At 41.5% G+C, this 72,089-nt stretch overlaps 2 protein-coding genes and 2 non-coding genes across 8 annotated transcripts; 2 read left to right on the top strand and 2 right to left on the bottom strand.

Moving 5' to 3' along the window:
- Nucleotides 1-12,458: 12,458 nt before the first annotated feature.
- trnad-guc (transfer RNA aspartic acid (anticodon GUC)) lies at nucleotides 12,459-12,530 on the bottom strand. The gene has a single exon. It is a non-coding gene; the product is annotated as a tRNA-Asp (tRNA).
- A 2,636-nt stretch (nucleotides 12,531-15,166) lies between these two features.
- On the bottom strand, nucleotides 15,167-15,282 carry LOC132883910 (U5 spliceosomal RNA). The gene has a single exon (XR_009654411.1). It is a non-coding gene; the product is annotated as a U5 spliceosomal RNA (small nuclear RNA).
- A 12,456-nt stretch (nucleotides 15,283-27,738) lies between these two features.
- ociad2 (OCIA domain containing 2) lies at nucleotides 27,739-38,348 on the top strand. 2 transcript variants are annotated; one of them, XM_060916039.1, is made up of 7 exons: nucleotides 27,739-27,910; nucleotides 33,325-33,409; nucleotides 33,891-33,944; nucleotides 35,776-35,823; nucleotides 37,585-37,738; nucleotides 37,959-37,983; nucleotides 38,109-38,348. In XM_060916039.1, exons 1-7 carry the CDS (start codon nucleotides 27,851-27,853, stop codon nucleotides 38,136-38,138), a joined length of 456 nt encoding a protein of 151 aa, XP_060772022.1. In that variant the 5' UTR covers nucleotides 27,739-27,850; the 3' UTR covers nucleotides 38,139-38,348. The 2 variants fall into 2 exon arrangements, with proteins under 2 accessions (XP_060772022.1, XP_060772021.1); XM_060916038.1 differs by lacking the exon at nucleotides 37,959-37,983 and having other exon boundaries at nucleotides 27,744-27,910.
- Nucleotides 38,349-40,867: 2,519 nt separating this feature from the next.
- dcun1d4 (DCN1, defective in cullin neddylation 1, domain containing 4 (S. cerevisiae)) lies at nucleotides 40,868-71,619 on the top strand. 4 transcript variants are annotated; one of them, XM_060917402.1, is made up of 11 exons: nucleotides 40,868-40,973; nucleotides 47,720-47,790; nucleotides 48,453-48,492; nucleotides 48,617-48,704; nucleotides 59,101-59,189; nucleotides 59,455-59,525; nucleotides 63,552-63,643; nucleotides 66,042-66,150; nucleotides 67,543-67,647; nucleotides 67,876-67,978; nucleotides 68,416-71,619. In XM_060917402.1, exons 4-11 carry the CDS (start codon nucleotides 48,634-48,636, stop codon nucleotides 68,469-68,471), a joined length of 696 nt encoding a protein of 231 aa, XP_060773385.1. In that variant the 5' UTR covers nucleotides 40,868-40,973; nucleotides 47,720-47,790; nucleotides 48,453-48,492; nucleotides 48,617-48,633; the 3' UTR covers nucleotides 68,472-71,619. The 4 variants fall into 4 exon arrangements, with proteins under 4 accessions (XP_060773385.1, XP_060773383.1, XP_060773382.1 ...); XM_060917400.1 differs by lacking the exon at nucleotides 40,868-40,973 and adding an exon at nucleotides 41,558-41,636; XM_060917399.1 differs by lacking the exon at nucleotides 40,868-40,973 and adding an exon at nucleotides 41,571-41,599.
- The last annotated feature ends 470 nt before the right edge of the window (nucleotides 71,620-72,089 follow it).

Raw genomic sequence — 72,089 nt, 5'->3', positions numbered from 1 at the left:
CACTTGCAAGTCAAGGATTGAGTATCTGGATGTTACTGTGGAGCAGCAGGTAGTGTTGCTGCCTGATAACTCCAGGGTCCTTGGTTCAATTCTGAGCTTGGCTTTCTTTCTGTGTGGAGTTTCCTTGTCCCTCTGACATCCTAGAAACATTCCAGTAGGTGGACTGGCAATGAGAATTTGCCCATAGTTGTGAATGTCTGTGTGTGGTGCCATGTGATGGTCTGGTATCCCATTCACAGGGTATTCCAGCCTCACACCTAATGCTCCGGAAATAAACTCTGGATCTACCATGACCCTGACCAGGATAAAACAGTTACTGTGAGTAGGAAAGTGTGCGAGTGTATTGAGTATCTGTGACAGAAAGAGTACAAAACACAATGACTTGAGTAAAATTACTGCTACTGTAGTAATAATTTACTTCAGTAAACATGGTGATCAGGAAACCTACTCAAGTAATAGTAAGTTACATTTTTACACATCTACAATTAACTAATTTGAAAATGTTCCATGTCTGCATTTATGGAATACATTTTTTAAACAAATATGTTGTTAGCTATACCGACGTGAACGCCATCTCCATTATCAGCAGTATCTAAAGAGAGGCAATGTTAACTGGCTAGCTAAATGCTATTGGGGTTTCATCTCATCTCATTATAGACTGGTACCAAAATTCAAAAAAGTGCTTATTTAAGGAGTTAAAGGCATTTTTGAGACAAAGTCGGCAAACAGTCTTATTTTGTCAATTTGGATGTGCCGAATTCAAATCTGCAATATGCCGAGCTCTATCTGACCTCTGTTGACCTCTAGAGGTCATTGAACTTTGGGCCTGTAAACATCTCAGCTGAACCCAGTTTCTCAGCTTTCTAAGGAATGAAATGTGCTAAAATGATTAATGAAGTTAGCAAATGGCCTTGTTTGTTAAATGTTTGGGTGCTGAATTCATTTTTCATTTGTAAAACGACATATGACCTCTGATAACCTCAAGGTCATTAAACTTGGCCTATAGGCCTATGCATTTAACGGCATTTTTAAACTGACTTTACTCCCCCAAAAAGAATATGAACAGACAAAAAACAAATAGAAAGGAACAAATACAACATTAAATGCCAGTCCATGTACATGTGACTTACTTTTCACAATGAGAATGCCTAGGCGATCACCTTACATAACATTGCATTACATTTAGCGGTTATTGTTTATACAAAGCTACTGAAAAAAGGCCAGATTCAGCAGCATACAAAATGTCAGGGCATACAGGGTATACAGGTTGATCAGGGTTAGTACATATGAGAGTTTTTTTCTTTGTTGTTTGTTTTTTGTAAAGGCTTTACCCCGTTTAAAACAAAACAAAAAACAAACAACAAAGAAAAAAACTCATATACCGTAAAATACCAAATAATAGCCGAGTTCCAATTAACCGCCGAGTTCCCTTTAACGGCCGGGTGTACGCGTGTGTTGTGACAAATAAAGGCCGGTTCCGAATACTCGCCGGGGTCTAAAAAAAAAAAAAAGCGTCCGAACGTTCTATCTAGAATCTTGAGGCCCAGCATTTTTCTGGTTTTCTGGTGTTTAAACGATTTTGCATTGCATAGTTTTCTACCGAAACAATATGAATGAATGAATGAATGAATGAATGAATGAATGAAATTATTTCTATAATACTGTTTACAACATTTTGTTACGTGATAATAAACATGCCATTTCAATGTTATAATCTTGGTCTACCGTAATATTTCTTGAGGAATGCAACTCCGTAACTTTTGACAGATGTCTTAGCCACCCCTTTGGGTATACCCAACGAAAGCCAGCGTGTGTGGTGACATTGAGGACTGCGGGTTTCCAAGGTTGGACTGCTGCTTCTGTTAAACGACCTAAATTGCCGAATGCATGCGTCAAAGCACACACTGAGTTTTATTAAAGACCTTATACCATTTCACTTGCCCTTACCCATTCGGATCTGGAAGACGCTTTACAAAAAAGGTGAGAGCGTTCTAACATGCATTTCAGTCTGCTCGCGGCCAATCTAATCCAAGGGGCCTTTTCAACAAGTAATCTGTCGTGCAAGTTGGGCAGAAGCACGCGTCAGGCAGGCAACATGTAGGCCTACAAGTCAGTAACCTATTCAACTAACTTTCATCCGAACTTTAAGTTTTCTACGGGGTCGAGCCACCGTACCAACTCACTCGGGGAATAGGCTCATATCGGCCAAATAGGGAGACGTCTTGGAGAGAAACGTGAGAATGCAAGATGACAGTATGTAGCCACTGCAGGTCACTTATTTTTCAGCATAAGAAAAAACCCTTTGGTTTGACACTTCGCACCCTAATTATGTCGCTTCAACGTCGCGCCCTCCATGCAATTTCAGATTGACAGACATCGCGAAGCGCAAAGGGTGGAGGCTGCATGGGTGAGGGTGATAGCAAGTGACCATAACTTTGCAGAGTAATTAAATCACAGTGCTGCGCACAGACAATGGTGTGGTTTCTTGATTATTTTGTAAAGCATGCGCTTAACTAGTCATTAACAGGAAAAGGTGTGTGATTTATCCTTTATCCACCCCGACTGTCCCATGCGAAGATGCATTCTGCGTCTTCAAAATTCCCCGAAGTCGGCACCGTGCTATCTGTAATCTAACTCTAAACAAACTGTAAGTTATACTGGTTAAAAGTAGGCCTATCTGAGAATGATTTTTTTCCCCGTTTTGAGGTAGATTTTGGGGAAGGTGTTTGTGAAGAAGGAATTAATCGCCTGTTCCAAATAGCCGCCTAGTCTCTAATACGCGCCGGGTCTCTTACGTGATTGAGACAAATAATCGCCCGGGCTATTATTTGGTATTTTACGGTATACTAACCCTGATTAAGCTGTATACCCTGTATGCCCCCACATTTTGTATGCTGCTGAATCTGTCCTTTTTTCAGTAGCTTTGTATAAACAATAACCGCTAAATGTAATGCAATGTTATGTAAGGTGATCGCCTAGGCATTCTCATTGTGAAAAGTAAGTCACATGTACATGGACTGGCATTTAATGTTGCATTTGTTCCTTTCTATTTGTTTTTTGTCTGTTCATATTCTTTTTGGGGGAGTAAAGTCAGTTTAAAAATGCCGTTAAATGCATAGGCCTATAGGCCAAGTTTAATGACCTTGAGGTTATCAGAGGTCATATGTCGTTGTACAAATGAAAAATGAATTCAGCACCCAAACATTTAACAAACAAGGCCATTTGCTAACTTCATTAATCATTTTAGTACATTTCATTCCTTAGAAAGCTGAGAAACTGGGTTCAGCTGAGACGTTTACAGGCCCAAAGTTCAATGACCTCTAGAGGTCAACAGAGGTCAGATAGAGCTCGGCATATTGCAGATTTGAATTCGGCACACCCAAATTGACAAAATAAGACTGTTTGCCGACTTTGTCTCAAAAATGCCTTTGGGTGTCACAATTCTGGATTTTGGTACCAGTCTATTACCTGTAGCCACTTTATCCTGTTCTACGGGCATGGCCGGCCCAAGGCATAAGCGAATTAAGTGCCCGCTTAGGGCCCCACACACACCACCAGGGGGCCCCCAAGAGCAGTTGGAATGCCCACCTGCGAAAATATTTTTAATTAAAAAAACGTAATATCAATGACATGATATAGCAGAAACAAAAGACACAAAAATAAGACACAAAATAACGTTTTTTGTATCATTTGCATAGTTGATACATTAGGTTAACTAATCCTTGCTGCTGGTTGCTGCCACTGCGCTCCTGCACAACCAGACGCACGTGACGTGACAGGAGTTATTCACTTCGGAAGATAGGTGGACTAGATGGCTAAGTCATGTCTCAAAAAAGAAATTATCCATCTGGGGCAGAGAAGAGGAAGAGACAAGAGGAAGAAAAAAAGCAGCAAGAAAAAGGTAAATTTGAATGTCCAATGTTACTATTTTTGTGTCATTAAGGTTGTCTATGTTCTGGCTAGGTTAGCTAACAGAATGTCTGTCATAGTAGCTAACATTATGCTACCCAACACAACAAAATGTAGCCTCGGATATCATCTTTAATTCTAAGCTGAGAGCCGTCGCTTTACTTACAAACTCCAACCTAAATGTCATGACCAGGGCGCCGCTAGAAATCTTGGGCCCTATGAAAGATTACAATTTAGGGCCCCCCCGGTAAAATTTTCATGCTCAAGCAACTGAATTTGAAGTCTGTTTTTGGCTGGCACTTTTACTTTACTACGCGTGTGATCAGCTACCTAGCATGTTTAGGTGATACAATTATTTGGTATATGAACATTTTAAATGCAGAACGGTCAGAATTAGACTGAATAGACTGTTGCCTTAAAATGAACATTCCATGATATATATGGAAGATATATATATATATATATATATATATATATATATATATATATATATATATATCTCATCTCATTATCTCTAGCCGCTTTATCCTTCTACAGGGTCGCAGGCAAGCTGGAGCCTATCCCAGCTGACTACGGGCGAAAGGCGGGGTACATATATATATATATATATTTCTTTTATGAGCAACTATTATTAGGCCACTCAGTAGCCTATGGAGTTCATTCAATCCAAATGTTTGTGTTGAGAGAAATTGCATGCACTGTATCAGTATGGATTTATAACATTCTGTATGCACATTATGGATACTCCAGAGCCCTCCAGCAAACAGCATCAATAATCAGGATTACAAAATGTATTCCTTTATTTCCTCCATTTATTGACTTATTGTATGTGATCAAATGTATGCCTTAATGAATAACTACACTAGTTTTGTGATACAATCACAGTGCACTGCAAGAAATCCACTAAGTGTTTTTGGTTTCTTTTAGGCATCACACATTTATTAGAAAACACAGCAAATGTTCAAATATTCAAGTTAAATACCTAGCAACAGTATCAATAAATCCACACATGAACAATAGCAATGATATCTATGACCACAGCTAATGTGCAAAATATTAAAGTTAAAAATTAACAGTATCAACAAATCCACACATGAACAATGGCAAAACATCTAGACTTAATTATACAATAAAGATACCTATGAAAAAAGGTGATTTTTTTTTTTCACACACAGTGTGATATCCGGACTTCATAATTTATCACACCTGCTCCTGCTTAGCAACTTCTAGAATGTTCACCTCTGTTGCGCGCAGAGAGAAACTGACAGCTGCTCTAAACTGTGCTAATCCCGCGCCCAAGGGTGGAGGGGTGAAATGACAATATCATAAATAATTCAAGAAAAATGTTATAGCAAATCATAACCATGTATAATTTGCATATTTTAACAGATGAAATGAAATATTTCAAAAACTTACACAAGGCAATACTATTAAAATAATATTAATATCCCTCACAGGGCCCCCCTGTCAGTGCCAGGCCCTTAGAGTCGTCCTAACTTTCCCCCCCTAGCGGCGCCCCTGGTCATGACCGATATTAGCTCAAGTGGACAAAGTCTCATTCCCATCTCATCTCATTATCTCTAGCCGCTTTATCCTTCTACAGGGTCGCAGGCAAGCTGGAGCCTATCCCAGCTGACTACGGGCGAAAGGCGGGGTACACCCTGGACAAGTCGCCAGGTCATCACAGGGCTGACACATAGACACAGACAACCGTTCACACTCACATTCACACCTACTGTCAATTTAGAGTCACCAGTTAACCTAACCTGCATGTCTTTGGACTGTGGGGGAAACCGGAGCACCTGGAGGAAACCCACACGGACACGGGGAGAACATGCAAACTCCGCACAGAAAGGCCCTCGCCGGCCCCGGGGCTCGAACCCAGGACCTTCTTGCTGTGAGACGACAGCGCTAACCACTACACCACCGTGCCGCCCCGTGGACAAAGTCATACCAATTTATTAAGATTGGCGCAGTAGTGTGTTCAATAAGGTGAGTGCAAGTTCTTGATAATTGCTGTCAGATCGCTAGTGTGAGTTTAACAATCTGTCAATAGCTGCTATTATTAGCCCTTCTGCCTGCACGATAGTCTATTGCCATTAACTGGTACTGCCCTCTGCTGGACGACACAGTGCAATACATAATTCTGCCTCACCAATGTTGGCTTGGATTCTGTTAGAAAGATTTTAAAATTTGAGTTCACTGTTATTGATATTGTGTGTAGGCCTGCATGTATGAAATGCATAGTAATTAAATCCTGTTACACAATGTAGGCAAAAGTCATCGCCAGATATGTCAGCCTACTCTTAAGCATGAGTAATTGTATGCTCTTGAATATACGTAAAGATACTAAATTAATTAAATTAAAATAATTTATTAATGATGTACTGGTGTACCATTATTTTGCAGGAGCCCTGCTGAGGTTTTTTGGGACACAATCAACCACATCTGCCCAGGCAGATCCAGGTACCTCCGCCTCCTGCTCCTTTGATGAAAGATTTTGAAGGGAAATGATCAAGCACTGATGATGACAGGAAAAAGGACAAGTGTTGTCTTTCCGAACAGTGAGTTATTTTAGGCAAGTTTTCATATTTTCTCCTATAAATAGTTTTAAATGCAACATAATAGGTTGTTGTTGTGTTATTGTTGATGTTATTATGCTGCAAATTTCTCTGTTCATTTTGTGAATTTATTTAAGATTTCTTTTAAGATGTAAGGTTTATTCCAGATTTTAAGATTTATTTATTTGTTTGTTATTTAATAACGGTTACAAGTACAAGTACTAAGTACTGTTTGTAAGAACTGTGTATGTTAGGTTTTGTTTTGCACATTAGTGCAAAATAAACTGGTTAACTTGTTTACATATACAGTGTCTTGTCTACTGATTTGTTGTTTTACTTACAAATATGCCACACATCACTCTGAATATTTTATATTGCAATAGCCACAAGTTGCAGTATAATGTAAACCAACTAAAAACGCAGATTATGGTGGGTGGCTAGACTAACTGTGTAGCCTAAGAAATAATAAGGCAGCTAGCAGTGTAGTTTTGGTGGTGTGGGGGGCCCCCAAATCAAATTCTGCTTAGGGCCCCTTAAAGGCTTGGGCCAGCCCTATCTGCAGGGTCGCAGGCAAGCTGGAGCCTATCTCAGCTGACTGCGGGCGAAAGGCGGGGTACACCCTGGACAAGTCGCCAGGTCATCACAGGGCTGACACATACAACCATTCACACTCACGGTCAATTTAGAGTCACCAGTTAACCTAACCTGCATGTCTTTGGACTGTGGGGGAAACCGGAGCACCCGGAGGAAACCCATGCGGACGCGGGGAGAACATGCAAACTCCGCACAGAAAGGCCCTCGCCGGCCACGGGCCTCGAACCCGGACCTTCTTGCTGTGAGGCGACAGCGCTAACCACTACACCACCGTGCCACCCGCTGTTGGGGTTTCTCGTGTTAATTCATTCAGCGACATAGTTACCTAGCAAAGATACCCTGTATACATTATCCTGACACTACGTTCAGACTGCAACCTGAAACGACCCATATCCGATTTGTTGTGAAATCCGATTTTTTTGTTAGGCCGTTCACATTACCAATTATATGAGACTTGTATGCGATCTCCAATATGAACGGAAAACGACCCAAAAGTGTCCCGCATGCACAAATTGACACGTAATAAGCACATCTACGTAATACGTAAACAAAAAAAAAGCGCACTCTTCAAGTTTGCAAGTAAAGCATGGAGATGAGGCGAGACCTGGCGATGTGGTTTTTGTGGCGGCGGCGGAACTCACACAATAATCTGATTAATGTGGGCAGCAGACTAATGAGACCGAAGGTGTCAAATTACTGGAAATTTCCAGAACAATCTTATAATCTTGTAATACAGGATGATTTAACATCCAGGTCCCTACCAAATCCACCATTAGCTTGATCAATTCTATAAAAGTCTATTTAAATTCTGAAAACTGTACAAATGTTGTTGTTTTCCACCAAAGAGGCGGGATTAGCCAACGCAGAATAGTGATGTTTGTCTCTTGTTGATGACGTGTAGGTCGCATGAATGTGACCTGTCCGGTCAGACTGCAGTCGCATGTGAAAATAACGGATATGCATCGGAATTAGGACCACATATCCAAGCGGCCTGGGTCGCATGTGAAAAAATCAGATCTGTGTCGTTCAGATTGTCAATAACAAATCGGATACAGGTCGCGTATGGGCAAAAAAATCGGATATGGGTCGTTTCAGGGTGCAGTCTGAACGTAGTCTGATGAGTGTTACCTATAAGCAGCACATACTGTAGGTATGTTAAACACAACAGGAAATCACTACTGAACATCAAAGTAGCAAACATTTAATACAGAGCTCTCAAACATCAAAATTCTAGCCAGCAAGTCAAGCTCATTCAGCTAGCTAATGGCTTACCTGTACATGTTTACACAGACTGCAAGTTGAAATATGAAATGCTGATATCTCCACAGGTTCTAGCTGTACAGTTTGCAGCTCATTATCACGCTGTTTCCTCTGAAGCGACATCTGTCTCCACCGTCTCAGACATTGCTGCTGCTAGCTATGATTTAATTTTTCTCAGATAATAGCATTACAGAGAATCATATTCTCAAGTACAGTAAGGAGAGTACACATAGGTCATTACTTTCCACCCTGTTGAATATAAAACATCTACAGTGAGAACTGAATTAGTGATTAAAGTCACGGCTTTTGTTCTTTTCACCAAGGGTGGACTTGGGATACATTTTCCTCTTGTGTCACCAAACTTGGACTGCATAAATATAAAATTAACTTACTGAATCCATTTCTGGTTCTAGTGGTAACTAATGATGGGGAGATGAAGATTCATGAAGCGATTTAGTGTATTTAGTTTGGTAGTGTGCATATTGGTGAACATCGTGAGATATTAAACACATTACGAATTGTGAAATGAGAAAATGGATGATTGAGAAAAGGCATTTAACCCTATACTTGGTCTGGGCAGTAAAACCTTGACTACACACACTACCTGGCAAAGTATTTTCATGGGAGTTAAAGTACCTGAAATCATTAAGAAAACCAAGATCACGCAGGCTGATTAAAGGAGTCGTTAATGTATGCTATTAACCTGTAGGCATACAGGTATCAATCATTATTTTGTATTTACATTTATGGCATTTGGTAGACACCCTTATGCAGAGCAACTTACAGAAGTGCTCTGAAGTCTATCAATAAATACATCCTGACACTGGTTCACTTGGTCACAGACTAGGAATACCATCAGTCTAAAAACTCTGGTTAGGGGTCATATAGTAAGAAACACACACAATATTTTTAAAAATAATAAGGCCTCAATAATTTAAGAGGTAGGTCTTTAGACGTAGGAGAAGTTCATTCTACTACCAAGGTGTCTAAATAGAGAAGAATATTGATGTTCCTTGTACCCTGAGTAATGGTGGGACCAGTCAAGCCATATTAGAGGTCCAGAGGGAGTGTGATACAGTGCAGGGTCTGATAAGCGCTCTGAGGTTAGTGGGTGCTGGTCTGTTTTTGGCTTTGTCGGCAAGCATCAGTGTATTAAATCTGATGTGGGCAGCTACATATGCACAATATCATTGCCTTTTCATTTTCTATAAATAATTACTAGCTTTATCTCTGTCGGATTCTTAAATATCTAAGGAGGCATGTGACACAAATATCTGCGTTAGTAAAAAATACAACCCACGAGCTCCTCCTGTGGTAATTTTATTGCAAGAGTTTTATCATTGAGGAGATGTGTATAAAAGTAGGAAAAAAATTACAGATATCCCCTTGATAGACTAATCCCATCCTAATAGAGCTAAAAATGACGCTTTCTTCCCAACTTTTACGAGTTCATTACTTGAAGCAGGGTGGCATGGTGGTATAGTGGTTAGCACTGTTGCCTCACAGCAAGAAGGTTCTGGGTTTGAGTCCAGTGGCCAGCAAGGGCCTTTCTGTGTGGAGTTTGCATGTTCTCCCCGTGTCTGCGTGGGTTTCCTCCGGGTGCTCCGGTGTCCCCCACAGTCCAAAGACATGCAGATTAGGCTAATTGGCGGCTCTAAATTGACCATAGGTGTGAGTGGTTGTTTGTCTTTGTGTCAGCCCTGTGATCTCGCCCATAGTCAGCTGGGATAGGTTCCAGCTTGCCTGCGACCCTGTAGAACAGGATAAGCGGCTACAGATAATGGATGGATTACCCTTCCATCCATCCATTATGTATAGCCGCTTATCCTGTCCGACAGGGTCGCAGGCAAGCTGGAGCCTATCCCAGCTGACTACGGGCGAAAGGTGGGGTACACCCTGGACAAGTTGCCAGGTCATCACAGGGCTGACACATAGACACAGACAATCATTCACACTCACATCTACAGTCAATTTAGAGCCATCAATTAGCCTAACCTGCATGCCTTTGGACTGTGGGGGAAACCGGAGCACCCAGAGGAAACCCACGTGGAGAGCATACAAACTCCACACAGAAAGGCCCTCATAAAAGGCAAATAAATAGTCAGCTCCTTTTTTTGGTCGAGAAGTTAAAATCAGCAGTCTGCTAGAACACACACATCAGGGTGATTCCTTCATGTTTCTGAATTTCTGAGGTACCCACAAAGCACCCATTCATCATTAAGTATAAATACAGCCAGGTCTCGTCTCATCTCATCTCATTATCTCTAGCCGCTTTATCCTGTTCTACAGGGTCGCAGGCAAGCTGGAGCCTATCCCAGCTGACTACGGGCGAAAGGCGGGGTACACCCTGGACAAGTCGCCAGGTCATCACAGGGCTGACACATAGACACAGACAACCATTCACACTCACATTCACACCTACGGTCAATTTAGAGTCACCAGTTAACCTAACCTGCATGTCTTTGGACTGTGGGGGAAACCGGAGCACCCGGAGGAAACCCACGCGGACATGGGGAGAACATGCAAACTCCACACAGAAAGGCCCTCGCCAGCCACGGGGCTCGAACCCAGGACCTTCTTGCTGTGAGGCGGCAGTGTGGATGGATTACCCGAAAGCATTTTATTTTTAACACATGCGCACTAGTGACATCTGGCGGTCAGAAAGAGAAAGTGCAGATTAAAATCTACAGGTGGCTGCATCCAGGTTTGTGTGAGACGTATAAAATGTTATGCTTTAACAATAAAAGCACCTGGATAAACTACATAATGCTGTTTAAAATCAAACGCCCTTATACCTTTATAAAAAGGTTGCATCCATTTTACAGTGACTAACACATAACCTACAATGACGTTATCTTCAGTATTAACGGCGATTTTAGTATTTAACGGAGGATGTCTTACTTTAAAGGTTAAAGTTAGTTATTAGACTTATCTTACCGTTTTTTTTCCGTTTTGCATTTATGCAGCTCTATGGTGCCTCATAAAGGTAAACTGACACTGTATTTGAGGTATTGCATTGAGGTATCTCCTTTCCTCTTGACACTTTACACATCTGACTTCAGCTACAACACGGACAGCTGCCACCTCCAGAAGTTCTCTGATGATACAGCCAGAGAGGTCATCACCAACTTTGTCGCCTGGTGTGAACTGAACCACCTGCGCATCAACGCCAGCAAGACAAAGGAGGTGGTGATCGATTTCAGAAGGACGGTTCCTCAAATTGCACCAGTGAGCATCCAGGGTTTGGACACTGAGATCATGGAGGAGTACAAATACCTGGGTGTTCACCTCAACAACAAACTGGACTGGACTAACAACACAGATGTCCTGTAGCTACAAGAAGAGCCAAAGTCGTCTCCACCTCTTGAGAAGACTGAGGTCTTTTGGTGTGTGCAGGACACTGCTTAGGACTTTTTATGACTCTGTGGTAGCATCAGCGATTTTCTACGCTGTGGTCTGCCGGGGCTGTGGAAGTTCAGAGAGGGACAGGAAGAAACTTAATAAACTGGTCAGAAGGGCTGGCTCAGTCTTGGACTGTCCTCTGGACTCCATTGAGGTGGTGGGTGAGAGGAGGATGTTAGCCAAGCTGACCTCAATCATGGAGAACCCCTCTCACCCCCTACATGAGGCTGTAGGGGCTTTAAGCAGCTCTTTTAGTAGTAGACTGCTACACCCACAGTGTAAGAAGGAGAGATACCGCAGGTCATTCATACCTACTGCTGTCAGACTATATAACACCAACTTGTAACGTAGCACCAATAACCTGTTTGTTGTTTAATTTGCACTACTTCACCACTACTACCTCTGCCATCTCTCATCAATGCAATTATTATGTGCAATAATATAGGCCCTAAACTATTTTTATGCATACTTATATGTGTGTGTGTATATATACAGAGTCTACCTGTAATGTGCAATTTTTCCGAGCCTCTCAATAAGGCAATTTTTCTATACTTTTTCACGGTAGATAATGCAAATAGCCTTTTGTATTTAATCCTTCGTTTGTCTAATTTTTATTTGTTATCTGTTTGACATTGCTACTGTAACACGTGAAATTCCCTGATGTGGGATGAATAAAGTGAATCTAATCTAATGATTAATTAATATCAGGTTCATGACACTAAAATACATCCACTCCCCGTCGGGGAATCGAACCCCGGTCTTCCGCGTGACAGGCGGAGATACTGACCACTATACTAACGAGGAAGAGGCGCGTTTGAGTGCTGAATAAGAGCAGATAACTATGAGGCTACATGAATCCCTGCTATAAAGGTCTTTCACTGGGTTGTTCCACTGTGTGACCTCTGAATTGACTCTCAGAGCTACTAAGGAAACATCCCTGACTGAGAAACAGAGTAAATCAAGCGAGGCTATTTCTTCCACCTTAGCTGGGAAAAACAACTGGCTATCCAACTCGGAATTCCAGATGGTTTTTGGTTGTTGTAGGAGTAGTAGTTTTATTTTTCTTCAGTATAAGGTGATACAAACATCATGGATGATAAACAAACAGCAAATAAATATGTCTGTCTTCCTCATAGTTGAGGGTCAGCGACCCCAGAAGCCATCTAATAGCTTCCTGGGACCCAAACCCTCATCTGGTGGCGGGTACCATCACATACCATGAGTAGAAAAAAAACAAAATGGTGGAATGTGTTGCTGGACCAACTGAGAACGAAATAAAAACTACTCGAAAACGAAAATTGTTAGCAAGTATTTCAAAGAAACAGAAATAGCTCAAAGAAGACAGTTTTTGTTTGGGTTCCACACTCCAGCCCAGTGAGTGGCGGTATAGTGCACCTTTAAGTTAGCAAAAAAAATGCTAAAGAAGAAGGCTTTATTTGTCATATGCACACTCAAGCACACATTCCATCCATCCATAGCCACTTATCCTGTCCTACAGGGTCGCAGGCAAGCTGGAGCCTATTTGTAAGATAATAAAAGGCTAATTTTATCTTACTTGGGAAAAATTTTAATAGTTGGAGTCAAATGATTCCAAAACCCAAATTCTATATATTGATCAAATCACCCTACAGAGCTACATAGAATAAAGTACAGTACAAATTCTACTGAGTACTGCGTGCATATATATATATATATATATATATATATATATATATATATATAATGAGCCGAGGTCACGGTATTTCACCATACGGACCGACCTTAAGCTGGTAAATAATATATTTTTTTCTTTCCCAAATTCTAACAGAAAACGAGAGCGCCCGAAAGGGAAAACCGAGCCGAGCCGCCATTTTGAATCCTCATTCACGGCTGTAATGCAAATTGCTTCCTCCTTGGTATACAAGTGCACTTCCATAGCAGGAAAACAACTACATTTTGCCGCCTATGTAGTCCCCTATTTATACAAATAGGAGTCATTCAGGATTCAGCCATGTTTTTGCTCGATCAAAGTTATACAATACGCATAATAAAGTTATACAATATGCATAATAAAGCCATTTGGTGAAACTTTGAAGAGATTGTACTGGCTTAAAAGTTTTTACCTAATGTAATACTATGTATTAGGATAACATGGTCCAAAATGGGCCTCATTAACTAATGAGATCAAACTGTTAGCAAGTTAGAGGTTTTTAGCTTTCTCCTGAAATGTTTTCTTTTATTTCTTCTTCCTCAGGGCAGTAAAACTCGCTTTCGCTGTGAACACTGTCGTTATCGCTATCCATGCTGTAAAATTAATGCTATTCTCCTGAGAAATAATATATTATTTTTTTTTCTTTACCAAATTCTAACAGAAAACGAGAGCGCAAACCGAGCCGAGCCGCCATTTTGAATCCTCATTCACGGCTGTAATGCAAATTGCTTCCTCCTCGGTATACGAGTGCACTTCCATGGCAGGGAAACAACTACGTTTTGCCGCCTATGTAGTTCCCTATTTATACAAATAGGAGTCATTCAGGATTCAGCCATGTTTTTGCTCGGCGTTAGCAAGTTAGAGGTTTTTAGCTTTCTCCTGAAATGTTTTCTTTTATTTCTTCTTCCTCAGGGTCGTAAAACTCGCTTTCGCTGTGAACACTGTCGTTATCGTTATCCATACTGTAAAATTAATGCTGCTGGCAAAAATTTATAAGATTTTTGATAATCTTATAGAAAAGATAAGTGTTGACAAAAAACGCGACTATATTTCACTACGTTCACACTGCAAGGCTTAATGCTCAATTCCGATTTTTTTGTGAGGTCGTTCACATTAACAAATATATGCGACTTGTATGTGATCCTCAGTATGAACGAAAAGCGACCTAAAAGTGTCCCGCATGCGCATTGCAGGATACGACGACGTCACACGCAGTGAGCATGGCCAGTGTTTACGGAAGTAACCTAAAGTTTCCTGTGTATGACAGTAGCCAGCATGGAGTACCTGGCGATGATGCAGTTGTTGTTGCGACGGAGCCAGAACATGCACAATAGCCTGATGTTAAGGAGGAGGTTGAGAAGGAAGAGGGCAAGGGTTTTGGCTCAGGCGTTCTGCGGGGTAGTGACTGCAACCTCCATTCAAAGGAACATCAAAGCCATGTTGTTGCAACTTTTTTTTGAGAGACCCGCCGCCTACTTCAGCGCAGAATAGTGACGTTTGTGGCTTGTTGATGACGTGCAAGTCGGATGAATGCGACCTGGCGGTTCAGACTGAAATCACATATGAAAAGATCGGATAGGAATCGGAATTAGGACCACATATCCAAACGGCCTGGATCTGTGTCGTTTATATTGTCAATAGAAGATCGGATACAGATCACAGGTGGGCGAACTTCCGCCTACAGTGTAAACGTAGTGCTAATTGTTTAGATTGAGACCTATAACCAAGTCTGTTTTTGACCAGTAAAGGAAGCCCCACCGCAAGGCAGGGCATCAAAAAATTAGTTTATACTCATAATGTTCCTCCCCACGGAAATCTTTAGTAAAAGGCGAAAGATTTATACGATCTGAAGAGAAACAAGAGTTTATTACTGAACAGCACTGACCGACCATCACCACACTCACAATAACACAAATCTCACTGACGGTAACCCACACATGATGCACTTAAAATACCACATATAACGCGTGATTTAAAAAGTCGACACATTTTTAATAGTAGTATTAATTTCATTACTATATAAACGAAAACAAATGAGATATTTGATGAAGTGATGACGCGCAATGCATTGTGGGAAAGCCCTTTCTCCAGCCTGGTTTTGGCACGTGATTCTCCAGCCGCATGAACGACACCGCCCACTGAAACTTGTTCCACAGCTCATTGCTGCAGAACCGGAAGTGAGCTCAGGGCTTTAACTCTTGCATGTGTGGTGTTCACTCTTATGGACAACCAATTTAAGACTGCTTTTAGGAAAATTATAAGAAGTACATCACCTCTAAATCACTTGAGACATTACTGTAATTTAACATAAAGCATTTTCCTCATTCTCTAAACTATTTGTGATTCTTTTTCCAAACTTTCTACACAAAATCCCAAATTAATGGGAAAAATGGTGCCAGACTGCAATGAGCTTTTTTTTATTCTAAAACTGAAGACCCCCAGTTGAATTGTGTAAATTTTGTTGCTATATTTTTTTTTCCAGAAATTGTGCTTTCTAAAATATGGTCATCATTAAATATTTTAGACCTTTGTTCAAGTACACTAGTTTATCCATCCATTTTATCCATTTTCACTTATGCTATTCATGTACAAGGACAATCCATTCATTTTTATATAATGAATACTTTTTTAAAGAATAAAAGAACCCTCTAAAGAATCTGGATGTGTTTTTCAATAATTTATGCATGAAATGATGAAGTTAGAAATCCAAATCACACCATTGAACATAAAAAAGATTGAATTGATTTACTAATTTATGTCATAGCCCGAAGAAAACAGGACTAACTCCAAAATTACCAAAATGTAACTTGCAGGACAAACTGAATACTAATTGTTCATTTCATATGCTGAATGGTGACCAGATATTAAAACCACACAGATCTTTAATATGATTATTTTATAAATAAACTGGAAAATGGTGAGGGAAATAAGATCATGAATATGTGTTATCTTTATGAAACTAAAAAGTGTTTTCACTGGTTTCTTCTATACACACACACACAACCAGCAGAAGGTTACACCAGAGAAATGTAAACTGTCATCGCATAGACTGAAAGTAAATGGTCACAACATTCCAGTTTTCAGATTATAAATAAGATTTCACAGTTGCACCAGTTAGCGTAGTTTGAACATTGCCTTGATGTAGAATTTAAATTTACACCTAGGTGCAGTATTTGTGAATTGACAGCACTACCAGGTACTGTAAGAGTCTATGGTGCAACCAAAAGAAGTCTACACCATGCTCATTTTAAACTAACTACTCTCACTCTATGGTTTAAGACTAACTTTTCATCTAGACTTATGTTCAACTGGCTGCAGATTCACTGATACGGGTAAAGGTCACAACTGCCTCTGCAGCTCACTCGTCTTTGACTGTTAAGAAAGTTCTCATAATCGGCACATTATGCTTTAGTTTTCTCTCCATGCCAGAGACAGCAGCAAACTTCCTTACTAACCTGCCAACTTCATATGATAATACAGATTATATTATGGTTTAACTACATAACACACGCTGTACGGCCAAAACTATGTGGACACCAGACCATGACACCCATATGTACTTGTTGAACATCCCATTCCAAAAGCATGGCACTGTTACAGAGTTGGCCCTCCACTTTGCTGCTTAAGACCCTTCTGCGAAGTCTTTCCACTAGGCGGCATGGTGGTGTAGTGGTTAACACGGTCGCCTCACGGCAAGAAGGTTCCGGGTGCTTTCTAAAATATGGTCATCAACATTAAATATTTTAGACCTTTGTTCAAGTACACTAGTTTATCCATCCATTTTATCCATTTACCCAGCAGCCGGCAAGGGCCTTTCTGTGTGGAGTTTGCATGTTGTCCGCGTGGGTTTCCTCCGGGTGCTCCGGTTTCTCCCACAGTCCAAAGATTAATGTGGGGTGGCCTTGTACCTGACCCCTGACTGCTCCCCGGCTGCTCTGGTGTGGCTGCCCACTACTCTGAGTGTGTGCATGTGTTCACTGCTTCAGAGGGGTTAAATGCAGAGGATGAATTTCACTGTGCTTGAAGTGTGCATGTGATGAATAAAGGTTTCTTCTTCTTTCTTCACTACTGAGATCAGGTACTGATGTTGGTGAGGGGGTCTGGGGTGCAGTCGGTGTTCCAGGTCATTCTAAAAGTATTCAGTGGGGTTGAGGTCAGTGCAGGACTGTGACACTTGAGTTCTTCCACTCCAACCTTGGCAAACGATGTATTCATGGAGCTCACTTTGTGCACAGGTGCATTGTCATACTGGAACAGGTTTGGGCCTCTGAGTTCCAGTGAAGGGAAACTGTAATGTTACAGCATATTAAGACATTTTAGACAATCATGTGCCTCCAACTTTGTGCCAAGACATATTGGCAATTATAGTCAGGTGTCCACAAACTTTTGGACACACAATATATCTATGAAAACAGACCACTTGTACATAAGGTATCTATTCCATGTCATGTAGTTTATTTAAAAGTAGGACTCTATCTAATACGTTAGTAATGCATATTTTGCTTCAGTTTGATTCACCACCTTGACCATAGTGAATATTTGTGTATTATTGTAGAAATAAACAGGAAAAGCCAGATTAGTCACCAGCCAGCTGCACCAGTAGAACATGAGTATAATTATATTATAATGATGACTATAATGATTTGTGGTGTGGTGTGGTAGATGGTGTGACATGAGGTGCTGTAGTGTAGTATACACTTGCTATTACTCTCTCGCTTCAGCTGCAGCTGCTGGCTCAGCCTTATAGCTGAAACAGAAGGCAAATTATGTAAGCCTCTTTTGCCAGTACCCAGCTTCTCCACTACCAAGACTCCTGCATGCCTCCTTGTGGCACACAATGGTAACTGTGCACCTTACGGCCCCAGGCAAGCCTGCAGGGGATCTTGAAGCAGGTTGGAGCCCCAGAGGTGCAGTGCTCATGGCCCATTGGTGTGTGGACACGCCTTGACACTCATCAATCCAATCCCCAGCTATGGGTAAATAGCAGCTCAGCCAATGAGCAGAAGAACTCGTTACTAGGGTCAATGGACAAGATTGAGCATTAAGGGTAGATGGGACTCTCCAAATGTTTAGCAGCTCATCTAAGAGAAGGACAACTTGAAACAAAACCTGCATCCCCCTACAGTTTCTATACCAGTATAGTTTTTGCTGTCTGTGGGACAAGAGAGTGGGGGTGGCTCTTCACAAACCTCACTCACTTTAATATACTCAGTGGGCAGATAGTTTTAGCAGACCACCACTCACCACCTTATAGACTGTGCACATTCCAAGCCCTGTGGCGATGAAGAAATGGTGACGGGAACAGGCAGAGGATGCTGCTGGGACTTTGCACACAGATGGTCCTAGGGTGATGGTCGTTCTTCACAAACCAAGGCAGATGGGAGATTCGTATCCTCCTAGGGCAACAGAGCAGGCCTCATTAGGTATAGCGCTACTCTCCAAATCATGGGAAGGGGGATTGAAAAGGAACCCTAAACACAGCCTACCCTCCTGCACCTGTCAGGTTACCACGCCTGACTGGTCATCCACCTCTGCAGACAAAACTTGCATGGAAATAGGAGAAAACCTCATGGACTGATACTAGGCTCCTGCAATGTCAGGACACTGCTTGACAGTGATGAGAGGCCAGGGTGCAGAACAGCACTCATAGCCAGGACATGAGGGAGGTACAATATTGAAATACGTAGCTGCCCTTAGTGAAACCCGACTAGCTGAGGAGTTACAGCTGGAAGAAGTAGATGCGGGCTACACCTTCTACTGGATTGGTAAACCCAAAGACCAACCTAGGCAGTGGCATTGGGTTTGCAATTAGAAACACAATAGCCAGCAAACTGGATTCAAAGGCATCAGTGATTGTATCATGGTCATTTGGATCTGCCTTGAAAGAGATCACCATGCAACCATCATCAGCGTGTATGCACCAACAATGACCAACATTGAAGAAGCAAAGGAAGCTTTCTATCAAGAACTCAACGGTGTGATTAGACAGGTCCCACATCATGATAAGCTCATCATCCTTAGTGACCTCAATGCACATGTAGGGACAGACTACCAAACATGGGAAAATGTTCTTGCTCAATGTGGCATTGGAAAGATGAATTAAAATAGACAAATGCAGGGAGTTTGGCCTCATCATTACAAACACTCCCTGGAAGATATCCAAGAAATAGTGGATTGATTTGCCTATGCTACCAGAGCCTTTGGTCTGACAATCAGCATTAAGAAGACTGAAGTCATGTACCAACCATCTCCTGGTAGCCCACCTCAAAATTCCAATGTAACCATTGATGGCACACCTCTCAATATTGTACAGAAGTTTTGCTATTTGGGCAGCACACTCTCAAGCAGCACCATGGTGAACGATGAAATCTCTCAACGCATCTGGAGGATAACCCACCGGTTATTGAAATAACATGAAGTCATTTTACACACTAAAATTCAGATTTACCAAGCAGTTGTTCTTACATCACTTCTCTATGGATGTGAGCCCTGGACTTTATATTGCCGCCATATAAAGCATCCCGAGTCCTCCCATATGCGCTGCCTACACTGAATCTGCAACATCAAATGGCAAGACAGAACACAAAATACTCATCTCATCTCATTATCTGTAGCTGTTTTATCCTTTTCTACAGGGTCACAGGCAAGCTGGAGCCTATCCCAGCTGACTACGGGCGAAAGGCGGGGTACACCCTGGACAAGTCGCCAGGTCATCACAGGGCTGACACATAGACACAGACAACCCTTCACACTCACATTCACACCTACGGTCAATTTAGAGTCACCAGTTAACCTAACCTGCATGTCTTTGGACTGTGGGGGAAACCGGAGCACCTGGAGGAAACCCACGCTGACACGGGGAGAACATGCAAACTCCACACAGAAAGGCCCTTGCCAGCCACAGGGCTCGAACCCGGACCTTCTTGCTGTGAGGTGACAGCGCTAACCACTACACCACCATGCCGCCACACAAAATACTGAAGTACTGAATATATGCGCATCCCAAGCATTGAGAGCATGGTTGTAAAAGCTCAGCTACGATGGGTGGGACATGTGGTGCCCATGGATGACAACCGGATGCCAAAGATGGTATTTTGTGGCCAAGTGATCAGTGGCACCAGAAATACAGGGAGACCCATGTTGAGGTACAAGGACACACTGAAGAAAAACCTCAAAAAGTGCTAGCTAGTACCAAATAATCTACAAACCATGGTCTTGGACCGAACTAACTGGAGGCTAATATGCCATGATTCAGCAGAATTCTTTGAGGAGCAGAGATGCAGGGAGGTCCAGGAAAGGCATGCCCATCATAAAGCCCACAGCTTACTGCCCACATCCACTCTTGAGTTCACCTACAGCACTTGCAACCTGGCATGCAAGTCCAGGATCGGCCTACTTTCATATATGAGGTGACACCGCTTAAGAAATGAGGACCAACACCAACCTACAAACCACTAAAATCGTCAACTGTCAACCATGACAGAACAGTCCATCATAACGATTCTTTAATTCATTCAATTGAAAGAAACAGAGGAAAATTACATTTCTGCAACCAACTAAAAAGCACACTGACAAATGACAGTATACAGGAATCAGGATGGACAGTGCAACCTAAATTTCATCCACATCACTATGTTTATTGGCCAAGTATGTTCACACACAAGGTCAAAATCATTTTTTCATGATGTCTTCCTTCATATTCAGCAACTATTGTGTGTGAAAACCCCAGATCAGCAGTTTCTGAAGTACTCAAACCAGTCCATCTGGCACCAACACCCATGCCACAGTGAAAGTCACAGAGATCACAATTTCCCCATTCTGATGTTTGATGTGAATGTTAACTGAAACTCTTGATTTGTATCTGCATGATTTTATGCATTGTGCTGCTATCAAGGGATTGGCTGATTAGAGAACTGCATAAAACAGCAGGGGTATGAGTGTACCTAATAAACTGGCTGGTGAGTGTAAATCTAGAGCTATAAACGGTTGTCACCATGGAAACCTACTACAGGAGGTTTTTTTAAGTGGTCCAGTAACTAAAAATAAAAAAGATGTAACTGTTTGAACCTGAAGAAGTACAGTTAAGAACCTTTTTAAAACTCTGATTGATGTTTACATCTTCAGCCTGTTCTGGCTTGAGCAGTTGATTTCTCTTCCTCCGCCTATAACTGGTCCTCTTTCTCCTCCGTACATAAACAATGTAAGGTCCTGTTTGAGCATGTCATTATGTTGCTGTGAACACCAAATGTTGGACTTTTTTTTTACCCCCTAAATTATGATTCTGTGGTTATGATTCTGATTCTCTGCTGCTCTCAGCCAATCAGAACACACCGTACTGCTCTCATACTGTACTGCACAATTGTTACACTCTTAGATTCTTACAGCACAATGACAGAGTGGCTACCGCCTCTATATGAAGCAGTAGCCACAAAAACCTTGACCTTGACCAGATGACCCCCAAAATGTTGGAGGTTCTATTTGAGACCAATACCCATCTATCTTGAAAGTTTCATGAAGATTGGTCCAGCTGTTTTCCCGTAATATCGTTTATAAAAAAAAAACAAAGAAACCCCACCGAAAACAATACCTCGCCCTGCTTACTCCGTAGCGGGTGAGGTAATAAAAGAAGCTTGACATTAACGTACAACCCCAATTCCAAAAAAGTTGGGACAAAGTACAAATTGTAAATAAAAACGGAATGCAATGATGTGGAAGTTTCAAAATTCCATATTTTATTCAGAATAGAACATAGATGACATATCAAATGTTTCAACTGAGAAAATGTATCATTTAAAGAGAAAAATTAGGTGATTTTAAATTTCATGACAACAACACATCTCAAAAAAGTTGGGACAAGGCCATGTTTACCACTGTGAGACATCCCCTTTTCTCTTTACAACAGTCTGTAAACGTCTGGGGACTGAGGAGACAAGTTGCTCAAGTTTAGGGATAGGAATGTTAACCCATTCTTGTCTAATGTAGGATTCTAGTTGCTCAACTGTCTTAGGTCTTTTTTGTCGTATCTTCCATTTTATGATGCGCCAAATGTTTTCTATGGGTGAAAGATCTGGACTGCAGGCTGGCCAGTTCAGTACCCGGACCCTTCTTCTACGCAGCCATGATGCTGTAATTGATGCAGTATGTGGTTTGGCATTGTCATGTTGGAAAATGCAAGGTCTTCCCTGAAAGAGACGTCGTCTGGATGGGAGCATATGTTGCTCTAGAACCTGGATATACCTTTCAGCATTGATGGTGTCTTTCCAGATGTGTAAGCTGCCCATGCCACACGCACTAATGCAACCCCATACCATCAGAGATGCAGGCTTCTGAACTGAGCGCTGATAACAACTTGGGTCGTCCTTCTCCTCTTTAGTCCGAATGACACGGCGTCCCTGATTTCCATAAAGAACTTCACATTTTGATTCGTCTGACCACAGAACAGTTTTCCACTTCGCCACAGTCCATTTTAAATGAGCCTTGGCCCAGAGAAGACGTCTGCGCTTCTGGATCATGTTTAGATACGGCTTCTTCTTTGAACTATAGAGTTTTAGCTGGCAACGGCGGATGGCACGGTGAATTGTGTTCACAGATAATGTTCTCTGGAAATATTCCTGAGCCCATTTTGTGATTTCCAATACAGAAGCATGCCTGTATGTGATGCAGTGCCGTCTAAGGGCCCGAAGATCACGGGCACCCAGTATGATTTTCCGGCCTTGACCCTTACGCACAGAGATTCTTCCAGATTCTCTGAATCTTTTGATGATATTATGCACTGTAGATGATGTTCAAACTCTTTGCAGTTTTACACTGTCGAACTCCTTTCTGATATTGCTCCACTATTTGTCGGCGCAGAATTAGGGGGATTGGTGATCCTCTTCCCATCTTTACTTCTGAGAGCCGCTGTCACTCCAAGATGCTCTTTTTTTACCCAGTCATGTTAATGACCTATTGCCAATTGACCTAATGAGTTGCAATTTGGTCCTCCAGCTGTTCCTTTTTTGTACCTTTAACTTTTCCAGCCTCTTATTGCCCCTGTCCCAACTTTTTTGAGATGTGTTGCTGTCATGAAATTTCAAATGAGCCAATATTTGGCATGAAATTTCAAAATGTCTCACTTTCGACATTTGATATGTTGTCTATGTTCTATTGTGAATACAATATCAGTTTTTGAGATTTGCAAATTATTGCATTCCGTTTTTATTTACAATTTGTACTTTGTCCCAACTTTTTTGGAATCGGGGTTGTAATAACTGACCATCTGTTTTTGGTTAATGAATGGATAAACTTGGAAATAACTATATCCATCCATCCATTATCCATAACCACTTATCCTGTACAGGGTCACGGGCAAGCTGGAGCCTATCCCAGCTGACTACGGGCGAAAGGTGGGGTACACCGTGGACAAGTCGCCAGATCATCGCAGGGCTGACACATAGACACAGACAACCATTCACATTCACACCTACGGTCAATTTAGAGCCACCAATTAGCCTAACCTGCATGTCTTTGGATTGTGGGGTAACCGGAGCACCCGGAGGAAACCCATGCAGACACGGGGAGAACATGCAAACTCCGCACAGAAAGGCCCCCTGTCAGCCACTGGGCTCGAACCCGGACCTTCTTGCTGTGAGGTGACAGTGCTAACCACTACACCACCGTGCCACCCTGAAAATAACTACTGTATATTTCTTCAAAATGTGATTTTTGCAGATAAAGCTAGAAAGGAAACAGTTCTGTATGTAGGATAAGGCTACAGTACAGAGATGAAGGGGCTAAGTTTTACACTTCCAGTCCAAGAGTCCAATATTACAGCAGAGTTTGGCTATTTTTCCTGCTCTAAAATAACTTACTGGGGTTTGAGAGTTTAGCCAGAGCAGGGAATAGGCCAGGTGCAGGAATTGGTCACGTGTCAATTTTCCCCATAGCAACAAGCCCGTGGTGGGCAAGCTCACTTGACATTCCTTGACAACCATAAGAGTTTGATTGGCGATGCGAAGCAATCCATTTCTATAATAGCTGTTTTTACCTTTTCTGCTGTCTTTTTTGACCCGAATTTGCGTGTGTACTTGGAAAAAGTTTGTGGTTTTAACTTCTGTCATAAGTTAAAGCGAATCATTGGCCATAAAAGAGAGTTTTTTGGACTCAAATTGGTCGCCGCCGAAAGAAATTTACGTGCGAAATGGCGGATCTCTCAGGTATGTTTATAACTTAGAATTTCTCCTTTTCTACCTTTATCATTCGCTTAATGCATGAAGATTCTTGAAAATAAATACAGATATTTATTTTTTTCGCGGTCCAAATCCTGCGCTCTGATTGGCTGGCGAGCGGGTCCGTATCCTACGGTATGGGCCCCGGTTACGGACCTCTGGCGACTCGCTCGTTCACAACAACAAACATAGCAGCAGTTTTTGTCAACATTTATCTTTTTTTTATAAGATTTATTTATAAGATTACCAAAAATCTTGTAAATTTTTGCCAGCATTTTTCAGGAGAATAGCATTAATTTTACAGCATGGATAGCGATAACGACAGTGCTCACAGTGAAAGCGAGTTTTACGACCCTGAGGAAGACAAAATAAAAGAAAAGATTTCAGGAGAAAGCTAAAACCTCTAACTTGCTAACGCCGAGCAAAAACATGGCTGAATCCTGAATGACTCCTATTTGTATAAATAGGGAACTACATGGGCGGCAAAATGTAGTTTTTTTCCTGCCATGGAAGTGCACTTGTATACCGAGGAGGAAACAATTTGCATTACAGCCGTGAATGAGGATTCAAAATGGCGGCTCGGCTCGTTTTCCCTTTCGGGCGCTCTCGCTTTCTGTTAGAATTTGGTAAAGAAAAAAAAATTTCTCAGGAGAATAGCATTAATTTTACAGCATGGATAGCGATAACGACAGTGTTCACAGCGAAAGCGAGTTTTACTACCCTGAGGAAGAAGAAATAAAATAAAACATTTCAGGAGAAAGCTAAAAACCTCTAACTTGCTAACAGTTTGATCTCATTAGTTAATGAGCCCCATTTTGGACCATGTTATCCTAATACATAATATTACATTAGGTAAAAACTTTAAGCCAGTACAATCTCTTCTTCAAAGTTTCACCAAATGGCTTTATTTATGCAATATAAAGGTCATAATACTGTATAACTTTGGTCGAGCAAAAACATGGCTGAATCCTGAATGACTCCTATTTGTATAAATAGGGAACTACATAGGTGGCAAAATGTAGTCCCCCCCGCCATGGAAGTGCACTTGTATACCGAGGAGGAAGCAATTTGCATTACAGCCGTGAATGAGGATTCAAAATGGCAGCTCGGCTCGGTTTTCCCTTTCGGGCGCTCTCATTTTCTGTTAGAATTTGGTAAAGAAAAAATATAAATATATTATTTACCAGCTTAAGGTCGGTCTGTATGGTGAAATATTGTGACCTCGGCCTTGAATACTGACCTCAGCCCAGAGGGCCTCGCTCAGTACTTTCAAGACCTCGGTCACGGTATTTCACCATACGGACCTCCCAGCTGGTAAATAACACACACACACACACACACACACACATATATATATATATATATATATATATATATATATATATATATTAGTGCATCTCAAAAAATTAGAATATTGTGAAAAAGTTCAATATTTTCCATCAGTTATTTAAGAAAGTGAAAATGTTATATATTATAGACTCATTACACATAAACTAAAATTTTTCAAGCATTTTTCTATTTTAATTTTAATCAGTATGGCATACAGTACAAAAACATAAAAAAAACCCATCTCAAAATATTAGAATATTTCATTTCGAGTTTGAGTAAAACAGTATGAACACAGTGTATCTCTCGGTCTAGTTCAGTACACACAACCACATGGGGAAGACTGCTGACTTGACTGTTGTCCAGAAGATGATCACTGATGCCCTCCACAAGGAGGGTAAGCCACAAAAGGTCATTGCTGAAAAGGGTGGCTGGAAAAGGTGCACAAGCAACAGGGATGGCCGCAGTCTTGAGAGGATTGTCAAGAAAAGTTGATTCAAGAACTTGGGAGAGCTTCACAAGGAGTGGACTGAGGCTGGTGTCAGTGTATCAAGACCCATCACGAACAGACATCTTCAGCTTTCGCATTCCTAATATCAAGCTACTCCTGAGCCAGAGACAATGTCAGAAGTGTCTTATCTGGGCTAAGGAGAGAAAGAAATGGACTGTTGCTCAGTGGTCCAAAGTCCTCTTTTCAGATGAAAGTACATTTTGCATTTAATTTGGAAATCACGGTTCTAGAGTCTGGAGGAAGAGTGGAGAGGCACAGAATCCAAGGTGTTTGAAGCCCAGTGTGAAGTTTCCACAGTCTGTGATGATTTGGGGTGCCATGTCATCTGCTGGTGTTGGTCCACTGTATTTTATCAAGTCCAAAGTCAACACAGCCATCTACCAGGAGATTTTAGAGCACTTCATGCTTCCATCTGCTGACAAGCTTTTTGGAGATGCTGTTTTCCTTTTCCAGCAGGACTTGGCACCTACCCACAGTGCCAAAACTACTACCAAATGATTTGCTGACCATGATATTACTGTGTTTGATTGGCCAGCCAACTTGCCTGACCTGAACCCCATAGAGAATCTATGGGGTATTGTCAAGAGGAAGATGAGAAACACCCGACCCAAAAATACAGATACGCTGAAGGCCACTATCAAAGCAACCTGGGCTTCAATAACACCTCAGCAGTGCCACAGGCTGATCACTTCCATGCCACACCGCATTGATACAGTAATTCATGGTAAAGGAGCCCCAACCAAGTATTGAGTGTATAAATGAATATACTTTTCAGAAGTTGGATATTTCTGTATTGTAAATCCTTTTTTGATTGATTTTAGAGAATATTCTAATAATTTGAGATACTGGATTTCTGATTTTCATGAGCTATAAGCATAATCATCCAAATTAAAACAAAAAAGGCTTTAAATATTTCACTTTACATGTAATGAATATAGAATATATGAAAGTTTACCTTTTTGAATGAAATTATGAAAAAAAGGAACTTTTTCATGGTATTCTAATTTTTTGAGATGCACTACTATATATATATATATCTGTAGATGTGTTTTATTCTCATTTGAGGCCATTTTTACGGCCAATGATTCGCTTTAACTTATGACAGAAGTTAAAACCACAATCTTTTTCCAAGTACACACGAAAATTCGGGTCAAAAAAAGACAGCAGAAAAGGTAAAAACAGCTATTGTCCACGCCCCCTTCTGGTATTGGTTCGTGACTGGAGCAGACTGATCCCGTGATTGGTGAGTGGGACACAGAGGCAGGGTAGGGCGGAAGTACTTAAAAAAAATCCTCAACTTCAAACGCGTTTTAGAAAATGAAGAACGAGTAAGGAGAGAGAGAGGGGAAAGTCTGTTGAGGGCTTGAGCCTGTGAGTAACCAGGACAAGTATGGCAACTGGAGCACTAGAGAATGCAGGAGGAGAGAAACCAGGAGCAAAAAAGGACTGTGTAAGTCTTTTTTTTTTTGTGAATATGTCAAACCCCAGTGGCAGTGCAGAGTCCTGTAAGTTATGATGACTGGTATTTAAACTTAGTATTTAATTCTACCTAGTAATTAACTCTTTTTATTCTCCTTGGTATTTAACTGCATATTATTTAACTCATAATAATAATAATAATAATAATAATAATAATATATTCTATCTGGTATTTAACTCTTCTGAGGCTTAGCTCTACTTAGTATTTGGCTCTACTGGGGTTGTACAAACCAGTACATACTTGGTACCAGTCCCAAGCTCAGAGAGATTGTGGAGGGTTGCATCAGGAAGGGTGTCCAGTGTAAAAACTTGATGCCAGTCTGAATATGTGGATCATGATGACCTGCTGGGAGAAGAGGAAGAAGAATCTACTCTACTTATTATATCGCTCTACTTGGTATTTAATTCTACTGAGTTTAAACTCTATAGTAAACTTTATTATCCCCGTGAGGAGCAATTTGTTGTCCAGCCAGCAGAGAATAAAACACAATACAACAAAACATACAGCATACAATCATAATGAAAACAAGGTGCACAGATATTACAGGGAGACCGATCATGACAGACTGTTGTTTATGAGGCCAATAGTTACAGTGACAATACTCTTTTTAGTATTTAATGTACTTAGACTTTAACTACATAATATTTCACTCTACTTGGTATTTAACTTTACTGAGTTTAAACTCTAGTATTTACTCTACTGAGAATTTAACTACTTATATTTAACTCTGCTTAGTATTTACTCTACTGAGATTTAACCTGTTAGTATTTAGTTTTATGTGGTATTTAGCTACCTATTATTTAACTCTACTTGGTTATTTACTCTACTGAATTTTAACTTGTATTAGTTCTACTTGGTATTTAACTACTTATTATTTAACTCTACAGAGTTTTAACTCCTATTTAGTATTTACTCAGAATTTAACTACATATTATTGAACCATCCTTGGTATTTAACTCTGTATTAAATTATTTAATACTATCAATGGCTTTTTTTTTTAAAAGTTCAGTTTATGCTGCTTATGCGGACTTTTATATTTAAAACGTTATGTCATACCTAGTGTCTTTTAACAGAGTGTGAAGGGGGCTGACTTGATGGTAATTAATAATCGGGACAAAGCACCATGATTTGTACCTTGGCTGGCAAGCTGTGTGTAGACTCTGCACAGAATTTAAGTGCTTTCTATCATGAGACATTTTCTGCACAAGCTTCCTTAAGCACTCCATGCTCACAAATGAACTAGATTGCCAATGGTTTTTGGACACACCCCATTCCAGAGTTAATCCCCCTTTGCTGTTGAGTTCTTCCCCTCCAATCTTGACAGATCATGTCTTCATGGAGCTCGCTTTGTGCACAGGTGCATTGTCGTGCTGGAACAGATTTAGTTCCAGTGAAGGGAAATTGTAATGATGCAGTATACAAAGGCATTCTATCCAATCGTGTTCATCTAACTTTGTGGTAACAGTTTGGAGAAGAACCACATGAGTGTAAATGGCCCTGTAGTGTAAATTTGTATGTGCACAATTCACAGCACCTTGCATTTATTTTTCGTAAACACACTTGCTCATACAGTTCTATGTGCTCCAGTTAGCTGCCCTCATGCTCATGACAAAGGCATTAGTTTTACTGTAGGAAACTGCTGCAGTGCTGCACCTCTTTTTAATCATTACCATTAGATTAGATAAAACTTTATTAATCCCTTTGGGAGGATTCCCTCAGGGAAATTAAGATTCCAGCAGCATTATTACAGATAAACAGAGAAAAGAAATAGAGAAAACTTCTAGATAAATTAAAATAAATTATTTGCGTATACAAATATAAAAGAATAAGATATGGGGAAGGAGGGGAGAAGTGGGGTTAGGGTGAGTGTGTGTGTGTGTAAGCAGGAAAGATATTGCACTTTATATTGCACATTGTCCGGTATTGCTTATTGTTAGGCTAGGCTACTGCTCCTTCCTGTCCTCTGTCCTCCTGTTACCCCTCCTCCCCCCCAGAGAGGAGTTGTACAGTCTGATGGCGTGAGGGACAAAGGAGTTTTTAAGGGCCTCTGCATGCTCTTGCGACAAGGCTTTCGCAGATAACTTTTCGCAGACAGTTGTAATTTATTGTTGAGCGGGGAGTAATAGGCGTGCGTGATGTTATTCACCGCCACAACGCAAGGGGGCGCGAAGTCGCGAAATCGCTAGGAGTAGTTGGTGGGTGTGGTTAGTGGAGTGTTTATCCTCTGGTTACTTATCGTGACTAGAACTGGAGTCGTATAGATGTACGTACTTCCTCACGTCCTCGATCAACCGCTCTTCATGCTACTCCATCTTCGCTCGTGTTTTTAAAAATGGCGGTAGTGAAAACAAACTAAACCGGGAAAGTAGGGAAGCGGAAGTGCGTGTACAGCGGATGTAGAGTGGACCAATCAGAGCCCTCTTGTCTGCGACGCTGTCTGCGAGGCTTCTGCGGTGGTCACAATTTTTGGGAGGTGCGCGCAGAGCGTCTGCGAAGGGGGGGGGGGACTACGCAGACGCCATCTGCGACGCCATCTGCGAGGACTGGGTTGTCAGCATAAATTGGCCTTACGTCTGTTTGTCCTGCGCTTGGGAAGGAGCATTCTGTCACTGAACAGGCTCCTCTGGTTGCTGATGACGGTGTGCAGAGGGTGACTGGCATCGTCCATGATGTTCAATAGTTTGACCATAGACCTCTTCTCTGCCACTGTCACCAGAGAGTCCAGCTTCATGCCGACCACAGAGCCGGCCCACCTGATCAGTTTGTCCAGCCTGGATGTGTCCTCCTTGGATGTGCTGCCCCCCCCAGCACACCACGGTGTAAAACAGGACACTGGCGACCACAGACTGATAGAACATCCACAGGAGTTTCCTGCAGATGTTAAAGGACCGCAGCATCCTAAGGAAGTATAGCCTGCTCTGTCCCTTCCTGTACAAGTGATTGGTGTTGCAAGTCCAGTCCAGCTTGCTGTTCAGCCACAGCCTGAGATACTTGTAGGAATCCACAGCCTCCACCTTGACTCCGTCGATCAGAACTGGTCGTGACCTTGGTCTGGACCTCCCAAAGTCAATGACCAGCTCCTTGGTCTTCAAGGTGTTGAGCTGCAGATGGTTCCTGTTGCACCACACAGCAAAGTCCCTCACCAGGCTCCTATACTCCTCCTCTCTGTCGTCACTGATACACCCAATGATGGCTGTGTCATCTGCAAACTTCTGGATGTGACACAGCTCCGAGTTGTAGCAGAAGTCCGCGGTGTACAGGGTGAAGAGAAGAGGGGCCAGCACCATACCCTGGGGTGCTCCAGTGCTGCTAATTACAGTGTCAGACGTGATGGCCTTCAGCCTGATGTACTGCGGCCTGTCAGTGAGGTAGCTGGAGATCCAGGTGACCAGGCAGGGGTCCGCTTGCATCCTGTTCGGTTTGTCCTGAAGCAGTAGGGGCTGGATGGTGTTGAAGGCACTCGAGAAGTCCAAGAAGAGGATCCTTACTGTGCCATTTCCCTTATCCAGATGTGAGTGGGCTCGGTGTAGCAGGTAGAGGATGGCATCTTTCACACCAACACTGCCTGGTATGCAAACTGCAGACAGTCCTGGGCATGTTGTACCTGGGGTCTGAGGAGGCTGAGGAAGAGCTGCTCCAATGTCTTCATCAGATGTGAAGTGAGTGCCACCGGTCAGAAGTCGTTCAGCTCGCTGGGCCGATTCTTTTTGGGAACTGGAACAATACATGATGTCTTCCAGAGGGTTGGCACTCTCCCCAGCTGCAGGCTGAGGTTGATGTGTTGGAGTGGTTCACCCAGTTCAGCAGTGCAGGTCTTCAGTAGTCGTGGACGCACCTTGTCCGGGCCTGCTGCTTTCCTGGGGTGAAGCTTCCTCAGTTGACCTCTGACCTGGTCTGCAGTAATGCGTTGAGGAGGGGGCTGCTGTGATGACTGGGGGGAGGTGTGTTGAGGGAAGAAGGAGAGATGGCTGCAGTGAGGGAGAGGGTGGGGGGACGTGGGCTGGTTGAACCGATTGAAGAAGTCATTCAACTTGTTTGCTCTCTTCACTGTCCCCTCAACGACTCTGGTCTTTGTATTGTGGCCTGTGATGGTTTGCACACCTTCCCAGACCTCCCTCATGCTGTTCTCCTTCAGCTTCTGCTCCACCTTTCTCCTGTAGCTGTCCTTAGCTTCCCTCATACAGCGTTTCACCTCCTGCTGTGCTGCTTTCATCGCCTCCCTATCCCTGCTCCTGAAGGCGGTCTTCTTCCTGTTGAGGACAGCTTTGACTTCCTGTGTTACCCATGGCTTGTTATTAGGGTAACACTGTACAGTCTTAGCGGGGGAGACCACGTCGGCACAGAAGTTGAGGTAATCTGTCAGACAGTGTCTCAGCCCCTCTATGTCCTCACATGCCCCTTTTCCACCAAAGCAGTTCCAGGGCTGGTTCGGGGCCAGTGCTTAGTTTGGAACCAGGTTTTCTGTTTCCACTGACAAAGAACTAGCTCTGGGGCCAGAAAAACCGGTTCTAGGCCAGCACCAACTCTCTGCTGGGCCAGAGGAAAGAACCGCTTACGTCAGCGGGGGGGCGGAGTTTTTAAGACCAACAACAATAACAAGACCGTGAAAGATCACCATTTTTAAGCGACGAGAAGCCGCAGCTGTACAAACGCTTTGTCATTTATTATTGTTGTTGCTGCTGCTTCTTTCGTGTTTTTGCTTCGATATTCGCACCAAGGTTTATGCAAACGTAGTGACGTAACTGACGTATACAACGACGTAACTGACGTATACAGCGACGTAATGACGTGACTTCCCTTAGCACCGCGAGTGATGGAAAAGCAAACTGGTTCTCAGCTGGCTCGCAAGTTGAAAGAGTTGTGAACCAGCACTGGCCCCGAACCAGCCCTGGAACTGATTTGGTGGAAAAGAGGCAACAGTGTGGACTAAGCAGCACATCCCAGTCTGTGATGTCATAGCAGTTTCTGAGGGCATCTTCCATTTCAGAGGACCACCTCCTGATGGAGCTAGTTGTTGCAGGTTGCCTTTGAACCAGGGGGGTGTACTTTGGCTGGAGAAGAACCAGGTTGTGGTCAGACTTCCCTACTTACTTCAGACTTTCATTAATTGTGCAATATGTCTAGATTGCTATCCTCTGTTCATTAGCACAGCAAAGTACACTAGGTGTACATCCACAAAGTATCACATGGTTTCATATGTGGTTTTAGAGCGTTTTTAACAGGATAAGTAAATGGAAGTGGTTTCAGATCAATATCAGTATCAACACAGCCCTAGTTTTATTTAATATTTTAGAAACACCAATTGCCCTGAAAGAAGTTCAGAACTAATTTTTTTTTTCCCCCCTTCCTCTGACCTTTTCTTGGTGGGACTTCACTGAATGCAGTGTCCCAAAGGGGACAAACATTTTCATAGTGACGAAGTGAGGCAGATCTGGAAGGAGTGCCAGCAGGAGAGTTTTTGGTACAGAGGTAAAAATAAATAAATAAATACACGCTATCACTTTCAAAACAGTCGGATTTGTTTAAAGAGATTTAAAATGGGTACTGGCTCCTTTACATTGTAGTTTAAAAGTTTATACATCTGTCTTTTATGCTTCAGTTTAAATGTTCACAATAACATTTCATAATGTATAAAATCTTTTAAATGCATTAGTTTTAGTTTGAGGGGGGGAGAACTAAAAGTAAAATTTGGTCCAATCACTCAGTGCTTTTAACGTCTGTCTCTGCTTAGTTTGGTTATACATTAGGGGTGTGTGTGTGTGTGTGTGTGTGTGTGTGTGAGAGAGAGATTCCTGTATAATGGTTAGCAAGAAGTAGACTCTGACCTTACAGTGGAATAGAAGCACAAATGAAACGCTGACCTATTTCTGATTTCCTGATTGTATAAACATCATAGAAATCTTCACAATTTGTTTTCAAACATTCATTTTTAACTGTATTTTCTTCCCAGCTCTTCCCCTCTCCTTTGGAAGCATGGCTATCACTGGTGGCCTCATCTACAATGGTAAATTTTAGGACTCTCAAGCAGTTCTGAGCAATTCACTGATTCCTGTGAAATACCATCACTTCTGACAAAATTTCCTGATCCCATTTGAGTGACGTGAGAAGTACAGTGGTGCTTGAAAATTTGTGAACCCTTTAGAATTTTCCATATTTCTGCATAAATATGACCTAAAACATCAGATTTTCACAAGTCTTAAAAGTAGATAAAGAGAACCCAGTTAAAGAAATGAGACAAAAATATTATACTTGGGCATTTATTTATTTTTTATTGGGAAAAAAAAGCTCCAATATTACATACCTGTGCGTGGCAAAAGTATGTGGACCTCTAGGATTAGCAGTTAATTTGAAGGTGAAATTAGAGTCAGGTGTTTTCAATCAATGGGATGACAATCAGGTGTGAGTGGACACCCTGTTTTATTTAAAGAACAGGGATCTATCAAAGTCTGATCTTCACAACACATGTTTGTGGAAGTGTATCATGGCACGAACAAAGGAGATTTCAGAAATCTCTGACCTCAGAAAAAGCGTTGTTGATGCTCATCAGGCTGGAAAAGGTTACAAAACCATCTCTAAAGAGTTTGGACTCCACCAATCCACAGTCAGGTTGTGTACAAATGGAGGAAATCCAAGACTATTGTTACTCTGCCCAGGAGTGGTCGACCAACAAAGATCACTCCAAGAGCAAGGCGTGTAATAGTCGACGAGATCACAAAGGACCCCAGGGTAACTTCTAAGCAACTGAAGGCCTCTCTCACATTAACCAGTGTTCATGAGTCCACCATCAGGAGAACACTGAACAACAATGGTGTGCATGGCAGGGTTGCAAGCAGAAAGCCACTGCTCTCCAAAAAGAACATTGCTGCTCGTCTGCAGGTTACTAAAGATCATGTGGACAAGCCAGAAGGCTATTGAAAAAATGTTTTGTGGATGGATGAGACCAAAATAGAACTTTTTGATTTAAATGAGAAGCCTTATGTTTGGAGAAAGGAAAACACTACATTCCAGCATAAGAACCTTATCCCATCTGTGAAACATGGTGGTGGTAGTATCATGGTTTGGGCCTGTTTTGCTGCATCTGGGCCAGGACGGCTTGCCATCACTGATGGAACAATGAATTCTGAATTATACCAGCGAATTCTAAAGGAAAATGTCAGGACATCTGTCCATGAACTGAATCTCAAGAGAAGGTGGGTCATGCAGCAAGACAATGACCCTAAGCACACAAGTCGTTCTACCAAAGAATGGTTAAAGAATAATAAAGTTAAATGTTTTGGAATGGCCAAGTCAAAGTCCTGACCTTAATCCAATCGAAATGTTGTGGAAGGACCTGAAGTGAGCAGTTCATGTGAGGGGGAAACACCCCCCCCCCCCCCCCCCCCCCCCCACACACACACACACACACACACACATATCCCGGAGTTGAAGCTGTTCTGTACGGAGGAATGGGCTAAAATTCCTCCAAGCCGGTGTGCAGGACTGATCAACAGTTACCAGGGACGTTTAGTTGCGGTTATTGCTGCACAAGGGGGTCACACCAGATACTGAAAGCAAAGGTTCACATACTTTTGCCATGCACAGATATGGAATATTGGATCATTTTCCTCAATAAATAAATGACCAAGTATAATAATTTTGTCTCATTTGTTTAACTGGGTTCTCTTTATCTACTTTTAGGACTTGTGTGAAAATCTGATGATGTTTTAGGTCATATTTATGCAGAAATATAGAAAACTTGAAAGGGTTCACAAACTTTCAAGCACTACTGTACATGTGCCCACCATGTAAATGCTAAGGAATTGTATTTATACTGTTTGTGTTTGTTTGTTTAACAGGGGTTTGGAAACAATCAAAGCGCTTTGGTCCATTCCCTAAACTAGCACGTAAGTCCTTAACAAAAGGAAGTGATGCTGGAAACATCTACACATATTTTAAGTAATTTTATGAGAATATACACTCACCAGCCACTTTAATAGGAACTTTGTTCTTGAGTCTAAGATTCCTTTTGAAGATGCTTTTCTACTCACCATGGTTGTAAAGAGTCGCTATGTTTGTATATCCTTCCTGGCAGCTCAAACCAGTCTGGGGGTGGGTTTCCCAAAAGCCTCTTAACACTAAGAGCATCTTAACTAGGAGAGAGTGTTCATTGTGCTGCTCGCTCTACCATTTAACGATTCTTTGTGCTGCAATGCTTTTGGGAAACTCAGGCCTGGCCATTTTCCTCTAATCTCTTATCAAAAAGCTGTTTCCACCCACAGGACTGTTCCACCCACAGATCGGTTTTTCCCCATTCTGATGTTTGAAGTGAACATTAACTGAAACTCTTGATTTGTATCTGCATGATTTTATGCATTGTGCTGCTGTCAAGGGATTAGCTACATAAAATGACAGGTGTATGGGTATAGGTAATAAAGTGGCTGCTGAGTGTATTTCAACATGTACTGTTTTGAAGAAACCTGCTTGTCAGCAGAAGTAATCCTGCACGCTTAAATAAACAGTGCTTTTGACTGTTGGCAGTAAAAGAGTGCTGCTTTATTCCATTAACCATGAATGAACCTTTGTACATGGATGTTGTACATTGTTCAGCACCAAGTGTTTGTGTAAAGATAACCACACCTTAATAGATTCACCTCAACTGCACCTATTTAAAAAAAAAAAAACTAGATGGAGCTCGACACCAACGGCGTCGATGGGGATGCCTCTGCCCGGTAGACTACACGCCTTTATTAAGTTGTGATTTGGGGATGGTCATTTGACCTCACAGTAATCTTGACCTGGTGAAATTATGTGTATTAGCCTTGGAGATATTGTGTTCACAAGGTTTTCGGACAGACATTTGACCTCACAGTGACCTTGACCTTTTGATCTCAAAATCTAATCAGTTCATGTTTGTCCCAAAGCGCAGAAATGGTGAAAGCTTGGTGAAATTCCTTTCATTAGCCTTTGAGATCGGCGGAACGGTGGTGTAGTGGTTAGCGCTGTCACCTCACAGCAAGAAGGTCCTGGGTTCGAGCCCCGGGGCCGGCGAGGGCCTTTCTGTGTGGAGTTTGCATGTTCTCCCCGTGTCTGCGTGGGTTTCCTCCAGGTGCTCCGGTTTCCCCCACAGTCCAAAGACATGCAGGTTAGGTTAACTGGTGACTCTAAATTGACCGTAGGTGTGAATGTGAGTGTGAATGGTTGTCTGTGTCTATGTGTCGGCCCTGTGATGACCTGGCAACTTGTCCAGGGTGTACCCCGCCTCTCGCCCATAGTCAGCTGGGATAGGCTCCAGCTCGCCTGCGACCCTGTAGAAGGATAAAGCGGCTAGAGATAATGAGATGAATGAGCCTTTGAGATCACGTTCACAAGGTTTCGGGACGGATGGACGCATGGACAGACGGACAACCCGAAAACATAATGCCTCCTGCACCTTATGGTGGCATTTGCAACCTATTTAATTTATAGGAAACATTTAATTCCATCATTACATGTTCACAAGAAATGAGAAATCAGTTACTCTGTGCTTGTGAGAATAATGTCTGTCTTTTAAAACTAAAAAGGATTATTTTTACCAAAGAATATGACACTCTATTGATGGTGTAATGAATACTGCAACAAATTAATTCATTACTGATACATAATTGATCTGTGGCTGTTTATTTCAGTGGCAGGTATCATTGGTTACCTTGTGGGAAAAGCTTCATACATGGGAACATGTAGAGAAAAGTTTCAGAGGTTGGGACCAGAGTTCAGCAAAGGCTTTGGTCCTGGCTGGGGTCCAGGGTTTGGGCCTCCTTTCTTTGGAGGCTATGGATACAAGTGAGTAATAATGTGGATTTCAGCTACTTTCAACTTTTTCAAATTGTAACGCGTGTGTGTGGTGTCTTTTGCCCAAGACATTGCTTTTTCAGTAATTCCAGTTGTCTCAATAAAACACACAAAATACTGAGCTTTCAGCTCTATCATGCACAAACCTTACCAAATCTGTTACATTCTGATGTGATAGTGGCAGGTCTTGTTATTTTCCCTGCACAATTAGAACAAGACTACCTACTGGGCACAAGGTACCGCTGAAAATTAAGTCTCAGTAGCAGCATACACAATAGTATAATTGTCCATTGAGTTAATGAACGTTTAAAACACGACTTAAATGTGTATGTTTTATAGCACTCTACTTTTATTTCCACAGACGCTGCAAACATGCCTGTCAGGAGTGTAAGAAAGAAGAAGAAACTGGAACAGCATCTGCACAAACTACTCAAAGCTGAGGGAATTGAGCATAAATACAAAAATATTAACAACGAAATGATGCCTGCCTTCACTAATACCAGAAGTAATAATCAGTCATTGTCTTACAGCACATCAGCTTTTGTTAGTTCATTTGTAGGTTTTGTGAAAATAATTCAAATAAAGTATGGTCTAATATATATATTTTTGTGCGTGTCAAATCGTGCCCATTCATTATCTATGCTACTTTTCGATTGTGGGTGAGGTGGGCTGGAACTGATCCCAACTCACTGATGAGGAGAGGTGAAATTCACCCTGGACAGGTCTGCAGTATATCACAGGGCTAACACAAAGATATACAGCCACTCGCACTCACACCTATGGGAAATTTAGAGTAGCCAGTTGACCTAATTGGCATGTCTTTGGACTGTTGGAGGAAACCGGAGCATCCGGGGGAAACCCACACAGGCACGAGGAGAACATGCAAACTCCACAGAGAAAGGTCTCCAGTGGTTGCCAGGCTCAAGTCCAGAAGCTTCTTCCTGTGAGGCAGGAAGTGTTTACCAACATGCCACCACCTGTGATATTTCACTCCATAGGAAAGTGTGTATGATCACTAAACAGTAGCCACTCATGTAATTCAAAGAAAACCCCACCTTGATTCACATTTTAATACTTAATGCGTTTATACTGAAATATCTGTGATCATGATTCGGGTGCTAATTTGTTGACTGGTGCTGCGTTTTTCAATATTTCTGTGAGAAGTTAGCGGTTTGTCTGACGCTCTGACATCACAAGGGGGATGGTAGCTGTTATTGCCAGTGCAGCCACAATAATAGATAAGAACTTTCATTCATTGGTCTCAAAACGTAAGGACTAACTGTCAAGCTTCACTGTTTGCTCAGAGATTATTTTCTTCGTCCCCATTTTCCAGTGGAGATGGCACGGTGGTGTAGTGGTTAGCACTGTCGCCTCACAGCAAGAAGGTTGTCGGTTCGAGCCCAATGGCTTACAGGGGGCCTTTCTGTGTGGAGTTTGCATGTTCTCCCCGTGTCTGCATGGGTTTCCATCGGGTGCTCCGGTTTTCCCCACAGTCCAAAGACATGTAGGTTAGGTTAATTGGTGGCTCTAAATTGACCGTAGTTGAGTGTGAATGGTTGTTTGTCTCGATGCGTCAGCCCTGCGATGATCTGGTGACTTGTCCAGGGTGCACCCTGCCTCTCGCACATAGTCAGCTGGGATAGGCTCTAGCTTGTCCGTGACACTGCACAGGATAAGTGGTTATGGATAATGGATAAAACAATTTTCCGGTGATATTCAATGAGAACTCCCAGAATGCAATATACTGTAGGTATACAATACACTTGTGCTAAGATGAAAAGCATGGTGGCGTTGACTGCAGTATGAACATGAAAAATTAAAACTTTAGGACTTTATCTGAAGGGTGGTACGGTGGTGTCGTGGTTATAGCACTGTCGCCTCACAGCAAGAAGGTCCTGGGTTCGAGCCCTGTGGCCAGTGAGGGCCTTTCTGTTTGGAGTTTGCATGTTCTCCCCATGTCTGAATGGGTTTCCTCCGGGTGCTCCGGTTTCCCCCACAATCCAATGACCTGCAGGTTTGGTTAATTGGAGGCTCTATTGGTGTGAATAGTTGTTTGTCGCTATGTGTCAGCCCTGTGATAACCTGGCGACTTGTCCCCGCCTCTCGCCCATAGTCAGCTGGGATAGGCTCCAGCTTGTCTGTGACCCTGTAGAACAAGTGGCTATAGATAATGGATGGATGGACTTTATCTGATACAGCAGAGTGTACAGAGCTGGACAGTAAAGATAAAACACGGGGAGAACATGCAAACTCCGCATTGCTCTGTTTAGGCAGAAGCGAAACAGCAGTGTGAATAATTTAGAATACTGTTAACCAACTGAAAACAGAACATCTCATCTCATTATCTGTAGCCGCTTTATCCTTCTACAGGGTCGCAGGCAAGCTGGAGCCTATCCCAGCTGACTACGGGCGAAAGGCGGGGTACACCCTGGACAAGTCGCCAGGTCATCACAGGGCTGACACATAGACACAGACAACCATTCACACTCACACCTACGGTCAATTTAGAGTCACCAGTTAACCTAACCTGCATGTCTTTGGACTGTGGGGGAAACCGGAGCACCCGGAGGAAACCCACGCGGACACGGGGAGAACATGCAAACTCTGCACAGAAAGGCCCTTGCCGGCCCTGGGGCTCGAACCCAGGACCTTCTTGCTGTGAGGCGACAGCGCTAACCACTACACCACCGTGCCGCCCATACAACTGAATATCATTATTATTATAAAGGTTGCACTTTATACTTCCACTGACACTATAAATGTACTTCATACATTTATATCAAACTGTTTATTCGAGAAACGTTTAATCTATAAAAAATGTGGAAGTTATTCAACAGACACCTTTCAAAAACAAGTCTATCTGATGACGTCACCACAAGAAAAACAAAGCTTGGTTAGGAGCTCTGTGTATAATGTATGATATATATATTTAGAGCTCAGTGGTTGTGAGTCTTTACTGAAACCTCTCAGTGTGAATAATCAATCGTGGTGGTGATAGCCTGTCCTGAGAACTGAAAACCATGAGACGTGGGCGTGTAGTGTCTCATATCACAGCTGTCCGTCAATAACAAGGGGCTCAGTTCTCTGCCCGTCTAGTTAAAGGTGAAGTCTGCAGGTTTTATTTTCTTTTGCTGTGAACACTGTGACCTCATACAGAGATCTTCCGTCGTGGTTGGACATGTTTGCTGCTCATTTTGTGGTCCTGCTAACAGTTCAGGAGTCGACGGTAAACAAAGGAAACGAATTTTTAAATGAGTTGTGCACTCTGGTATAGAAGTAGTCATTGAGTCCAGGGTTAGACTAACGGCTATTTATATATTTTCCCTGTTTTTTTTAATCACTATTGGATGTGATATGAACTTTAAGCGCAAAACAAACAGGATTACAACTTTCTACAAAAATATTTAGGAGGAAACGGATGCTCACACCCTATTGTAAACAAAACTATCCGTTTCTACCAATCACCTTGCGAGACAGACGGATTGACTTGTATGTTGTCCAATGATACGAATATAAAACAAGCGTTTCCGGGTGGGCACTATCCAATCGCGTGTGTCCGTAGGGAGGGCTTATTGCTTTGCACGAGGAAGCCGTTCCGGCTGATTTGTCGAGACAAGAAATTTGTCCAATGGCCTTCTAGGGAAGGCGGGGCTTTGTTTAGATCTCGGCCTATCAGCGTGGGTGTAATGTGTTTGGGTGCAGGGGAGATGATTGACACAGCTCTTAACCACTCTTTAAGGTCGTGTGGGCGTGGTTTGGACATTCGACGTCCACCTGGATCATTCGTGGGCGTGGCTGACACTGGCATGGCCCGCCTCCTGGCCGGTCTGCAGATTCGCGCACACAAATACAGTTGAGTGTTTGATAAAAATGCACTCAGATGCGACAAGTAAGTACATTAGTGCTTTAATAGTGCAGTTTTGTTGATGTCTCTGGACACGGGGTCGCTAAGGGCAAACTTGTTGCGCGGAGGAATGCTTTGGCTTGTTTTGTGGCGTTTGACGCATTTTGTGATGTTAAAATAGCCGAGCAATGATACAAACACACACAGATGAGATGAGATCCAACCTGGACTGGGTCTCTTTGTATGTGTTTCCTGTGTTGCCTGAGTGAGTGCTGGTCGCCTGCAAAGGCATGACTTTAGGGTAAAATAGTAAATACGCACTGCATTGGTCATTGGTCGTGAGAAAGCGATCTGACCGAGCTATCAGATCCTATTTAGACAATGCACTTGGACTCTAATTACCCTTAATACCCTGGGAATCTAATCTCAGAGCCCCAGTCCTGGTCACTGCATGTTTATGACACACTGTAACATCTGACTGCTTGCAGTAGAAATAGGTCAGGGTTTGATTTTATCATTTTTGCACGGAAAAATACAGGGGGTGAAAATTGTGACGCAGTTGGCTACATTTTGTAATGCCTTGTCTATGTGTCGTGCATAAGTGTGTGTGTGTGTGTGCGAGCCAACCAAACAGCAGCTAAACACAATCATTAGGATTGCTTTGATTACAGAGAATGAGACGGTTTGTGTAGCATTCATCAGTTGATCATCATCAGTGTCAGAATTAAAATATTTCACTGGGAATTCTGGGAATTGGTGTCCATTTGGAGAGCCAGAGCCTTCGAGCTGCGTCATGTGGACCACAGGCCCCACAAGTCCCCTTTTTCTCTTTTCCACACACACACTTTGTAAACTCGTCACAAGTCGTGTGCTTGCTGTGATGTTTGGTGTGTTGTGTTTCTCAGCTGTTCATTCGTGTCTTGTCGCTGTATGTAGGCTGGAGGAAGACCCTCATATTATATTATATTGGTTTTGAACAGTGGCACGGTGGTGTAGAGGTTAACACGGTCGCCTCACAGCAAGAAGGTTCTGGGTTCGAGCCCAGCGGCCGGCGAGGGCCTTTCTGTGTGGAGTTTTCATGTTCTCCCCGTGTCTGCGTGGGTTTCCTCCGGGTGCTCCGGTTTCCCCCACAGTCCAAAGACATGCATCCATCCATCTTCTACCGCTTATCTGGGTTGTTGGGTAGCAGCCTTCCACTAGCTCTTCCGGGTGAATACAGAGGCGTTCCCAGGCCTAACCATACCTCCACTAGCTCTTCCGGGTGAATACAGAGGCGTTCCCAGGTCTAACCATCCATCCATCTTCTACTACTTATCTGGGTTGTGGGGTAGCAGCCTTCCACTAGCTCTTCCGGGTGAATTCAGAGGCGTTCCCAGGCCTAACCCTCCCTCCACCCATCCATCCATCTTCTACCACTTATCTGGGTTGCGGGGTAGCAGCCTTCCACTAGCTCTTCCGGGTGAATACAGAGGCGTTCCCAGGCCTAACCACACCTCCACTAGTTCTTCCGGGTGAATACAGAGGCGTTCCCAGGCCTAACCACACCTCCACTAGCTCTTCCGGGTGAATTCAGAGGCGTTCCCAGGCCTAATCCTCCCTCCACCCATCCATCCATCTTCTACCACTTATCTGGGTTGCGGGGTAGCAGCCTTCCACTAGCTCTTCCGGGTGAATTCAGAGGCGTTCCCAGGCCTAACCCTCCCTCCACCCATCCATCCATCTTCTACCACTTATCTGGGTTGCGGGGTAGCAGCCTTCCACTAGCTCTTCCGGGTGAATACAGAGGCGTTCCCAGGCCTAACCACACCTCCACTAGTTCTTCCGGGTGAATACAGAGGCGTTCCCAGGCCTAACCACACCTCCACTAGCTCTTCCGGGTGAATTCAGAGGCGTTCCCAGGCCTAACCCTCCCTCCACCCATCCATCCATCTTCTACCACTTATCTGGGTTGCGGGGTAGCAGCCTTCCACTAGCTCTTCCGGGTGAATACAGAGGCGTTCCCAGGCCTAACCACACCTCCACTAGTTCTTCCGGGTGAATACAGAGGCGTTCCCAGGCCTAACCACACCTCCACTAGTTCTTCTGGGTGAATACAGAGGCGTTCTCAGGCCAGCTGAGAGAGTCCCCTCCTTGAATCGCCACCTTAACGTGGTGGAGGGGTTTGAGTGCCTCAGGGATTCTAGGAGCTATGTTGTCAGGGCATTTGCCCCTGGTAGGATCTCCCAAGGCAAACAGGTCCTAGATGAGAGGTCAGACAAAGAGTGGTTCAGAATGACCCTTATGAAAAGAAAAGCGGTATCCAAGGACCCTCACCCGGACCAGGGATACCGGGGCACCACCCTGGTGCCAGGCCTGGGGGAGGGGCTCATTGGCAAACACCTGGTGGCCGGGCCTATGTCTGTGGGGTCTGGCCAGGCCCAGCTCGAATGAGCAACACGGAATCATTGTCCTGTGGACCCACCACCCGCAGGAGGTGCCGTAAGGGTCTGGGGCTTGTGGATTGAGTGGCAGCCAAAGGCGGAGGCCCTGGCTTACTGATCCCCGGCTGACAAAGACATGTAGATTAGGCTAATTGGAGGCTCTAAATTCACTGTAGATGTGAATGTGAGTATGAATGGTTGTCTGTGTCAGCCCTGCGATAACCTGCCGACTTGTCCGGGGTGTACCCTGCCTCTCACCCATAGTCAGCTGGGATAGGCTCCAGCTTGCCTGCAACCCTGTAGGACAGGATAAGCAGCTACAGATAATGGATGGATGGATATTATATTGGTTTTAAACGGTGGTGTAGTGGTTAGCACTGTTGCCTCACAGCAAGAAGGTCCTGGGTTTGAGCCCAGTGGCCGGCGAGGGCCTTTCTGTGTGGAGTTTGCATGTTCTTCCCGTGTCTGCATAGGTTTCCTCCGGGTGCTCCGGTTTCCCCCACAATCCAAAGACTTGCAGGTTAGGTTAACTGGTGGCTCTAAATTGACCGTAGGTGTGAATGTGAGTGTGAATGGTTGTCTGTGTCTGTCAGCCCTGTGATAACCTGACGACTTGTCCAGGGTGTACCCCGCCTCTCGCCCATAGTCAGCTGGGATAGGCTCCAGCTTGCCTGTGACCCTGTAGAACAGGATAAGCAGCTACAGGTGATGGATGGATGGCGTTGAGTGATATCAGATATTCCATTCAGCTAGCATGATATTGAGCGAGTCAAAGATGAGTTCAATATCATGCTAGCTGAATGGAATACATCTGATATACCATGGAAAAAAGCCATTATAATTGTACATGCACATTCCTTTTGGAACGGGAATAGAATACATGTTTTTATTCCGTTGAAAAAGTGTCCTGTGTGTATAATATCTCTATGTTCTCACTATTATGAATTAGTGAGTTATCATTATGACCCAAACCATAATTATAACAAAGTATCTCATTTATGAGGTACAAAGTCATAATTATGAGCTACATTCCCATTTTGTTATATTATGTGACCCCCCCCCACCATCATTTTGTTAGTATTCCTTATAATCTTCCAGACTGCAAGTATCCTGTGTATTTATTTATTTACTCATTCATTCTCATTATTAGCTCTTTATCCTCTTAAGAGCTTTAAAACAACAGTTTAAAGGTACAATTATTTATTTATTTATTTTTTAAAGCGAGATGGTCTTTCGATTTCATAAAATCGGTGAAATTTACTTCCCTCTGAAATATGGTTTTTGTGATGCATGTTTATTTCTGTAATATTTCACAAAATATCAGGCCATTCTGTGGCTGGGAAGTTATTTAATTTGAAGGGATTCCCCAGCAAATAATGTGCATGAAATCGCCCGGTTCGCATAGTCAAGCAGACAGAGGAATTCCATGTGCGCATGTTTACTTTTTTTTTTTTAAAGATATTTTTTTGGGCTTTTTTCACCTTTATTGGATAGAACAGTGTAGAGACAGGAAATGAGTGGGAGAGAGATGGGGAGGGATCGGGAAATGACCTCGGGTCGGAATCGAACCCGGGTCCCCGGATTTATGGTATGGCACCTTATCCACTTGAGCCACGACGCCCTCAATGCAGGTTTACTTTTAACCATGCACTGAGAGTTCCATCATTCTGTCACTAAACAAACAGCTGATCACACTGAGGTGCTTGCTGACCGCCGATATTTATCAGTTTGGTCATGCGTTTCCTTTCCTTCGCAACATAGCATCTTTTCACTTTCTGTTACTGTAGTCGGTCTTTCATGTTTCATTCGTGTCCTCCATTTTTCTCTCCTGTTTCAAACTTGTACCCTACAATACCTTGCATGAACAGGGGAAAGCCCACCATGTGATGCATGACGTATTATCTTAAATTGGGTCACGGTGAAGCAGGAAAAAGTAGTGGAGAATTTAGGCCCATGTGGCCCTAAATTCATCTCATCTCATTATCTCTAGCCGCTTTATCCTTCTACAGGGTTGCAGGCAAGCTGGAGCCTATCCCAGCTGACTACGGGCGAAAGGCAGGGTACACCCTGGACAAGTCGCCAGGTCATCACAGGGCTGACACATAGACACAGACAACCATTCACACTCACACCTACGGTCAATTTAGAGTCACCAGTTAACCTAACCTGCATGTCTTTGGACTGTGGGGGAAACCGGAGCACCCGGAGGAAACCCACGCGGACACGGGGAGAACATGCATTCGCCACACAGAAAGGCCCTCGCCAGCCACGGGGCTCGAACCCAGGACCTTCTTGCTGTGAGGCGACAGCGCTAACCACTACACCACCGTGCCGCCTGATTTAGGCCCATGTGGCCCTAAATTCATTAATTCTTCTATTGGAAGTCTGTGATTTGAATTCAGTAGCTTTCATGTCACCTAAACAGAAATAATTGGGTGTCAGGGAAAATTTTTTTATTACCTACACTTGAAAAATCTGAAAGGCAGTCTACCTTTGAAATAATTATCACAATTTCTACAATTTCACAATTTAATGTCGAATATGATTTAAAAAAAAAGTTGTATAAACAGTAGCGTCAGCAAAAGTGTATTACATGGCTGAGAAAATGCATTTGGAAAACTGTGGGTCCTTGTCGGACTGCTTGTCCATGTTTTACGTTAGCCTCCTGTCAGTTTTTTTTTTTTTTTTTTTTTTTTTTTTTTAAACAGACACATGCTTCATGCTTCCTTCACTCTATCCCTATCTCTGTCTCTTTTTGGGGGGGGGAGTAAGTATGGAAGAGTCTGGTAAACAGAGGTTCCAGCCCAATCTGAAACTTTTACCGTGAGCAGAAATCTCACGCAGCAACGTAACAAGTCGTGTATTAAAGCAAGAATAAACATTAGTGGTGCTTTTCAAAAATGGAGAAAGCAATATTTCTCTTAGACAGGTATGTAAATGCAGTGTGTATAAGCATTAAATTGTTTAAATGGCCGGTTTTCTAAAATGAGTTAAGTAGACAGACCTATTCAATCTTCTTAGAAATATGTGTAATGTTAGACAAGGTGCATCCACCTCCCAAACAGGTAACTAGCTAGCACTGGTAGTGATGGTCAACTGAAAGACACGTGAGAGCTCATTACAAAGAAAAACAGGACAGAGGTGACACTTTGGACCGTTCTCGCAGCAGGTAATAACTAAGTGATACTTTTCATGTATTTGTAGTGTTATAAATTGAATACTAAACAGTTCAGTAGTTGAAAATCTAGCAGAGATTCTGGGGATGGACTTGCAAGCAGGGTCATTACATTACATTACATTAATGGCATTTAGCAGACACTCTTATCCAAAGCGACGTACACCAAACCCAGAGCAGCCTAGGGGTTAGGTACCTTGCTCAAGGGCACTTCAACCATTCCTGCTGGTCCAGGGAATCAAACCGGCAACCTTTTGGTCCCAAAGCTGCTTCTCTAACCGTTAGGCCATGGCTTCCCCTAAGGAAGAAAAAAAATGTTCCAAACTTGTTGTACTTCACCTACCAAATCTTTAATAATGCACTTTTATGCTACATGAGTTACAGTTTGCCTAGACACGATCACAGTTTGCTGTTTAACTTGTAGCACATCAAGACCTGACCCACATCCAAATAAAGAATTAGGCTGCATTTAGGTAAATGTGCTAGTGTGTTGATGGATGACTGATGTTGGCTGATGTCTGCCTCTCTTCCAGATTTTCAGCTGAACTCCCACTTGTCCACACTGGCCAGCATCCACAAGATCTACCACACGTTACACAAGCTGGTAAATATTCTTCGTCCTCATCTTCTCCATGCACACTGACACCAGAGAAAAGCCATTTCAAAAGCTGCAGGCTTCAAAACCAGTTGTGGTGTCTGTGATTTTGGTTATTTGTAAATATACTTATCTCCTTTATATTCTGTCCAAGACCAATGTAATGACTGTTCAATGTGTATGTGTGACTAGCCAGTTAGCCATTTTGGAACATTGCGGGAAAACAATGATCAAGGGAACAGCTAGCTGTCTGAGTTATTTTTTGACTTTTTTTTGCATAATTTTTCCTGGTTTTTGAATTCTGCTGAAAGGATGGTGTGTTATGCCAAAAATTCTAGGCTCAGTGATGATGAACAAACGTGTGTGTGTTTTATGTATTTTATATCTTATTTTCAGCACGAATTGAGGTAGTCTCATGGGTTATTGTGTTTTTTGCTTCCTGAGACTTGGATGGGAGAAAGCAGGCAGCGTCTGTGAAGGTTGGAATCTTAAGAAAGAGAGGCTGCCTCCTGATTCCCCACCACCACCACACACACACAGGCGCACATACACTTGCCTTGCACAGCAGTATGCTAATGCATTTGACAGGCCCTGCTTTTTTGTATTGTGTGTGTGTTTTTTGTAAGTGAAAGAGGGCCTGTGTATGATGCTGTTTCTTTTCCCCCCCTCAGAACCTGACTGAGGACGTTGGCCCAGACCCTCACTCCACAGGTAATAACCTCATCGGTAGTCCATTTAGCCAACCCTTTTGTAAACCTCCTGTCGTCCACAACGACCTGAGAGGTTTATCAACATCTCTGAGAATCACTTGTGTGTATGTGTGTGTGGCTCTCAGCCTGCTGCTCCAAAGCCATGCCCCCAAGGAAAAAGAGGAGGCCCACTGCAGGAGATGACCTGTCTGCAAAGAAGAGTCGCCAGGACAAGTACACCTCACAACTCCATCCCTTCCTGCTGACACAGCCCATATTCAATCCATCTGTCTGGCAGAGCTATCCATCAGTCTGCCAATTAGCAGTTCACACTGTTGCATAGAGAGTTATAAAATATATAATATAATTTTTTTCTTTTTGAGCTAATTAGTCCACATGATCCAATTTAAAATGAACTCTTAAATTAAGTGAACTCAATTTGCAGGCGTTTCTGCACATAGTCTTCTCAGTTTTATAAGTCCAGTATTCTTTTAATGCACAGAAATTAGACATGCACTAGTGTAATCAGACGTTGGGGAGGACAGAGAAATTATTCTTTTATAATTTTCAGTCTTTTAGGCTCAGGGTCGATGGATCCAAAGTCTATCCTGGGAATACTGGGGTACCATACACATACATATTCATACACTCTTTCAAACCTAGGGGCAATGTAGAGCCGCCAATCCACTCATTGACGTTTTTGGGAAGTGGGACAAAACCAGAAAACCCAGAGGAAACCCACACAGACACAGGAGAACATGTGAAACTCCACAGACAGAACCCGAGCTCAGGACTCAACATTGGGACCCTGGAGCTTCATCACTGCGCTGCCATTAAGTAGTTTGTAAATGAATTAATCAGAAGTAAAATATCCTGTAAATAAACATTATTAAGGGTCCCGCAACACCGATAACTATACCTATAACTACGACTATACTTATGCCTGAATTTAGTTCCAGTCTGGAGCAGTCACACCACAATTATAATCCCGACTGTAATATCGCTTGGTCCTGCCACTCGGGTAAATAAATGCATGCAACTTGGGAATAGTCATGGAAGTTTTTTCCAAGTAGTAGCACAGTATTCCGGGTCATACTGTACAGCTTGGACTTCAAAACAACCCATGTACATACTTTGGTGGTTGCTATAATACGGATAGATCATGGATGACAGAAATATAATAACAAATGATGCAAAATATGGAGTGGCTACGGATTTTAATACGGATGCTAATAATTTACGGTTTGGTCACGGACGTTTCAGTATATTACGGATTTCATATGGGTGATGCATCACGGATTAAAAAAAATTTAAAAGTCTAAAACAATTAAATGTTTGGAGTGCCAATTCATAACTAAAATATCTTACCTGTATTTATACTGTATGTTTTATTAATTTGCTATTGATATTTAACAGAAAATCACATATCCATGAATAAAAGATCCGTGCTTTTGTATTATGTTTTTTATTTTCCGTGAATCCGTTTTCCGTGGCTTCATGATGCAACAAGGATGTATAAAGATGTTTGGGGAAAAATAGCACGTGCTCAATGTCACATGTAAGCAATTGCCTGATTGGTCAGATGTTTTATCAGATCAGGTTCAGGGCTGGAAAAATCACTCCAGAAGCAATCTCACTGATGCAGATAAACCCAAGCCTGGGCTATAGGTATCGCTATTGGTCTGGTGTGACCATCAACCACGTAATCTGCAGGGGACCGATTTATTTATAGTTATTGGTATTGTGGGACTGGGCCTTAACCATTAGCTAGAATTCAACTTGCTAATTGTCTTTGATACTGTTAGATCTGGCATTAGCAAAGGAAATGGTCTAACTTGGTTAAATTATGTGCCTCTGTGATCCACAGTGCTCGAGAAAGAGGTTGTGGGATCTGGACATTTTAGCCGAATTTGGAGCTTGAGTTCTAGCTAAAATAGCATATTGTGTTGCCGTGGAGCTCATTATATTTCAGTTGATCATACTTAGGCACCAGGGGCTGCATTACAGAAAGTTCCTAACTTGAGAATCTCATCTTATCTGTCTAGTTCCCGTGGCAACGGCACTTTAGGATCATATTTAGGAAAAGGCTATTACAGAACAGCCGTTCCTAACTCTGTTGTCCTATCCTATCTCAAGTTAAGAAAAGTGTATTACAGAAGCATCCTAACTTCTAAAAAAACTAAAAAATTCTTAAATACCCATCCTAACTTTAGGATATCCCCACCGCTGTCCTAACTGTCATTTTTACTGTATAAATCAGCTAGTAGTCTACTATTAGACAGAATGGCAGGTATTTTGCTTTTGAGGCGACAACAACAACGTAACCGGAATTTGTTTATTGAAAGGCAGTTGGTAGACCAAAACGACGTTTTAAGGTTTGATGACAAAACTTTGATAAATCGCTACCGGTTACCCCGGGCCATGATCATACAGTTAGCTGATAAACTGCGGCCAGATTTAGAGAGGCAGACTCGTCGACATGGGGCTCTCCCGGTTATACTGCAGCTAACAAATGCGCTTCGTTTTTTCGCCAAAGGTGACTTCCAAACAGAAATCGCCAATTTGTCAAAAATTTCTCAGCCTTCCATGTCCAAAAATCTGACCAAAGTGGCAACGGTGATAGGAAGGCTGGCTGCGCATTACATTAGGTTTCCAGGCGGACAAGAACTGAATGCGATTAAGGAAGCCTTCTACCGACATTCAAATATGCCCGGTGTGATAGGTCTAGTGGACGCCACTTGTAGCAGGGTATTGTTTCTGTTGTAGCAGCTAGCCAGAGATCACTGGACGTTACTTCACGAGACACAGTGTAGCTTTCGTTGCTAGGTAACAGACATTAAAGGCGATCATAGATGTTTCGATCGGTTATTTAGGAATCCTAACTCGAGATAAGATAAGAATCCTAAATGAAGTTAGGATTTGCTCCTGTAATACCAAACTGAAAAGAATCCTGTCTCACAGCTGTCCCATCTTAACTTTTGACTTAAGATAGGAACTTTCTGTAATGCCGTCCCAGGTGGCGTGTTACAGAAAAAATCCTAACCGCTCGTAGGAACTCAAAGATAGGAAAAATCCTAACTTCCTATTACAGAAACAATTCCTAAGTTGCTGGCCGTTTCCTATCTTATCTTTGGCCTCCTATCATATCTTAAGTTAGGAAATCCTAACTGTTCTGTCAGAGTGATTTTTTTTTCGATTGGTCGTGTCTGTTTCTGCCACTTCGAATGTGCACGAGATAATTACTTTGTAATGACCTAAACCGTTATAGGTGAAAAGGCCTAGGCCCTGTCCACACGGCAACGGATTCAGGTGAATCCGATACAATTGTTTATTGTTTCGGCCTGGCGTCCACACGGCACCGGCGTTTTGGGTGCCCCAAAACGCAATCTTTTGAGAACGGGTTCCAGAGTGGAAAGATCTGGCAACGTTGCCGTTGCGAAGTCGTCTGGATGAGTAGAACGGATTTGTTTACGATGACGTCACAACCACATGACTGTGAGTGCTTCACGCCGGGTAGAAGTGTAACGAATTCGATGCGAGTTGTCAACAAATCCTATAACTTGGTTCATGAAACGCGCTTACAAAATATTTTCACTGTGAATATTTATTGTGTAATGGTGCAAAGTGAGAGAGAGAGAGAGAATAGCCCTTAGGGCAGAGTCAATCCCGCCAGCAAAAATAGGGAAAAGAAGGAGCGATCTCACCTCTTCAGATGTTGGTTTAAGTCCTACAATACATTCCTCAAATAGGGCTTAGAAGAACAAATTAATCCATCAACGTGTAGCATTCAATTTATTCCGGACCATTAAAGACGCCGCCTTCCGCGTAGAATCATACGTCATCCTCGCCGCCATATTGGATGGGTCAATGCGGAGAATAAAGATGCCTCATTCATGTGCTGCGTTTAACTGTACCAACAGGTTTGCCGTCCAAACGAGATCACATGGGATTACCTTTCACAGGTGAGACTGGAAAAATACTTTTCATTGTGTTTGGTCATTATAATGTAATTTTACGAACAGATTTTTCTGACTTTGTGGCTAATATGAAGTCTCGCGCATAATAGTTTATGCGCATGCGTCCTTACTACTTCTATTGTTCTGGTGTCTCCGAAGGGACCGTCTTACAGCGCCCCTAGAGGTGTGGCATGTGTATTGCATCGTTTTCAGCAAGCGTTGCGTTGCCATATGGACCTGATATTTTACTGATCGTTGCCCATGTGGACGCGATGTTTTTTTAAATAACATCTCGTTGCCGTTGTCGTGTGGATGTAGCCCTAGAAAGTCTTCAGAAAAGCTGACAAAAATGACAGAAAAGAAGCGGAGGGCATTTAATTTTGCGCACGACGAGCTGGAGGCTTTAGTTGTGGCGGTGGACGAGAGGAAGTCCAATTACCCCTGGCATCCCACTCTGCCTTAAAAACTCCTCCTTAATCCGCTGCAGCTCTTCTCCACGTGGAAACTGTATGTAGTTAGGTGTGAGACTGCAGATGGCCTTAGTGACTTCCATGAGATTCCTTGAAATACATGGCTGTGACAACGAAGACAGGCTTGCAATCTCAGTCTGGAAGTCACCCTTGGCAAAAAAACGCAGAGCATTTGTTACCTGCATCACCACAGGCAAGGCTCCATGTCTCCTTGTGGGTCTTTCCAGGGCTGGACGCAACTCCTCCACCAAATTCAAAATTAAATGTCTTGGCAGGCGATAAAAAGACATCAAAACACGATCCGAAAAATTCAACATGTCATTATGTGGTCTCAGGAGCCTTTCAACCATTAAACTTCTTTTCTCTTCATCCTCATACAGACCTACTAGCAGTGCTGCTGCCATTTTTTCAGTTACTGACAGTTGAAAGTTTGAATTTTAGGACAGAGTGTATGGCCTTGTAACTTAGGCATCCTTACTTAAGATATTCCTAACTTAGGATGGTTCTGTAATGGCTAAATTCCTATCTTAAGATAAGATAGGATTTCTTCCTAAGTTAAGTTAGGAAACCTCCTTCTGTAATACCAAAACTCCTAAATGCCTTCCTAACTTAAGATAAGATAGGATTTTACACTTAGGAAGTTTCTGTAATGTGGCCCCAGGTCATAGACTATATTTATTCTATCGATCAGTTTTTTGGAGATCCAGACTGCAGGAGTCTGACTGCCATGTCCAACGTTGTTGTACTCTCACATCACCCTCAATGTAAATACCGTAAATGCTTATGGGCCAGAATTCAGCAGAAGCTGCTGCTACTACTGGGGCTAGTTTGAAACTGTTTTAACATTTACACGGTCCTTTCCATATGTATTGGAATCGCAGGGCTAAATTTTTTGTTTGTTTTGCTGTATGATGATTGATCAGAATTTCAGGCCCCCCCCCACACACACACTGTTAAACACCTTTGCTGGCAGACCACCACATTTTAGTTGAGCAAAAGTATAGGAACAGATAGCGATAACCGCATCAAACCAGTAACCCACTGACCTCACCAAACTGTTGCTTTCTACTTTTGTGATAATTTTCCAGGCTTGTACTGCAATTTTATTTCAGGTTTTTTTTTGGGGGGGGGGGGGGGGGGGAGGGTGAGGGTTTCTCCCCTTCAGTCTCCTCTTCAGGAGGTGAAATGCTTCTCAGTTGTGTTAAGGTCTGGTGATTGACTTGGCCCGTCAAAAAAAACCCCTTCCACTTTCCCCCCTGGTGAAGTCCTTTGTTGTGTTGTCAGTGTGTTTTGGGTTGTTGTGTTGCTGTATGATGAAGCGACATAGAACATACTGTAGTCACATAGAACCAAGTCAAGTTTATTTTTATAGCGCTTTTAACAAGACATTTGTCGCAAAGCAGCTTTACAGAAAATTAGAGTTTAAACATGAACTAACTTTATCCCCAATTTTATAAAAAAAAAATCTAAATAAATATATAATATACATTAATAATACAATTTTTATGTAGTGTGTACACTGCCAGCTGTTTATTCCATGAACTGCCAGCTGTTTATTCCATGAATATTGGCACAGGTTATCATTTCCCATTTTGCACACCATATTTGGCCTCCATAACAACAGGAATTATCACCAGATTTCTATATTTTATCTCTATGGTCTTTGCTTAGTCCAGTCTATTGAAATATTTTACTGAGGTAGGGCCGGGGTTGTTCATCCTCCAGTTCAGCACTGCAATTTGGTAGCTTTCCATCTTCAAACACACACGGATATCTATTGCTTTAACTACATTGTGTAGCATGAGGTGGTCACTGTAAATGATGAATTGACATGATTCTTGATTTTTTTCGGAACTGATTAACTTCATTTGGATGCTAAACTGAAAAAAATAGATAAATGGGCTCCCATGAATTGTAACATATTAGCTGGATAAGAGAAGTACTTTGAAAGTCTAAGTAACAGTGTAACTAGTTAAAAATAAGGGTTTTTTTTCCCATGGAAATATAATTAAGAGTACTGGTAAATTTTTGTGTGTTTGACTAATTCAGTGAATATTTTGGCAGTTTTGAAATGACACAAATGATCAAAAGTAGGTTTCCCGATAACGTTACACTTTAGGGCTAAAGAGCGAGTTTAAAGACGCCCTTGAGCAACAAACGTCGTCTCTGTATGTGGTTTTCCTGAACACACTCGTAAGGAGGAGTCTTAAGAGCAACTTTGCAATGTGCGTCACTGATCTAGGCATTAGTAGTTGCTAAATCCAGTCGATGAGGTCACGTGGCGTTTGTTTTTAACCCAAAACCGATGAAATATAAAGTGCTTAAAATATGTTACGTTGTATTGTCATTAAGCATTACACACACAATGTGGTAATTAATAATTGAAACTATTTAACATTTTTGGACAATAACTTTTTTTTTTTTTTAATTCCAAGCATGGGTTTTTAAATATTTATTTATTTATTTATTTATTAAATGAACAAATGTTCATATGAAAGAATGAGCAAATAATAAGCTAAATAATTAAGTAAATGTTTCCCTGTGCCCACTCAAATGTTGCACTGTTACCCAGTCATGCAGTCAGGATTATTTCAACTGTTATCCACAATGCCAAGTTGAAAATGTGGCCATTTTATTCGATTAGATAGAACTTTTATTGATCCCTTTGAGCGGGTTCCCTCATTGAAATTAAAATTCCAGCAGCATCATTACAGGATAAACAGAGAATAGAAAATAGAGAGAACTTCTTGATAAATTAAATTAAGTATTTACATATACAAATATAAAAAAGAAGAGAGATAAAGAATAGAAAAAAAAGTCCAGCAGGAGAGGTATTGCACATTGTCCAGTATTTGCTTTTTGCCAGGCTAGGCTACTGTTCCTTCCCATCCTCTGTCACCCCACCTCCCCCCAGAGAGGAGTTGTACAGTCTGATGGCGTGAGGGACAAAGGAGTTTTTAAGTCTGTTCGTCCTGCACTTGGGAAGGAGCATTCTGTCACTGAACAGGCTCCTCTGGTTGCTGATGACGGTGTGCAGAGGGTGACTGGCATCATCCATGATGTTATTAACACATTTATATTTAAATATTGGCTGGCCTTTTTTTTTTTTTTTTGTGGTATAGCAAATGTATTCCACTCAGCTAGCATGATATTGAACTTGTCTTTGACTCGTGCTAGCTGAATGGAATATATCTGATATACCATGAAAAAAATCTATTATTATTATACTAAACATTCCTTTCGGGTGTTCGTGTCTTTCAAAATTCTCTCAACATCTTCCGTATTTAACAAGGCAAACCTGGCGGCCATGTTTGTTTACAAATTGTCCCAGTCGCTTGCTAGAGCGGAAATTTTACATGTCCAATCTGTGACGTCATGTCTTGACAACCATGCAATATCATAAACCATATTCAATACTCATTCTCCATTGGGTAGAGTGATGTAATGCATGTAGGATAAGCGATATGACAACAATATTGCATGCTATCAAACCAAATGAATGAAATCTGCTAGAAGGGAATAGAACACATTTTTATTCCATTGAAAAAGTGTCCTGTATGTATAATAATTCCTGATATTTCACTCCCATGACATCACTCCCAGTTTTTTCCCCACTGACTACAACCCCGATTCCAAAAAAGTTGGGACAAAGTACAAATTGTAAATAAAAACGGAATGCAATAATTTACAAATCTCAAACTGATATTGTATTCGCAATAGAACATAGACAACATATCAAATGTCGAAAGTGAGACATTTTGAAATTTCATGCCAAATATTGGCTCATTTGAAAGTTCATGACAGCAACACATCTCAAAAAAGTTGGGACAGGGGCAATAAGAGGCTGGAAAAGTTAAAGGTACAAAAAAGGAACAGCTGGAGGACCAAATTGCAACTCATTAGGTCAATTAGCAATAGGTCATTAACATGACTGGGTATAAAAAGAGCATCTTGGAGTGGCAGCGGCTCTCAGAAGTAAAGACGGGAAGAGGATCACCAATCCCCCTAATTCTGCGCCGACAAATAGTGGAGCAATATCAGAAAGGAGTTCGACAGTGTAAAATTGCAAAGAGTTTGAACATATCATCTACAGTGCATAATATCATCAAAAGATTCAGAGAATCTGGAAGAATCTCTGTGCGTAAGGGTCAAGGCCGGAAAACCATACTGGGTTTAGACAGCACTGCATCACATACAGGCATGCTTCTGTATTGGAAATCACAAAATGGGCTCAGGAATATTTCCAGAGAACATTATCTGTGAACACAATTCACCGTGCCATCCGCCGTTGCCAGCTAAAACTCTATAGTTCAAAGAAGAAGCCGTATCTAAACGTGATCCAGAAGCGTAGACGTCTTCTCTGGGCCAAGGCTCATTTAAAATGGACTGTGGCAAAGTGGAAAACTGTTCTGTGGTCAGACGAATGAAAATTTGAAGTTCTTTATGGAAATCAGGGACGCCGTGTCATCCGGACTAAAGAGGAGAAGGACGACCCAAGTTATCAGCGCTCAGTTCAGAAGCCTGCATCTCTGATCGTATTGGGTTGAATTAATGTGTGTGGCATGTGCAGCTTACACATCTGGAAAGACACCATCAATGCTGAAAGGTATATCCAGGTTCTAGAGCAACGTATGCTCCCATCCAGATGACGTCTCTTTCAGGGAAGACCTTGCATTTTCCAACATGACAATGCCAAACCACATACTGCATCAATTACAGCATCATGGCTGCGTAGAAGAAGGGTCCGGGTACTGAACTGGCCAGCCTGCAGTCCAGATCTTTCACCCATAGAAAACATTTGGCGCATCATAAAACGGAAGATACGACAAAAAAGACCCAAGACAGTTGAGCAACTAGAATCCTACATTAGACAAGAATGGGTTCACATTCCTATCCCTAAACTTGAGCAACTTGTCTCCTCAGTCCCCAGACGTTTACAGACTGTTGTAAAGAGAAAAGGGGATGTCTCACAGTGGTAAACATGGCCTTGTCCCAACTTTTTTGAGATGTGTTGTTGTCATGAAATTTAAAATCACCTAATTTTTCTCTTTAAATGATACATTTTCTCAGTTTAAACATTTGATATGTCATCTATGTTCTATTCTGAATAAAATATGGAATTTTGAAACTTCCACATCATTGCATTCCGTTTTTATTTACAATTTGTACTTTGTCCCAACTTTTTTGAAATCGGGGTTGTAGATGCGTGTTGTCAAAATGGCGAACCAGTTCAAAATAAACATTCTTCTGATTAACTTGCGCGTTTATTTTTTGTGGCTGTGTCCGTAAAATACAAAGAACATTACACGGTGGTGTGAAGATATGACGTTTATCTTCTCATGTTGAAAAATATATCACTCGTTCACTTTGCTCCCCCATGATATATTCGCCATTTGAAGATTAAGCTTCACATCTTCGTGTCACTGGGTAATAGCCTCCATATGTTTTACGATATCCATACATAATTCCATAACATATTGAAATATATTCATAATGTTGTGTATATTTATTTAATAATTAACTTGATGTACTTGCAATGTACCTGAAAATTAATTTAACATTAGCAGCATATTCATTCAATACCAGTTTTCCCCGTTGACTGTGAGAGTCCCTCAGAGGCACAGCGTATTCTGTGTATTCAGCTGCAAGGAGATACTCGTTATTGTGAAAGAGTGGTCCAGGTCCATCTTAAGTTAAGCGCGAACTAAAGTACTACTTTGGCTATGATGTTTGGGAAAACCATGTTTGCTTAACGATGGATCTTAAGAAGCTGTTAAAGATGCTCTTAGCCTTAAGAGGCTTTCAGGAAATCCATCCCAGTGTTTTTGAAAGTCTTTCCACATACTTTGTGGTGGTGGTGTTTATTTATTAAATTTTTAATTATTAAAGGTAACATTTCAATTCACTTTACTGATTCAGGCTATAAATAGAATATACAAACTACAGTTTTTACTGTATTCTTTGACATTTATCAATCTCTGAAACAATTGAAACACACAAGGGATAATAATTTAAATTCTGTAATTTTAATAAAGTAATTGTTTTACAGTGGTATAGTGTATAACATAATCAGTGAGATAGTCAAATAAAATCATGTTGAGATTTACGTGTCATATGATGGTGTGTTTTTGTACACTGTGTGCATTTAAGGTGCGCGTGTGTGTGTGTGCTGATCCATTTCTTGAGACATGTCTTGGTTTTCAGCGTCTACAGAAGACAGGAGTCATCACATATCCAGGAAGCCGAAGTTTTCTCTAGTAAGAGATGTCTGGAGTGGTTTTATGAGTATGCAGGTAAATGCTTTATACAATATGATGGTATCTTTTTTTTTTTTTTTTTTTTTTTTTTGGGGCGATGAATGTTCTGGCAGAAACATGTCAAAGTTAAAGCGTTCCAAAAAAAAAAAAGGGGGGGGGGGGGGATTGGCCCTTAGTATCTCTAGTTTTAAAGCTATAAGAGAGACAAAGTTAGATATTTGACTGATCATTTTTATAACACCGTGAAATGCAGTGTAAACTTTGTGTACATTTTTTACGTGTGCTTGCCTGTCTGTTTCAGGTTGTGATGATGTGGTTGGACCAGAAGGCATGGAGAAGTTCTGTGAAGATATTGGAGTGGAACCGGAGAATGTAAAGCACTGAAAATTCTAATGAATGCAAAATGCAGCCACTAGTTCAGCTTTTTATATTTGTGTATTTTCTAATTTCTATGTTCATTTATGTTTTAGATTGCTGTATCAGTTATATCACTACATCGTTTATATTGTGCTAATTAGCTGGTTGCATAGTAAATGACATTCATTTGTTTTATTTAAGAAAGGAAATGGTGTCATTGGGCTTCATTTATTGGTCTTTTAGTAAAGTTGTATGTAAATATTTGCATAAACCGAACAAAAATTTCCACCGGATCTTCAAAAGTTTTGGAAACCCTGATTTTCTTTAGACTCGCATGTGTATGTTGATGAATGCAAGTCATCCGTAAATTACAAGGCGTATGCATGGCACAGCTGATTTACATTTGGTGACGCCCATTAAATGCCATAAAAGGCAAAGCTCGTAGATCTGAAATAACAAGTAAATGGGGGGAAAAAACAAGTTCAGTTTATATCGTGCCTTTCACCAACCTAAGGACGCTTTGCAGAGTAATGGCACTGCCGACAGACAAATAAACCTCTGAGCCTTTCTCAAGGGTAGAAATGAATATTTAGATTTTTGCCTATACCAATAAGTTATTTATTTATTGGATTATTATTATTTTTTTATTATTATTATTTAACAGCAGCGGATGGGCCAAAATCTGGAGCCAAATTACAGAAAAGATGAATTAGATAATTGTAATGAAAAGAAAATGGTTTGATAAAAGGAAGAAAAAATATACAGTTGCAGTCAGAAGTTTACATACACTCATCATGGACATGAATGTCATGGCAGTATTGGGCTTTCAGTGATTTCTTTGAACTGTTCTTTTCCTGTGGCAGAATGATTAAACAACATACATCTTTAACCCTTTGGTGACTGACCCCTTGAAAATCGTTCCTCCAGGAACGATGACGTTTCAGTTGTCAAGACAACGGAAAAACTAAAATACAAAACAGAAAGATACGTCACAATGCTCTTGTGCACAAAACAAAATGCTCTTGTATTTTAGTTTTTCCGTTGTCTTGACAACTGAAACGTCATCGTTCCTGGAGGAACGATTTTCAAGGGGTCAGTCACCAAAGGGTTAATAGAAAAAAAGCAAGAATTTGGTGCACAATTTTTAATTTATTTTGGGTTTTCTGAAATCAGCACAGGATCAAAATTATACATACATATTCAAAAATATCCATTCAGCACACCTTTTATAATTTAGTTAAATGTCCCTTAGGAAGTTTCACCTTGACCAGATGCTTTTGTTAGCCATTAACAAGCTTCTGAGTTCAGTTACGTTTGTTGGTGTCCTGAGACAGACCTGGCTTTTAAACACAGTCCAAATATTTTCAATAAGATTGAGGTCAGGACTTTGGGAAGGATATTCCAAAAGCTTGATGTTGGTCTGCTTTGTCTATTCCACAAGCAACTTTTGATGTGTTTGGGGTCGTTGTCCTGTTGGAACTCCCAACTGTGTCCAGGTTTCAGCCGTCCAGCTGAGGGTTTGAGAGAGTTCTGAGGTTCTTCATTATTCCATCCAGTTTGTTTAACCCTGCTGAACAGTTGGTACAGTGTTGTTGGGGCTGAATGCCTCACCTTTACTCCTCCAAACATACCTCTCGTCATTGAGGCCAAACAACTGAATCTTTGTCTCATCTGATCTTAAAACTTTCCTCCAGAAGACTTTGTCTTTTGTCCATGTGCTCAGCTGCAAACTTTAGTGCAGCTTGAAGGTGTTGTTTTGGAGCAGGGGCTTCTTTCTTGGACAGCAGCCCATCAGTCCATGGTGATGTAGAACTCGCTTGACTGTAGACAGTAACACTGGTGTTCAAGCAGCTTCCAGTTCATGGCAGGTCTGTGCTTTAGTGGTTCCTGTGTTGTTCCTGATAAGCCAAACCAATTTCCTCTCAGCTGAGGGTGATGATTTGGGTCTGTTTCTAGACCTTGGCGCAGTGGCTACACCTCCCACTAGCTTATACTTATCAAACAAACCCTTTTTATTTTGGCACGGAGACACTGCCAGCTGTAGTCAGTCATGATCACAAACAGGAAGTTAATAGGCCTTGGCAAGTTAAAACATTTTGGAAGTTTCAGCACCACTGAATTTATAATCCAAGAGCATGTGTGTATAATTTTGACTGTGTTTATTTCCGAAAACCCAAAATAAATTAAAACTTGTGCACCAAATTATTTTTTTTTCTATTAAAGGTGTACATGTACAGTCATTGTTCCCTAGAAAAGGAACCATTCAAAGAAATAATTGAAAGCCCAATATTGCCATGATATTCATGTCCATGATGAGTGAATGTAAACTGTATCTACTGTACCCAGGTGAATTTGGACTCCAAACACGTCGCACAGAGAACTTTTTTTTTTTTTTTTTTTAAATCCAAAGTGTCTCACATGCCAGTGCACCTTCACTGATGCTGTGCTGGAAAAGCAGGAAGTGTCATAGGAAGTCTGCTGATGGTACACTAGGGAGTATACAGCTCACTGCAGCTTGAGCCCTACCAGATTGCTCACTTATCAGTCACTTAATGCTGGCTGTAATAAAGTGTTGCGCAGCATTTAAAAGATGTTTTGGAAAATGGAATTGACTTGCACAGCACCTGAATCCGTGCAGCCTGACCGCCTTTTATAGAGCTCTTTTTTTTTAATAATAATAATAATAATTTCAATTTATTTAGCACCTTTCACAAACCCAAGGACGCTTTACATAGGAGTTACCAACAACAACAACAAAAAAAAACTAGGAAGAATAGTGTGAGGTAAAGAGAAGTTTTCAAGTTAGCTTTGAAGGAAGAGAGAGTGGAACAGTCATGAAGCGATTGTGGTAACAAGTTCCAAAGTTTAGGAGCAGCAACACTGAAAGATCTGCCACCCATAGATGCCAGTTTAAAACGTGGGACAGTCAGAAGTCCACAGACCGAAGAGCTGAGGGAGCGGGAGGGACAGTACAAATGAATTAGCTCACAGAGATAGGAAAGGGCGAAACCATGAAGAGCTTTGTAGGTTAAAAGCAAGATTTTGTATTTGATCCGAGAGATAACTGGCAACCAATGCAGTTGCTGTAAAACAGGAGTGATGTGAGCAGTGCGCTTGGTGAGCTTTAAATTTAAATGTAATTTATTTATTTAAATTGACTGGCTGGTCTTTTTTTCTGATATGGATTTATGATTGCTTGCTTTTTTTTTTTAAGTACTTAATATTTCTTTAATCAATACATTTTTAATATAAAACCATCCAGGTTTACCAAATATTCATTAAATTTGTCAGTGTAATTGAAATACGTAAGCTATTTGAACTTGATGGCGTAATTTTATATATTTAAAAGTAATGAGTTACTGCACTGTTTATATGATTTCAAATCCATTCAAATTTATGTACGTAAATGTGTAAATTTTACACATACTCAGGAGCACGAGTAGGATATCAAAGGTCCCCCCCCCTCTGCAGTTCATCTCATCTCATCTCATTATCTCTAGCTGCTTTATCCTGTTCTACAGGGTCGCAGGCAAGCTGGAGCCTATCCCAGCTGACTATGGGCGAAAGGCGGGGTACATCCTGGACAAGTCGCCAGGTCATCACAGGGCTGACACACAGACAACCATTCACACTCACACTCTCACCCACGGTCAATTTAGAGTCACCAGTTAACCTAACCTGCATGTCTTTGGACTGTGGGGGAAACCGGAGCACCCGGAGGAAACCCACGCGGACACGGGGAGAACATGCAAACTCCACACAGAAAGGCCCTCGCCGGCCACGGGGCTCGAACCCGGACCTTCTTGCTGTGAGGCGACAGCGCTAACCACTACACCACCGTGCCACCCCCCTCTGCAGTTATTGGATTTTTATGAATTTCAAGTCTCTGGTAAACACTTGAACAAACTATTTATGAATAAGTCTGTTTGTATCCAACTTCATAAATGAGGCCCATTGATGCATCCGTACTTAAAATGATCTCATTTAATACAAATTATTACTATATGCTGCTTTAAAATGTACGTGTTTGTGTGTGCGCAGGTGGTGATGCTAGTATTGGCTTGGAAACTGAATGCTCAGAGTATGGGCTACTTCACCCTGCAGGAGTGGCTTAAGGGAATGGGTTCATTGCAGTAAGACTGTTAATTTTGCCTTACCTGTTGCATAACTTATGACACATACGGTATAGCCTAAGTGTAATCCTTGCGTAACATATGCCACTTTAGCGTATGCTAGAGTTGGGTGATGAGATGGTATACTATCAAAATTGTGGTATAACACCATCATGAGACACTCTTCTTCAGGTGTTATTGCTTTCATAACTGACTTGAACATTTATTGGGCTTTTTAATGTTAAGTAACTGAGTGTATATTTAGAAACGCTGGACAGAATCTCTGAATTTAGAGTGGTGATTAACTGTCAATTGTTGGAGCAGCGAAATTATAAAATGAAGAAGTCCGGCATTCTCAGTGTCCATCCACATGAGCATTATTAATTTAGCCTCGACCACCCTGTAACATAAACATTTGCTGAATGTAGTTTGAACACTTGCTGCATATTTTATGTACATCTGGGAGATTTAAAAGTAGCATTCGCTAGATGGCACCTTACGCCCAAAACATCCCTGTCTGTGTGAGCTCTGTCTCGCTCAAAAATTTCTGCTGTCCTTGTGATTTATTGCTATGAGCTGCATCTCGAATGAAACACTGAGCTTGCATACAAAAGGATTTACTAATTTAGAAAATCCAGAAGACTGGTACACAAAACAGCTTATGGTAGGTTTGAAGCGTAAATTGAATTTTAAAATTTAAACACTATTTTCTTATTTTAATTAATCAAGAAAGATTTTTAAGACTTTTTGGATTTTATTTTAATTAATTGTGTTAATGAACAAATTGCACAAAATTGTATATTCTAAATTAAATTTTTATTGCTGCCTCATGCAGCCATTATTATTTCGAGTGGCGGTATTTTCATAAGCCTTTTTGGCTTCTAACCTCGACTGCACAATGTTCTGCATGTTATCAATCTTTTTTTTTTTAATATATGTGCAAATAAACTAAACCTGTAATAGGAAAACCCACTTAGAGTTATTAATCAGTTCTGAATGATTGTCTAGAATTTGAGACAAATGCGTGTTTAGTGGCGGGAGACGGATGAGGAAATTTGTCCGTTTTTCTTGCTGAAATACATTCACTGGCCACTTTAATAGGAACTTGTTCTTGATTCTAAGATTCCTGTTCTTGGCTGGCAGGAGTGGAACCCAATGTGGTGGTCTGCTGTTGCATGCTGAGATGCTTTTCTGCTCACCACGGTTGTAAGGAGTGATTGAGTTACTATATCCTGGGGGCGGGGGCAGCATGGTGGTGTAGTGGTTAGCACTGTCTCCTCACAGCAAGAAGGTTCTGGGTTCATGCCCAGCGGCCGGCAAGGGCCTTTCTGTGTGGAGTTTGCATGTTCTCCCCGTGTCCGGGTGCTCCGGTCTCCCCCACAGTCCAAAGACATGCAGGTTAGACTAATTGGTGACTCTAAATTGACCGTAGGTGTGAATGTGAGTGTGAATGGTTGTTTGTCTCTATGTGTCAGCCCTGCGTTGACCTGGTGACCTTGTCCAGGGTGTACCCCGCCTTTCGCCCATAGTCAGCTGGGATAGGCTCCAGCTTGCCTGCGACCCTGTACAGGATAAGCAGCTACAGATAATGGATGGATGGATATCCTTCCTGGCAGCTCGAACCAATCTGCCCATTTTCCTCTGACCTCTCATCAACAAGGAGTTTCCACCCACAGAACTGTCGCTCAGTCAATGTTTTTTTTGTTTTCCGCACCATTCTGTGTAAACTCTAGAGACTGTTGTGTGTGTGTGTGTGTGTGTGTGTGTGTGAGAACCCCAGGAGATCAGCAGTTTCTGAAATACTCAAACCAGTCCATCTGGCACCAACACCCATGCTACAGTGAAAGTAACACTTTGAGATCACAATTTTTCCCATTCTGATGTTTGAAGTGAACATTAACTGAAGCTCTTGATTTGTATCTGCGTGATTTGATGCATTGCACTGCTGTCAAGGGATCGGCTGATTAGAGAACTGCATCAAACAGCAGGTGGATGGGTGTTCCTAATAAAGTGGCTGGTGAGTGTATGCTACTGCAGTGTATCAGGATAAGGAGAGAAGATTAAATTAGCACGTGTTTGTTTAAATCTTGCTCACCTGAATGTGACTCTCAGTAACATTTTAATGTATTTGCACACACAAAATCCATCTTGGTTATTTGTAAAATGAATGAATTAAAAAAAAAAAAGAGATGTATTATTTCAGGTTTCTCTTGCGATCCCATTTGTAAATCAAGGGAGCCCTACAATACTTGACTCAAGGACAAGTATTGTGATGTAATATTTTTGACATATCACCCAACCTACGTACTGTACACACCTCGTATATGTCTTGTAATGGGTTTACTTATTCAAGAACTACTGCTTCTATTCAGCTGTCTTACAACATGTATTTCTTTCCTCCCTTTTTTTTTTTCCCCAGATGTGATTCAACTGAAAAACTCAGGAACTCTCTAGACTACCTGAGGTCTATCCTCAACGATGCTACGAGTTTTAAGCTCATTTACCGATACGCCTTTGACTTCGCCCGTGTGAGTGAATGTAAATTTTACCCTTTATGAAACTCATTACAGCAATTGTTCATGCTTTCCTGCAGTGTTGTAGATTTAAAAAAAAAAAAAAAAATATATATATATATATATATATATATATATATATATATATATATATATATATAGTAGCCTGGCAAGCCAGACTAAATGTGAATATTTAGTCTGGCCTCGATCCGTAGACATTTCCGAAGCGGGTAGGAGGAACAAACCGCTGTCTTTCAAACTGTCTCTGTGCGTATAGGCCAACGCTCTGACCAATCAGCGCAACTGTGACGTAGTCAGCGCGACAGAAAGCAGTGGGGGAGGCCTTGAAATTAAATAATTTTTCAAAATGCGTATTAATTAATAAACAGGTTCTAGATATTAAGAAGTTTGGAGATAATGACCACAAGTTTGGAGTCTGTACCACATACACATTTTTTTTTCCAAGTGTTTTTCAAGGGTTTGCTTAAACTGTTTTTGAGAGTTTTTATTTAGTGGTGTTTGGTGAAATAATTTCCCTTAAATTTAAAATAACGGGAAAATAAGAAACAATCAGAAAGTAATGTTTCAAAGCTGTTTATTAATTCTTCGTACTGCACAAACTAGCCCATCCTTTTGGCTACAAGCGGAGCCAGCTGGTAGATCAGACTTTTGCCATAGCTGGTCGGCAAAACAGCGAAAACGTCCTTCTTGAAAAGGAATGAGCGGAGAGCCTCTTCCTGCTCATGTTTCAACGAAAACTCCAAGTCTAATTCTTCTAAAACTGATTCCAAAGCGGAGTCAAACGCACGCTGTTCACTAGCCGTAGCCATCTTTCCTGTTGCGCTTTCTCCAGCGTCGCGCAGCTTTGTCGTCACTCTTGCAAAAGCCCGCCCAAAGAATCCAAACAAAAACCTTGCGTTGTGATTGGCGGGCATGATTTGATGCCCGGGGTGTTTTTGTTTATATGGTGCGAGGCTAGACCCACTCGCTAGGCAAAAATATTTTTGGCCGCTAGGCGGTTGGGTCTAGTTTACTTGGCTATATATATAGGTAATTTGGCTTGACCCACTTCATGTCTGAGTTACCTGTCTATAATATAAACTCTTAACTACTTCCTTGTTAGCTTGTCCACAATACTGAAACTCATGCAGCTTTACTAAGAGTATCCAGACTGATGAGCAGTGAGAACAGTCTATTAGAAGTGTATCGAATTAAATAGTCTTGAGCAAAGCCTGACTGTATTCCGTATTGAACAGTAATGTGCAGCACTGTGAGCTGAACTCCGGCACCTGTTCAAGACCCAGAAAGCTAAAAGTGCTCTCATTTATGGCAAAATATTGTTTGATTTGATTAAAATTCATGGCATAACTTCTAACATCTGTCCTCACTGTGCATGTGCCTTTGCAGGAGAAGGATCAGAGGAGTTTAGATCTAAACACTGCCAAGTGCATGCTGGGACTCCTATTGGGGAAAACCTGGCCACTATTTCCTGTGTTTAACCAGTTTCTAGAGGTGCTGTTTTTATCCTTCACGTTATTCGTTTATGCCCAGTTCACAATAATGTTCTACTCTGTTAAATATAAATTCTTAATATTTTACACTGTGGCTGATTTTTACATGGCTTACGATTCACATGCTGATTGTTTTTGATATGAATATTATCTATAGCGACATTAGTCACTAATCAGCAGTAGTATATTTCTGTATCTGAAATCCGTTTTTCTTTCTCTTTGGTTGCAGCAATCCAAGTATAAAGTAGTAAATAAAGACCAGTGGTGCAATGTTCTAGAGTTCAGTAGGACCATTAACTTGGATCTCAGCAACTATGATGAGGACGGGGCTTGTAAGTACACACATGATCCATACATAGTGTCCCCTCCACCCCCAAAATGTTCACCCTGTCATCAAGAGATTGCACGTTTGAATCCTGACAATGCCACAGACATCCATGACCGGGAGCTAAGGGAGCAAAATCAGCTGTGCTTTCTGGGTGGGAGGGAAGGGATGGCATGGCATACACTCTCCCCTATCAATTACAGTAACACACAGATGATGAGTTTGGGTATGTGGAAGAGAGCGGATAGCGCTTTCCTCTAAGTGTGTTCCACCACCCTGTGATGCAGTTTGAAAAAATGCTTCCTTCACACATCTTGGAAGAAGCCCCAGTTAGTAGCTGTGGTATGATGTTGGGTAGGGATTGTCAGGTGACCAAATTGGGGAGAGAACTGGGAAGAAAAATCTCAAGTTATTGCTATAGGATTTACTGTTTTTGTATTTCAGGGCCAGTTTTGTTGGATGAGTTTGTGGAGTGGTACAAAGACCGAGAGATGTCCTAGCAACAACCGTCATTGCCTCTACCATCACCAACAACTAGAAACTAATCGGCAACAAGCACCATGGCATCAGTGACAAAAATGACTTAGAAATGGTCCTTACAAACAAAACATAATTGGACCAGGTGGGGCAAACTGTAGGTCTCCTGCCACTGAATTGTGTGCGTGTGTGTGTGTATGTATGTGTGTGTGTGTGTGTGTATGAGTGAAAAAGTGTCAGTGTTCCTTCATATAATGTTCACATGTTGCCCTTCTCAGAAGGGTTATATGTGAACGTCATCACTGATGATAAATAGGTCAAACACCACCTCAGCCGTAAATTCTCACCTGATGTCCTGATCAACCTGCAATGCATCATGGGAAAGCACATGGCCAAGCTCAGTGCCATGCCATGCCACCCTACTGTGACGTGTCTAACTGTGAATGTTTGAATGGGTGTTTAAGAGGGGTGATCTGTGATATTCCACATCATAGGGTAACTACCTAAATACCCAAGTTCCCCTCTTAAACCTTATGAAGTCTCATTTAAAACACAAACTTGTATAAGAATCATCTATAATGATGAAAAATTAAAAAACAAAATAATCAAAATAGCCCTTGTTGCTGATTATGATCTGAAGCACAGTGACCACACATCAGATCCTCACCTGTTGTATTACATTTCACCATAAAATGTCTCACTTTGCAAGAGAAATATTATGAAGACAGTCTTTCCTTTAAACAACCTGATTAAACATTATCACAGCAACTGCGAACTATCAATGAGAAAAGTGCTAAATCGGCCCTCAAACTATTTTCTGAAGCACTCATTGCTATTTAGTTGTACAGATTAATTTAATTTGATAAATTACACAGGGTAATTATACAAGTTTATCATACTTAATATAACTACCTGCCATTTAACTGTTCCCCCCCCCCCCCCCCCCAAAAAAAAAAAAAAATGTTTGACTTTTTTTTTTATCATCATTCTTCCTGATTTAGTTCACATCTTTAAATAGCACATAATTAATTATGTGCATTATTGCTGTAAAGTTTCAGATGTTGCCTAACATGGTCGCTGTTCTGGAGAAAGAATCCCAGAGGAGATGACGGTTATCCTTTATCTTTTACGTTACCAAGTTTTGGGGCATGACACAAAAGTGCAAATCTGAGTTTGGTTCTCCGTTCGAGCTAGATCTCTTCTGTATGTCTGTGGTATTACAGATAAAGCAGTGGCTGTTTAAAAAGAAAAAAGTGGAGGGTAAAGATATCTGTCCTTCATGTGATTTGAGTAATGTAACAGGGTTTTGTTAAGCATAAGAAAGTTTGATATTTCTTGGGCCAATATGGTAAAAATCTTCTAGTGTGCCAACATTTAGCGAGGATTACTGTTAAGTAGTTTTGCTGTCATTATTATTATTATTATTATTATTATTATTATTATTTTCCCTTTGGTGCACCAGTTATTTAAGAAAGCACTGTTAAAGGGAGTTAAATGCTCAAGTAAAAGATTAAAGTCTTGGGGGAAAATAAATAAATAAATAATAATCTTGCATCGAATTGCACATTGCCCTTCCTTGGTCGCTCCAGTTCTACAGATGATAAATTTGATAATGGTTTTCTTCCCCATGCATCTCCTATCAGAGATGTATGTGTCATTGCCCCGTGTTTGACACTTCGGTGTGCCCTTATACTTTCATGCTCTTCTGTAGAATCTATTTGAGTATTTGGTCTCAAGCCAATTTACTTTAATGGATCACCAATAGACACGCTTTTTTTTCTCTTTGTGTTGTTCCAAACAAGTGTTCCTTCAATTCACGTGTTACGCAGATAAAATGGCATGTTGAGGCTGTCTCTTGAAGTGGAAGGGACATGTGATGGGAATCACAAGCTTCCACAGCAAGACCGTAAGCCCATAGTGACTGTTGCATAGCAACCGTTTAACATTCTAGTTACATTTGTAAAATGTTTAGTTTCGTCTTTGGCTGTGGCGTGAAGCTAACTTGTCATCTGAGTGGACAAAAAAAAAAAAAGTGCATGCGTACTTCATGCAGAGCTGTTGGAGTAAAAATGACTTATTTTTGATTTTTATTTTGTAAATGTTAGTTCTTTATTCCTTTTTTTTTTGTACAGGTATTTGTGAATTTATTGTACTTAATTTTTCCCCCACAGCCATGGAGTCATTGTTTTCTGAAAATCATGATTGTCATGGTATCTAACGCTTAAATACACTTTCAACCTCATTTGCTGAAACGTTTCTGTTTGCTTTCTTTTACTCACCACTTTCACCACATGCTAAACTACACCAACCAGAAGTCTTTGCAGCACCTGAATTTGCACAATTTAAGTGCTTGCAAGATCATCATGATGACGTATTGCAATGGCCGATGTATTGTCTTTTTTTTTTTTTTTTCCTTTTATGATTTGACACAGCTGTTTTATTGTCTGTAATGCACAGAAATCATAAAAAAACTGACACATACAATGCAAATACCATAAATTTAATAATTAGGTTGTTAGCTGTAGTTAAAACCTGTAGTGGGAGGAACTACATGTCTTGACTATAATTAGAAAAATCCGATTAAAGATGTGTAATTTCCTTACATCTGTAATAATGTAAATGAAATGTATGGCTAGGATAGTTTTACCATTAGATGTGTTTCTTTTCATGTATTAAAATTTTAAGCACTGAACATATAATAATATGAATACCACTAAAAGAGTAACGGCTTTTTGGGGTTTATGATTTTGCTTTTCAGTGATTTTACCAAATGTGTTCTTTTACAGCGTTTACAAGAATAGGTGAGCTGATGTGTAATAAATCCAATAAGCCCTGCATTTTGGGCAAAGCAAACAATTTTGTAAGGATGAAACATTTTGAAGTGGGTTATAATCAATATTTGGCAATGTACGACTATGACGATGTGCAATCTGGAGATAACGTAATGTAACCTAATGTTGCTATAGGCACTTTTGTTCCTGTGGCAGTGTTCGATTAGCAGATCTGTGTTATGACTGTTTTGCTAGCAATGTTGGCTAATGCAGGGAGGATTGGCTGACTATCTCCTTTGACTGTGTGTGTGTGTGTATATATGTATGGATGTGTGCATATGTGTCTGTTTTCACTGTAACCTATCTCTACGTTCAGTATATAAAGAGGTTTGTTAATGAATTGTGCCATTTTATCTTTCATACATTTTTCTAGAATTTAAAAAAATTTCCATCTGCTTTTGCCATAGCACTTTTTTTTTTTCTTCTTCCTGTGTTAGGTACAGTATATGCTGCTATCTAAGACCTGAGCATGCTCTTCTATTGTAATAATTCTGCCTAATATTAAGATAAATACAGTTCCAAAGTGTGTTTAGATTTTAATTCTGACTTGCACTGCTATAGACATTTAATCTTCACATACATTCCTTTTTTATTTAATCTCATTTAATCTTTATATACATTCCTTCTTATGTGCTTTTGTGAACAGTATGTAAAAATAAAAAGAAACGACTACAAGGGAAATAAGATAAATGCTAAATGAATTTATATAATTGTGAAAGATCCTTTGCAGTCAGTGTATACATATTTTGTAGATTTGGTGCATCACTAGAAGTCAGTGAACACTAACTATCAGTTCGATCTCAATTAGTG

Source organism: Neoarius graeffei, chromosome 3 (assembly GCF_027579695.1).
Source record: "Neoarius graeffei isolate fNeoGra1 chromosome 3, fNeoGra1.pri, whole genome shotgun sequence".
Lineage (NCBI taxonomy): Eukaryota > Metazoa > Chordata > Actinopteri > Siluriformes > Ariidae > Neoarius > Neoarius graeffei.
This window is presented reverse-complemented; position numbering and strand designations above follow the sequence as displayed.

What these genes read in the sequence shown, in the direction of transcription:
- ociad2 (XM_060916038.1), top strand. Translation starts at nt 27,851, where the DNA reads ATGGCAACTGGAGCACTAGAGAATGCAGGAGGAGAGAAACCAGGAGCA. An exon ending in GGAGAGTTTTTGGTACAGAG is followed by an intron (nt 33,410 to 33,890) that starts GTAAAAATAAAT and finishes TTTTCTTCCCAG; the next exon opens with CTCTTCCCCTCTCCTTTGGA. An exon ending in TGGTGGCCTCATCTACAATG is followed by an intron (nt 33,945 to 35,775) that starts GTAAATTTTAGG and finishes TTTGTTTAACAG; the next exon opens with GGGTTTGGAAACAATCAAAG.
- dcun1d4 (XM_060917400.1), top strand. An exon ending in ACCACACGTTACACAAGCTG is followed by an intron (nt 47,791 to 48,452) that starts GTAAATATTCTT and finishes TCCCCCCCTCAG; the next exon opens with AACCTGACTGAGGACGTTGG. An exon ending in CTATGATGAGGACGGGGCTT is followed by an intron (nt 67,979 to 68,415) that starts GTAAGTACACAC and finishes TTTGTATTTCAG; the next exon opens with GGCCAGTTTTGTTGGATGAG.